Source organism: Protopterus annectens, chromosome 5.part1 (assembly GCF_019279795.1).
Source record: "Protopterus annectens isolate FY-2018-M chromosome 5.part1, PAN1.0, whole genome shotgun sequence".
Lineage (NCBI taxonomy): Eukaryota > Metazoa > Chordata > Ceratodontiformes > Protopteridae > Protopterus > Protopterus annectens.
This window is the reverse complement of record NC_056736.1, coordinates 767,532,831-767,604,919: the sequence shown is the minus strand read 5'-3', so window position 1 is coordinate 767,604,919 and position 72,089 is coordinate 767,532,831.

Below are 72,089 nucleotides of genomic sequence, written 5' to 3'. Positions count from 1 at the left end.
CTTGGTGTGGTACTGGTGTGGTCTTCCAAGCTGTTGCAGTTGTCTTGTAAGGTATATCCCAAATGGGGTGCTGTATCCTTTAATGGGTCTGATATGACATGTGTAGAGTCACAATGGCCCCTCTGATCTGGATGAGAACCCATTAGAGATTAGGGGGGCCATGTAGAAGGATATTCTAACCACCTTGTCATTATGGATATCGAAGGAGAGATTTCTATCTACTGGTGTTTCCAGATCCCATAATACCTTTTTTGTATGTAGGGGACTAGCACCTATGTGGTAGTCCATGGGTAATTAGTTATATCCAAAGGAGATGACTAAGCACTTTTAGGCATTCAGTTTGACGCCATGATATTAACACCAAGTATCTGTCTCAGTGTAACCCTTCCAGAGGGTGTCTGTAACAGCTGGTGAAACAATTATGTCCTCTAGTTTGCAGTCATTTGCAAACCTTTTCAGCCAAAGCCCTCCTGTGCTTGTCTGCATGTCAGAGAAGTATATACTGAACATGAGGGGTCCTAGGACGAGACCTGGGGGATGGCAGTTGTAACTGGTATACAGTCAGACCTAGGGTATGCAACTCCTACTGTGTGTGTTCTGTCCGTGAGCCACTTTGCAAACCATCACATGACGTAGGGGTTAATGTTCAGGTGGATGGATATGTTGATAATACCAGAAGGAGGATTGGTGTTGAAAGCCTATGAGAGATCTAGGTAGGCTGTGTGGGCCTCCTTACTCTCATCTAATGCCTTGGTAACTGTCTCTAAGAAGCCCACCAAGTTTAGGAGGCATGTTCTGGTCTTAACGATGACAAACAGGGAGGGGTCAAAGGTTGGGAGGTACCCAATGTCTCTGACAGTGATCCATGATGTGCACCATAGCCTTGCAGACCAGGCTAGTCAGGCCTATAGGGTAATATGTCCCGTGGTCTGTTGTGGCGCCAACTTTGTGGAGTGGGATAACGGTTGCTGTGCACCATCCAGGGGGTACTATGCCCAATGTGAGGCTATTATTGAACACGGTGCATAGGTGAGGAGACAGTATGATCTGAAGTTCATGTAAAATGCAACCTGGGATGTTGTCCAGTCCCATGGATGCTGTGATATTGCCTTCAGAGTGTGCAGCTTGGAGAGGGATCTGCCAGGATGTTGCCAATATCCATTGTTTCTATAATGTTTATGCGTTTGTGCTGTAACTCAGAGCAGATCTGGTTGTTGACATCAAGGCTATGTGGTTGTTGTTGGTATTAGTTGCATTAAAGTTATTGTAGCTAGCTTTGGAGGATCATATAAGGTATCTCACCTTCTTACTGAGGCTGGCCAGGGATCTCCTCCACACATGGTATTGTACTCTCGTTTGCAACAGTGTCTTCCTTCTGTAGTACAATATGTTTATGGCAGGGGACCACCAGATTGGTTTATTTGATTATGAGTATAGCGTCCTGGTTCTGTTTGGGATAGCACAAGCCATGCACTCCTGTAAGTGCTTATAGAGTGCATTTGTGTAGGATTCAGCAGTTGTAACAGTACTGTCCATCTGCATGGGTGTCATGACGTCCACCACGTCTGCTTTAAGAAGCATGTAGTTGGCCTTGTAGACATATTATGCTGTGGTACGCTTAATCGGTGTTAGGTGCGGGATGTGGATATCAACGGTGTTCAGCACATGGTCTGATCGGACCAACGAAGATTTGGCTTCACGTGTGGAGCACCAGTCACTCATGTTGGTAATGACTAGGTCTAGGATATTGTTGCCCCTGGTGGGTGTGTGGATATGTTGAGTCAGGGCATTGGTGTTTATGAATTACAGAAACCATTGTGCTAATGTGTTGGTACATGAGTAGTTTTCCCAGTTAATGGTGGGGTAGATACAGTGAGGCTTATGTGATGAGTGTGGTGTTGTGCAATTTTGTACCTTCTCCATATGACAGTCAGGCTCAGGCTTGGTTGGAGAGACCTTTACCTCCAGTTTGGCTAGATGAGTGCATCTCTCACAGGTTGTAGTGCTGGTTGGTAGGCGGAGAGGCTTGTCTGTATACATGAGGCAATGTGTACATTGACTCAAGATGTCCAGATTCATCAGATAGACAGGTGAGAACACTGGCAGTTGACTCTTGGACATGCCTGAATATAGAACTACATTCACCTAGATAAGTGAGGAAAGTGAGTACAACAGCTACATTACTCTACGCAAGTGAGAAAAGTATGTACAAAACCTGTTCACCCTTACCTGTAGGTGAAGTAGAAGACTGAGTGCTATAGTAATCATTAGCTTATGTACTGTTTAAAAGTCCTGAACAAGTGTTTAGCATGAATAAGCAATCCAGATAGGGTCTTGGATAATATAAAAACATGATCCCCTCCCCCCAACAGGTACACAAGCATATATCCATGTACACCACAGGGCCCCTGTACCCACAACTATGCAGGTACAAGCTGCACTCAGTCTGCATGGGACCTGCCCACATCACAGGTTGTATCATACACATATGGCAAAACAAGATGCTCTCCACGTACACATCATGTAAAACATAGCTCCATGTCAGGTTGTGTGCACACTGAATGGTGCAAGCCAACAGGTATCACATCCCAACAAAGGGGAGACACCACTGATAATGGGAAGTACTGCACTACTACCATGCTGAGTCTGGTCAGGAAGGCCATGAACCTTGATCACGTAAGTGATGTCAGCAGTACAGATGTAGATGACAGTATGGTTGATGTCACACTGCAAATCATAACCTTGCCAGGTCATAGGACATCATCACCCATACTGTGTACCACCTACACTCGCTATACTAGATGTACATTCCTATGTCATAGGAGTTTTTAGCAACAGGACTGCTGGCAAAAACAACACTGCAGAAGGTGTCTGAATAATATGTGATCATCACACCAGTGGCAGCTACAGTATGTCAGGGTTAATGAATTCTATTCCCCCTCATTGTAGTCCATACCTCACAGACAAACAGAAGGCATCTACCTATTGAAGTATGTGAATGACTATGACCTAGGAGCAATAGCTGACTCGCATTGTCACCCCTATGTTAATAACCCTGTACCCATGAACTATCACCTCGGCAGCATTCATCATAATGGACACTTGTGTGTGAGGGATGCAGCTGGGCAGTTGTCTTTCCTGTGATAGCTACATCACCACACCCATCAGGGAGTCATATGTGGCAAACCTAATAATAATAGGGTGACATTCATGAATATAGAGATCATTGTCCAGCCATGCAGACCACTCAAGTGACCCATATCAGATCACATATTTCCTTTGAGGGGTATTGACCATGTGCAGATGGCCTACACCAGCCTTCCCATTCTGCGTCTCCACTATGTAGGATGATGCATACTCTGAATAAATCCATGTCCAACCCAGTTATGTCGGACATGCTGCACATACTCATCCTGATCTCAAACACATACTTCATGGACATCCACCTACCACATGCTGGACAGATCCTTGTCCTATACACTTGACATAGTCCTGCTATACTATGCATTCCTGTCTGTAAAAGTGCACATCGCTCCCCTCTCAGACATGGTGTGATGAGCGCATGGTAATGCATGGTATATGTATCATTAACCCTGTGGATCAGTAATGTGGCACTGCTCCACCTGGCCCCACAGACCCACCTGTCGGCTACTGCCAGATAGCCTTTCATCCTAGATGCATATATGGCCCATGACATATAGCCCACTAGTTGACTTTTACTGTACATGCCATAGTTGATATCCATCCCTGCAAATACCATCTGGCTAGACAGTGTCCCATGTGTATCACATGTGCAACACAGGTGATAATTGGCAGGATGTTGAATCACTGTAAGGTACCGTGTAGATGTATATGGCAGAACACATACATGTCAAACCTTATGTGAGCATGTCTGCAGGGTCACAGGTCATGTCTGTTAAGGCAGTGTAAGTCCTTATATGTGACATATACACTGCATCAAGGTTGACTGCATTAATGTGGACACATCCAGCCAGGTGCTGATAGGTAGGAACACCAGTACAGGTAAACAGACATGCCCACATCAAGACAGCAACCACATGGAGTATGAGCAATGTAATCAGGTGACACACACACATATATGGTGATAATATCCACTCAACATTGAGTGTCGCATGTGTGTGACACAAACATGTCAGTGTCATGTAGGTTTGCAAATACAACTATTTAAACTGAAGTAATGCGATACACATGTATGTTCAGCTGTAGCTCTGTATGTCTCTGTGAGGTACTGTGACCTGTCTCCATCATTATGTCTTTCAGGTATGCCATGTGCAAGGCTTCCCCTTTTACACGCTTGGAGAATGAGGCCCTCATCTCATACCTACTCGATAATCACGACATCCTGTTTATCCATGTGCCACAGGATGCACAGCAGTGGGATGCCCTGGGGATGGAACTTCGCAGGAAGGTTAACGATGTGGGTGGACACAACCGCAGATACCAGCAGGTGCGCAGACACTGTACAGACCTCATTAGATGGGTGAAACAGCGTGCAAATGCAATCACCAGGGAACAAGGTGCAAAAGGTGTTGGACCTCCAACCCAGCCCCCACTCACATGTACCGAGGAGCTACTGGCCAACCTGGGGACACCTGCAGAACCACATCCACAAGCCTTAGCCGATATTGTGGAGGTGGGTGTCTCTCAACCACTGAGCCTGGAGTTGCCTGGGAAGTCAGTACTGAACCTATAACAACTATATTCTATATAGCTGCATGTGTCACTGTACAATATGTAATGTAACATCATATGCAAGGCATGCATACATACATGCCGCATACTATAGTATGCTACTCTGTGTATGCACACATGTGCATACACCATAGTATAGTCTAATGTACTGGTTTATGTGTTATGCACACTGCTCCCTGTAGCCTTTATACAGGGGTGGATTATGTTCATACTGCTGTGTTACTCCTATTTAGGTACCTCTGGTGTTCCGCGGCGACAGCAGCCCATTGCAGGTTAGTGTGTTATTATTTATCAGGAACCGTAATGCACAAATCTATCTGCCATGTGGCCATTCACAACATGTACACATAATGTATGGTCCTGTCACAATATACAGGTCGGACCTGCAATGCATCACAATGACTATCCATGTGCCACACTTGCAAACTATGTGAATCATCTCACCAACATGAATCCTCAGAAAATTTATTGCCAGATGTGTTGACAGCTGTGCATACAACGGTGGAGGTGCTGTTCACTTTAGGAACGTACAACAGATCTGATCTACACATGTGGTGAATACAAACAGTACTACACATTGGGCTGGAGTATGGCCAGCACACAGGTTTCACAGGTGTGGATCATAGCCCTGCTATGAATGTCACACAATGTGATGTGCTATCTTGACATGTCCATGACATCTATTGGCCTGGCTGCTCACTGCCTACCTAATCTGAAAACATATTCCACATACCACCTTTTATCTGCATAACCCTGTTGTCAGTAGAGCATATATGTCATATGGGAAAACACAGACATGTGAAATAGATGCCCATCACTATAATTTGGACAACACATGTACACACATGGCCATGGAGGATGGCCAGAGACATGGAGCAACACACACTAGAAGTGTCGTGCTTGTGAGTACACTCTGTCGTACAATGGCTACACATGGTTTGGCCATGGCCTTTATATAATGGTTATAATGTAGATGTGGAATGCTAGATATCCTACAGGCCTGTGCACATCTTGTGTAGGCGTAACATCAATCCTTCACATAGAATGCGCTGAACATCTTGAGGGTGTTGCAACACGACAGCAGTTACCTCTACAGTATCCATATCAGGCCACAAATACAGTACTTTCCCGTTGCTGGTGATGGACTTAAATGCCATACTAGCTCCTCATGTGTGTGTGTGTGTGTGTGCGCATGTGTGTGTGTGTGTGTGTGTGTGTGTGTGTGTGTGTGTGTGTGTGTGTGTGTGTGTGTGTGGTACACAGATGTCATGTGGGACATGGTGTACCGACGTGTTCGCCATGTCTGCCCATAGTTGTCAGGCTGCAGCAATATGGTTGCAGATGTGCAGGGGTGTCATTCGTATACCCATCAGTGACCTGTGTCACAACTTCCACATCATGGTTTAGTGTGTATACACCTCAGTGACGTGGGTTACATTCCACAGTATGTATGTATTGCATCTGAATACAATCATGGCTATGAACCCTGTCTGTAACTCACACTGTATAGTACTGGAGACTCCTCATGATTCTCTGCAATGGACATGCACATCAGCTAAATTTGCAGTATATCTGTAGGGTGGACAGACAACATTGTATTGGTACACCATTGCCCCACTGTATATTCAACAGGACACCATTGTGTTAAACATGTATGCATGTAATTGCACATGTCAGCAGATCACATGTCATACTACATGTGATTATCAAGGTCATATGCCACACATCAGGAAGGAGAACTGTTAACCTGTGCTGGTCCACATGGTGTAACACAGGGATGTATGCTAACCACTACTATGATTGTGTAATTTGCATGCCGTCTGCTCTCATACATGCATGCTGTGTGCAACCTAGGGATGTATGAGAACTATCACTATTATTGTCTGCGTTGCATACCGTCTACCATATCACATGCATGTTGCATGCCTTCTGTCATATCACATGCGTGTGTGTGTGCCTATTGTATAGATTGTAATGTACAGTTCTTGTCTGCCCTCACAGGTGATGTAGGTGCATTGCCTCCTGCTGTACATCAGATGTAAGTGTCCCCACAGACTCTAGCAGTGATGATGAATATATGATTGGGTCACAGGCAGAGTTGTCAGGGGCTGAAACTGTGCCATTGGTTGCCATTCCAGCTATATCCACCTCATCCCCGCACACAGATCCCATACCTGCACATACCCCATCACCAGTGGCCATAGAGGAAGGACAGTTGGCACGTGGTAGCTTGGGACAGGAAAGTGTGGGGGCTATGGAAGGTGTGCCTGCACACCATGGTGTCAGCCAAACTACTGGTGGTGACCCACACAGGCACATGGCCAGTGCTGCTCATAGGAGGACCTCTGGCCAACATGCTCCTGCACGCAGAACACAGCAGCTGGTGTCATCAGACTCATGTTTCAGGCTGTAATGGAGGAACAGACATGTGCTGAATGGCACAACAGAGATGATCAGAGGCTACAGAGGGCTGATGTCCATTCTTTAAACAACAGCATCCAGGCAATGGTAAATGCTCAACAGCAGATTGCGGATGCTTTGGATAGATGGTTGGGTGACATGGTTCGAGTTCTTGACCGTGGCATGACAATCTGCGAGCGTGAGCTGTCTGTGTTGGAACATCTGGTAGGAGTGAGGCATCAGGCATGTGGACGTAGGCCTGCTACATCCCTGTGTCAGGTCTACATGTACAATTTACCTCACATGCCCAAACCCATAGTGGCGGTAGCAGCAGCAGTGCATCTGGTGCTGTGCTGTCCACACCATGACACAGCAGGCCACGTGCACGTGGCCCGGGACGGTCCCAACAGGGACACGGATCCAGTGGACTAGTGACATCAGACAGTATGTCTCCCAGGGGTTGGGAGGGTGGCCTAATGGTTAAGGTGCTTGCCTTACAAACACAAGGTGCAGTGTTTGAGTCTCACAAGGGACAAATGGCTAGGCTTAAAATAGCTCACAAGGGCAGTTAGCCTAGTACTAATCTATGAACCTGGTACTAATCTATGAACCTATGAACCTAAGTACCCAATCTGCTCCTCTGTCTGGTAGTGCCCGTGCAACCCCTGGCAGGCACAGGACACATGTCTGTAGCCAGACACCGTGAACTGTAAAACCTCGCCTGTACAGTGTGCAGCTGTCAATAATACCTCTGTGTAGGCCAGACACATGGGAGAACTGCATTCAGACATACATGCACACATTGGACACATATGTAGGGCACCACAACACACACATGCATAACATCCACAAATGCCCAATTAGATCAAAGGCCTAACATCCACAAATGCCCAATTAGATCAAAGGCCCAAACCCACACACATGATGTCTTCCAATGGTGCAGCCTAGGCCTCTGGCAAATATTAACACCCTGTGCATATGATGATGCCTTTGCAACATCCCTGACATCCACACCATCGGTGCAGGGACATTCTCATATGGTCTGATGCACAGGATGAACAGACTAGGATGATATGTGTAGTTTACAAATGTTGCCGACTGTTGACAGTGAGTAGATATACCATGTAGCACAGGTGTACAATACTGTTAACAGTATGTGTCTTGTGTAACAACAGTGCAGCCTAGGCCTCCGGCAAACATTTTCACTCTGTGCATATGATGATGCTTGTGTCGTATCCCTGACATCCACACCATCGGTGCAGGGACATGCTCATATGGTCTGATGCACAGGGTGATCAGACTAGGATGATATGTGTAGTTTACAAATGTTGAGGACTGTTGACAGTCAGCAGATATATCATGTAGTACAGGTGTACAATACTGTTAACAGTATGCATCTTGTGTAACAACAGTAAATGCATGTTGGTCATGTTGTTCTGCTGTCCTTCTTCAGGTCTAATTGCACGTGCCGGTGGATGTCAGTGTTTGCAGTTAAGTGTCCCATATGTCAATGTGGACTACTCACAGGTATGTATGAATATACCATCATGCACCGTGTAGCTGCCACTTACCAGTGAGAATGTCCCACATTACAAACACGTCTACCGTTCCAAGAGCATGATAGTTGTGTATTAAGCTTCTGTGGCCACAGATGTGACATCCATAAAGGGTGACATCACAGGTACAGTTACATGGAGTGGTGAGGTAAGAGAGTGGTCTAGCTGATTACAAGGGTAGAGTCCAGTGGGAAGTGTGATGCTTCAATGGGAATCAGTAATACACATTCCCATGACAGGATACCAACACACAACTGCACCCACAAACTCAGGTATTGACACACATGTATTGAGTGACACTGTAACACACACACACACTCACGGCTTCACCGACACAGTAACACACACTCACACACAGTTGCTACTGGTGTGCTGAGGACCCCTGCCTATGTTCAAATCATCATTACAGTACTGTGCACCTACATGACGCGCCACAGAGAATACACATGTACAGGAAGTCAGTACGGCCTATGATTGGGGACATTAACATGGATAGTTGAATGCATTGCCTGGATGGTGGGAGGGGTCCTATCAGTTCAGTATGTAACATACATCCTCACACCAAGGACCAGTCAGCCCTACATACACACATTGTGGCATTCAGTAATTAATACACCTATGTCATGCACATACATATACCTCAGATGTGTGAGATACACGCTCCTGCCTATGTCCTGCTTTATACATTGCAGTCTGTACAGATGTGTACACTAGTGTACAGGAGAGTATGTAACAATTGAGATGTATTCCCCACAATATGTGACAAATATGGGCACACATGCAACCACACATGCCAGTACTGTGAATCTCAGACCTGCCTAGCTCATGTTATGTATGTCAGACGTACAGCAGTATTGCACATGTTACAAACTGTACTGATGCTTCCTGTGCCAACAGTGCTGATATATGCAGTAGGGACATCATCTCTATTAACATGTGTCAAGTGATTTACCTTCGCTATCACCCTGACTGCTGTCTAAGTTGTGTGTTATGTCCTTCAATTAATGAAACCATTGCTTACTGGTTACACTGGGTATTGTAGGACCACTTGTGACACACCTGTGAGCTGTCCACAGCAAACATCCATCTGCAAAGATGCCCCGCCACTTAGTTATTTCAAAACATCTGTCCATACCTGTGGTACATCTTTCTGTACATTCAGCATATCACCATATATAGTTGGCAATGTTGAGGCTGCATTGCAGCTGCATGATGTACTAGGATACATGCCACCTGCATACATCAGCAACTGCATACGCATGTTATCTGAATGCACAGCACTACATGTACAGGTATGTAGGTCCTACAATCCTGACATTTTTTCATGCTTGTAGGCATTGCAATTGGCGTATATTTGTAATAACATACATGACACATGGACTATTGTATGATATGATGGGTGACTAGTACAGAGGGGATGTTACCTTTGTCAACATTGATATCACACCTTATGTACTGTTAGCATTCAGCAGCCATGGACCTACATTCCATGTGCATGTGTGTAATGGCTGTAGCCACCTGTTTGCAAAAGCACTACAACAGCTATGCTATTTACAGGTATGTTGTGTGTGTGGTATGTACATACCCAGGGCAGGTATATGTATGTCATATCCATACATGAGGGTGTGTACTGGTGTACAGCAGCAGACATCTGCTAATGGTGGACAGTACTGAGGGCCCTTGGTATGTGTACAGCTGACCTGGTCACAGACAGTGGTATCACTGCATTGCATAACACATGATGCAACTGTGTCAGTACATGTGTACTGTCTGCAGTTGATGTAGAGCTTAATATAGTACACAGGTCAAGGGTCACATGGTGGCATACTCATCTGTCATACAACATCTATGGTTGCGTGGTGGTGGTCCGAGGGCATGGTGGTGTCTGCAGTTTACATCCTAGAATGCAGCATGTGACACTGTGTCTTGCACATGGCTCATCTGTGATGCCTGTCATGGGAGGACCGGACAATACATGTGAGTGGCCTTTATGTATGTGGGTACACCACCTGGAGAGGTCCATACTTGTGTTATGGCCCACATGTCTGGTTCTGAGGTATATGGTGGTAGTGCTAGGTTCTGAGGTATATGGTGGTAGTGCTATTGTGCACTACAGAGACATCAGCCAGGTGTTCCTCATTGCACAGATGTCAGTACTCCCCATTGTTGGATCTACAGTGGCCAGCTGTGAATATGGACGCTACATATCTAGTACTGGTTAGCATAAGAAAACAATGCAGTTGTCCTGTAGGTGTATGGGAGTTAACCTGTGTTTAGGGCATTTGCCTTGGAATGGCACTGTGTGGGCAGATGCGACTTGGGTAATATCCACACTCCCTTGTATCATGGATGCATGTGATATGTGTCAAAGGCCTGCCTACTGTCAGCCATGTCATAACAGAATGAGACCTGATTTGTTAAAGACCGGTGTCAAATATATGTAGAGCAGCGTTCCCGCTAACAATAACAACTAACAACACCAGAGCCCATTACAATGTGTTATTTATGTCTACATGTAATAGCATGGCCACTGTGGTCCTCCGTGTTTAGCATCAGAGTACATCCCAGTCAGCCCTGTGCTACTAGGAGTATGTGCATGCCCAGTATATCCTTGTATAGATGGACACATAGTAGTGCATTCCAACCAGCCCTGTGCTACTAAGTGTGTGTGAGCATGTCCCCTGTGCTACTAAGTGTATGAGCATGCCCAGTATATCTTTGTGTAGATGGACACATAGTGCATTCCGAACAGCCCTGTGCTACTACATGTATGAGCATGCCCAGTATATCCTTGTGTAGATGGACACAGTGCATTCCGAACAGCCATGTGCTACAAAGTGTGTGTGCATGCCCAGTGACACCTTGTGTTGGTTATGTGCCTCTGTGTATGGACATGGCCAGTGTAACCTTGCATAGTGGTAGTAGTCATCCATTCCACAGATGGGCATACTCCAGTTCAGGATGGATTCATACTTTAAACACACAGGTTCACAAATATGTACATCTTAACTGCCAGCATCCCGGTTGATATCCGCATTCTCAGACGGTCATTCTGACAGCCTTGGCAAGTGTAGTCTGTGTGGTGTGATTCATATATATGTAGTGTTGTAATAGTAATCTGTAAATAGGCAGGTGTTCTATACCTGACACTGGCGTGTGTGTGAATGTCTGTCACCATTTGCTGGTGGACTCTAAATTGCTTTTAGACTGGCCACACTCCGTACATTTCTTATACCCACTGTTAGCAAGGCTGATGATGTCCCCCATCTACAAATACACCTCTGGGAGGGCTGTGCCCCAGTAATCTCGGTAGCATGTTCTGTAACTGTGTAATGCTGTAGTGTAATAGAGTAGTTAAGTTGGTGTTCTACTCCCACACTTGCCATGTGTGTGTGTCTATCCCTGAGGACTGAGTAATACCTTTATACTGCTCATACTCCATACATTTCTTATACATACCGTTAGCAAGGCCGATGATGTCACCCATCTACAAATACACCTCTGGGAGTGCTGTGTCCCATCATCATTCATCATCATCATCATCCCCTTTTTCCCATTTACATGGGGTCGGGGTACCGTATTAACTGTCACCAACTCTCTCAATTCAGTGCCACTCTCCTGCCTTCTTCAACACTCATGCCTGACTGTCGCAGATCTTCCTTCACACAATCCATCCACCTCTTTGCTGGATGTTCTCACTTCCTCTTACCTTCTTCCTGTCTGTCCCAAATCTCCCTCACCAGATTGTCTTCTGCTTTTCTACACATGTGCCCATACCATCGTAATCTGTTTCCTTTGATCTTTTCTGCACTTGGAGCTACTTTGATTTCTGCTCTTATGTCCTCATTTCTTCACCTGTCCCACAGTGTGCATCCTACCACCTTTCTCAGGCACATAATTTCATCACCTCTACCTTATTCAACTGTTCTGCCTTTGCTGCCCAGGTCTCTGTACCGTACAGTAGTACTGGTCGCACCACTGTCCTGTACACCTTACTTTTCAGCTTCTTTGGCATTCTTCTGTCATATACTACACCTGATACTCTATGAAAGTTGGCTGCAGCCCCTCTGATTCTAGCTTTGACCTCTTCATTCAGACTACCCTTCTCCTCAACCACCCCTCCCAGATACTTGAAGCTGTTTACCTGTTCCACTATCTTATATGACAAGGTCCCAAAAAAGCTGATCTGGGCAGTACTATGGTGGTTTGAAGTCCCAGAAACATTGGTAGAATTAGTACAGGCTATGTACAAGGACCCAGTGACTCAAGTACGAACAGTGTTTGGCCTCACTGAGGGGTTCCCAGTGGGAGTGGGTGCACACCAGGGTTCAGCTCTGAGCCCACTGCTGTTCATACTGGTAATGGACTACATCAGCAAACAGGTTGGAGGGGTCAGAACAACAAAGCTGCTGTATGCAGACGATGTGGCAGTACAGGCAGACTCTGATCTAGACTTCAGCAAAGGATAAGAGAATGGAATGCAAATCTGAATGCACATGGGATGAAACTAAGCACAGATAAGACAGTGCTGTGTCCCAGTAATCTCGGTAACGTGTTCTGTAACTGTGTAATGCTGTAGTGTGATAAGGTAGTTAGGATGGTGTTCTAATCCCAGCCATGCCAACTGTGTGTGTGTCTCTGTCTGCCTGGGGACAGATTAATGCTTTTAGGCTGCTCACACTCCATACAACCTCTATTGCCATCTTTGCCAATGCTGATGATGTCACCCACCTAGACGTACACCTCTGGGAGTGCTGTGTCACAGTAATCTTGGTAGCACATTCTGTAACTGCATAATGTTGTAGTGTAATAAAGTAGTTAGAGCGGTGTTCTAGTCCCACACTTGCCGGGTGTGTGTGTGTCTCCCCGTTTGCTTGAGGACTGAGTAATACCTTTATATTGCTCACACTCCATACATTTCTTATACCCACCGTTAGCAAGGCCGGTGATGTCACCCATCTACAAATACACCTCTGGGAGTGCTGTGTCCCAGTAATCTCGGTAGCACGTTCTGTAACTGCGTAATGCTGTAGTGTGATAAGGTAGTTAGGTCGGTGTTATAATCCCAGCCATGCCAACTGTGTGTCTCACACACACACACACACACACACACACACACACACACACACACACACACAAACATACACACACACACACACACACACACACACACACACACACATACATATAGATTTATATATGTACGTATATGTGTATGTGCATGTATACATACATATATATATATATATATATATATATATATATATATATGTATATGTATGTCGGCAACTATATATATATATATATATATATATATATATATATATGTCTATACATATATGTATATATATTCATATATATATATATATATATATATATATATATTATTATGTGTGTATATAATTGGGAGCCTATTTATATATGTGTTCAGGTATTTCCTTTACAATTAGACCTGTTTAGTACTTGGCCTTACCGTAGCAGGCAGATCAAAGGAATGATTCCATGTGTGGGGAGGCCCTCACATTTGATTATCGTCAGCACAGCACTGACCTAGGACACTGTACATGCCTCTGCGTTGTAGCAGTTTAGTCCCGGTCCCTCTTCTGCACAGCATATTATTCCATCTACTGTCAATGTTTGTATGTGCACATTCCTATTATTTATGTCTACAAATCGAATGCATTTGTTGCAGAGAATGTACTTCTACATATTGATGTCTGCATGTGTGTATGCATATATACTATTATGAACTCACTGACCTCCATGGGGCAGTCCAATTAGAACCGGGCAATCCAACCCTGGCACGCCTTGTGTATTCCCAGGCTCTCCCACCATTTAGCCTTTCAGCATACCTGCCCTTGCTTGTGTAAAGGTCGGAGGGCTAAACGCTCTTATTAAATTTTGGATAGACCCAGCAGGGACCATCCTCTGTCTGTGTGTAAAGTAGACTGAGCAATTCAATTATGTTACTCTCACTGGTAATATCCTGCCTGTGGTGTGTGTAGCAGTGCTTTTCTCACTCTTGGCCAGCGTGATATAACATATGCTGACAGCGCTCTATGATACTGTAGTTACTGTTGTGTTACTCTCACTGGTAATATCCTGCCTGGGGTGTGTGTAGCAGTGCTTTTCTCACTCCTGGCCAGCGTGATATGACATACGCTGACAGCGCTCTATGATACTGTAGTTACTGTTGTGTTACTCTCCCTGGTAATATTCTGCCTGTGGTGTGTGTAGCAGTGCTTTTCTCACTCTTGGCCAGCGTGATATGGCATACGCTGACAGCGCTCTATGATACTGTAGTTACTGTTGTGTTACTCTCACTGGTAATATCCTGCCTGGGGTGTGTGTAGCAGTGCTTTTCTCACTCCTGGCCAGCGTGATATAACATACGCTGACAGCACTCTATGATACTGTAGTTACTGTTGTGTTACTCTCACTGGTAATATCCTGCCTGTGGTGTGTGTAGCAGTGCTTTTCTTACTCCTAGCCAGCGTGATATAACATACGCTGACAGCACTCTATGATACTGTAGTTGGTGTTGTGTTACTCTCACTGGTACGATCCTGCCTGTGGTGTGTGTAGCAGTGCTTTTCTCACTCTTGGCCAGCGTGATATGGCATACGCTGACAGCGCTATATAATACCATAGTTACTGTTGATTCCCTTCTCATCCCTTGTCTATGCTTTGTTGTTACAACGTTCATTCTTCATATTTACATATATATATATATATATATATATATTTATATATATGTGTGTGTGTGTGTGTCTGTGTGTGTGTATGTGTATGTATGTATATATATGTATATATATATATATATATATATATATATATATCTATATATATATATATATATATATATATATATATAGGTTTACTATCATAATGTCGAAATTTAAAATAAAATGTGCACGTATTTGCGAATTGTTTCGCCGTACGTACACATTTTTGTATGACCCTAATGTCGAAAACAAGTGTTAATTGTCAAAAATGTCGCTCGTGACATTTCTGACAATCAACAGCACTCCCACCCATCCCGTAAATCCCTACCTAACTAGCCTAAACACACAGTTATGCAGGGGGGGCAAGCCCCCCTGCACCCCCCACATCTCCCCTAACTTAATATTCCAACTCCGAGATCACACTACAGTGAGGAAAGGGATGTATTTCCCTAACCGCACTGTACTGCAATCCCCTTACATGAGCGAACGTTATAATTGTGAATGCACAATCCATTTGCAATGATAACGTTAGGCTCATAACCGAACTATGAAGTATTGAACATATGTTGTTCGAATACTTCACTGCACGGCGGCATTTTGATAGTAAACCATATATATATATATATATATATATGTGTGTGTGTGTGTGTGTGTGTGTGTGTGTGTGTGTGTGTGTGTGTGTGTGTGTGTGTGTGTGTGTGTGTGTGTGTGTGTGTGTGTGTGTGTGTGTGTATGTATGCATATATCTATCTATATATATATATATATATATATATATATATATATATATATATATATATATATCTTACATCTGTACATGCTCATATACATTTCCTATGCTGGGCGCTGCTTACACCCACGCAAGCACAGTTGCAAATGCTTACTGTTTGTTATATATGTTTACTGCCGCTTATTTGTGCTTACTTGTGCCTTATTCATTATGACAATCCCCTTTGATTGAAATGATCTGGTTAAAAGTCCCATGCGATACTCAAGTTCACTTTTACATGTTATTATGTAATTTTTACAGCAAGACGACGTTCATTCCACATGGAAAATAATATGCGCTATAGTCAAACTTAAACTGTGAATGCTTATTCCTTGAGCGGATGCTCTAACCACTACACTATTCGTATGCTGCTTCATTTAAATGTATACCCATAGTTTATAGTTATCCGTACACATGCCTCAACACGTCACTGACACAACAGGCATCCATTCTCCAGTTAGGGAAACCGCACCACTGCACATGCGCCATTCCCTACTGCTCTGGGCCCGTCCTACATGTTGACTCACTCCAAGTATATTCAAACGTCCCAAGCATATAGTCCTGGGACATACATTCATATAATGGTCAGGGTGTTCAGTAAGCCTTCCTGTTCAGCTCATCCGAATGGTGACTGGAACTGTCCGGTACCTGTTTAAAAGTCAGACTTAGCACGTGAACCCAGTTAGTTCCACTGTTAGCATCCTACCTGTGGTTGGGGATGCAGGAGGTTTGCTCACCTCTGGGTGGCTTGATATGACAGCACTAAATACTACGGGGGGGGGTGGTACCACTGCTGTTTCCCTTCACATTCTTTAGGACTTCTTTATTGTGTCCATGTTCATTCTTCATGTGTATATATATATATATATATATATATATATATATATATATATATATATATATATATATATAGTTTACTATCATAAATTCGAAAATAAAAAAAAGGTGTATTAATGTTCGAATTTTAACATTGGAAATTAGCATTTCTGTATATACCTAATGTCGAAAACAGCTGTTAATTGTCGAAAATGTCGCTCGCGACATTTTCGACAATTAACAGCACTCCCACCCTTCCCTTAACTCCCTACCTAACTAGCCTAAACTCACATCTATGCAGGGGGACAAGCCCCCCTGCACACCCCTGTGGGGGGGTGTGCCTCCCGCACCCCCTAACTTAATATTCCAACTCCGAGAATGCACTACAGTGAGGAAAGGGATGTATTTCCCAAACCACACTGTACCGCGATCCCCTTACATGAGCGAACGTTATAATTGTGAATGCACAATCCATTCGCAATAATAACGTTTGCTCACATAACCTGCAGAACTATGAAGTGAGCGAACATATGTTGTTCGAATACTTCATAGCCGTGCAATTGCATGGCGACATATTGATAGTAAACCTATATATATATATATATATCTATATATATATATATATATATATATATATATGTATATATATATATATATATATATATATATATATATATATATATATATACATATATATATATATATATATATATATATATATATATATATATATATCTATGTATCTTTCTGTGCATTCACATGCATATACACCTACATGCATTTTTACATTTCTTATACAGTTATATGACCACCAGTTACCGTCGCGCATACCCGCGTATGCCTTGAGTTGCCATAATCACCCTATTTCCGACTGCCAGATGGGGAAGCTTCATGGGAACATGTGAAAGGTCTTTATTCCTGATAATCTATGTGGGGAGACGTGCATCACGGTCAGGTGTTTAATCCCAGGTCATAGGTTCTGCAGGAGCGGGTGGAGGCTGAGCAGGGTTGTGGTCAGGTACTGCTAATCTGAGTTGTGCCCGGTAGTGTTGCCACCTTTTCAAATGCCCACAGTGGGACACGTTTTGTACAAACGTCAGAGTTTGCAAGGCAAAACATACCCACAGCCAGTACATTGGACAGAACTTCACTGTTTAGCTACATATATGCTTATTCTTGTAGCACTTTAGTTGCTTATTCTGTTTCTTATAACATTTAGGTGTTTCAAAAATGGAATAACTGTTTTATGCAACTATTACATTAAATATAGGAAATATGTCTGTCCTAATATCCCAGGACATTTGCCATTTTTCTAATTTTTATGCAGGACACAACTGGCCAAGGAGGGACTGCCCCTTGCAAAGTGGGACAGGTGGTAGCCCTAGTGGCAGAATATCAAGGGGGTGGACATTGTGTTATGCCACAAAGTCTAATCTTGAGAACAGACACTTATACCATGAGGGATGACCAAAAAATGTAAATGACGGACCCCATTCAGCTGGCTATTCAAAAATGTGGTAGGGTTATGCATGCATGGGATACCTAGGTTTGCATGCCTGAGACTGCCTAGGGTGCAGCTGCCTACTAGATGTGGGTAGGGGGTCACTATGTGCAGATATGGCTGCACCAAGCTAGCAGCCCATGTATGGGTGGTTTTGGTGGACGTTCAGCAAGGGGGGGGGTGCTGTGGAGGGGATGATGGGTATTCAATTATGTATTCAGGTGTGTTGGGGTTGGATGGCTCAGTTCAGGCCAGACCATTATGTGGGTGTGAGCCAGTAACGTTTCTGTACATGTCTATCACACATTTTAATGTTCATATATTTGTGGGATTGTTTTCTGCAGTATGGCCTGTCAGGTTGTATTGCGGATGTGAAAGTTTGTTCTTTGGTTTCCTTTCTGATTCAATCACTGCTCCCTCGTACACCTCCAATTTACCTATTGTGCATCCGACCCAGTGTGCCCTTGGCGAATTATTACATTACTCATCACCCCCCACCTCCACATTCCACACACACCATCCATCCCTTCTCTGGTTGATGGCCCATGGCACAGACAACAGAACACATTGCATACTCTACATATCTCTGGTACCAATATGGTTGTGAGGACAACCCTGGCATATGTGATCTTCCACATGCTGTACTTCACGCACATAGGTACACACAAATACCTATCTTTCATGACATGGTAGGTAGACCCGAGTAATACCCATTCACGTTTGGGCCATCCAGACAGGGATGACCTGGACTGTGAATAGGCAGATATTGAGCGAATGCTCTGACCACTGGTCGGGTTGCCACCTTTTCAGATGGCCAAAGTGGGGCATCTTCGGGACACACATCAGATTTTACAGGCCGACACATGCCCATGGTCAGTACAAAGGAGAGTACTTTACTTTTATGTCTACGTGACAGCTTATTCTTTTAGCGGTTTAGTGCTTATTCTGTTTCTTGTAACATTTTGGTAGTTTAGATACAGAATTAACAATTTTATGGAACTATAACATAAAATATGGGACATAATTATGTCCTACAATCACAGGATATTTAACATTTTTAATAGTTTTGGTAAGGACACTACTGCCCAGAGAGGGACTGTCCCTCCCATAGTGGGACAGGTGGTAACCCTAAACATTGGGCTAGGCTTAGCAAAGGGCAGCTGCATGCTAACACGCTGCATTTCGCTTCCACTTGGTATAACAATCAACACTACAATGGAATACTGGCACGGGGTTTTAAATGTCATTTGTTCGAGGGACGGGGACTCAATATTCAGCTACGTGCCTTTGTCTTTACTTTTCATTTTGGTGTTCGCAAAACTGTCTTGTATGCTTTGCATACATTTCTGTATCCATGGACACTGACAGGAGTGATTATTATTAGAGGCAGGTTGTGCTAGTCAGCATTTTAGGTTGCGCATCTGCAGCCAACATGTTCACGCCTCCGTGCAGTGCTTAGACATGCCCCCCTGCACTCACGCACGTTTCATATGCACGTGGACGCTCACGCACGTTTCATATGCACGTGGACGTTGTGGCAGTGCACCTTTATTAATATGCATGTGGTGCTGCTGCGCCATATCTACACCGCACGTCCGGCGCAAGGCTAACGCCGTCCTTGCGCTGAGCTTCATGAATCCTGTGGAGAATGTGTTGCAACACTAATTCATATGAAAAGAGAGAGAGACATATACAAATCCAAAATAAAGTCTCAACAACTGCTCAGGATGTTTATATTCAATTCTGCAGTGGGTATGGCTATGTAAGCATAGCAGAAGTAATTGTCTTGCACTTAATCAATCCTGAAAATTTGTACCAGAAAAGAACATTTTTAAGCCATATAAATGGAAAATACATGTTCAAAGCAGTTGACATATTGCTGAATAAGAATATGAAAAGTGACAGTACTATTGAAGTTAAAAGAGTTGATACACTAAATGTCTGAAATGCATGAAAGGCAGTGAGATAACCTTGCAAGTTACATCATTGGCAAACAGTGCATTAATGAATAAAATGCAGAGTTTAAATTATGCAGAGTTAAAGAGTGCAATATTTATTCTCCAAATGCCTTTAAATGACTAGGATCAGAAAATATTGAAGAGGGAGGTACATTCACAGTGTTAATGTAGTCCGGCCACCAATTGGCTTCAATGGGTCAAAAATTGCATTTATGAAAATACAACAAAAATATAAATACTATATTCCACATCCTAGCAGTTAAGAAATCACTTTTCTTAAAATCCTGAAGCATGTGGCTTCAGTGGTGTTAGGACCAGGAAAACAATTATGTGCAAAGTGTGTGTAATAAGTATAATCACTCCCACAGTCACTTAAACTTTTTAGGTAGTGTGCTGGGCTGCATTAATGATAGCCTGCACTATTACTCTGATTTTGTTGTAAGCTTAGGAGGGCTATCAGGGGAATACCACAAAGAACTAAATCCTGATGTTGTGTCAATGGTATATGCTCCTAGAAAAGTACAAGTAGCTCTTAGGACTATTATAAGAACCGACGTAAATGAAATGTTTAGATGCCATTAAGAAGCAATTAAAGCAAAATAATATATGAATGTCTAGTATAAAGCAAGAAAATATATGCATTTTTATTTATTTACCAGTTCTGATTAAAATTGTTTCAAAAATGTTCTTGCCACTGGTTACACTTGACATAATGAATTCAAAGTTACCAACTACTCAAAGCTAAATGCTAACCAGAACATTTGGTAGACAAGTCAAAATAAAGCAAGCTTCAAAATGTGCATCTTTGGTACTCTATTGGGGTAGGACAGATTAATTTGATGTTTATTTGTTATCACATGAGAAACAAAGGTATTCCAAAGAGATGTTGCTTAGGCAAATAAAGATTGAAAGGTGTTGTTATCATATCTGTTGAATTATTGCTGTGGGGTCAGGTACAAGAAAGCAATGTATGGCATTGTTACAGCTAGTTATTAAGAGCAAAGCAAAATAAGTGTGACACGTCTGAAATACATTTAGCAAACGCTAACATCTGAGAGTCTGAGATTTGATGCAGATTATGAGAAAACAACTGTGCATATATCAGTTCCAAAAGGCCCGTAAGCATTGCAGAGGTATTTAAGAATGAGGTATATTGTCACATGTAATATTTGTAAGATAATGCTACTTGAAAGAAAACTATTTGAGCAAGATGTATTGAATAGAAATATGAAGAGAAAGCAGTTTCTCAAATGCTCAATATATGTGTTATATCCAAAATTAAAATGGCATAATACAAATAAGCCAGCTGTCTTACAAGTAAGTACCATTAGGAATGGCATAGCAGCTATGATTTTTCAACAGAATTGTTCAGTTGTCCATGAATGAACAGCATTTGCAAAACAAAAAGAAAAGAGAACAAATATGCCGACCTTCAAAATAAACTGTTACTAACAGAACAGATGTGTAGGAAATCTAATAAATATATATGTGGTTCAGAAGATCAGCTGGAAACAGACTACAAACCCATCCAATGCACATTCAGAAAGGCTTTGTTCAAGCTATCTCAGAGATTGCAGTGTTTTCACTTAACTGAGAAATGTATTATTTATTTATTTTTTTTTTTTTACTAATTATTTTTTTTATTATTTCAAATAAGATGTCTTAAGAAACATTACATGAAATAAAGATAAATAATGTATTTACAATTAGTAACTTCAAACCATTATATAACTATTTACATTGGTGTCTATGCAAATAACATTGAAATTCTATATTAAATAAAGTTAGAAATATAAGATTATATATTTTCTTCGATCTTTTCGAGTATTTCCAGTACTTTCATCCAAGAGTAATAGTAAGAAGTAGATCTTTTAGTTCTGTTCTTCACTGTTAATATTTCCATGCGAGCAACTGTTGTTGTTAAAGTCTCATATTCCTTGAACGTAGGCAAAGCCTCATTTTTCTAGTGTATAGTTATGATTTTACGTGAAATTGCCAATAGTGACCATAGGATTTTAGTGCCTTTTTTTGGTACACATTTTGGAACAGGAGAGTTGAATAAAATTAAAGACTTTGTTAATTGAAAATTATCATTATAAACAGTCTGAAAAAAATAGTTAATGGATTTCCAGTACATACTGAGACATATACATTCATAAAAAACATGCTGCCAGTCTGCTTTTATCTTGGTATGGCATCTCCAACATCGATCTTCAATAGAATACATTTTGGCTAACCTATGTGGTATATAGAAACTTCTATGTAGATATCTCCAAGTGAATAATTGCCAGTATTTTGATAGTGTAGAAAATTTGGAAGATTTTAGAATATTACTTTTTTCTTCTTCAATTGGAGGATAGTTGTTTATTAAAGTATAATAATCCCAGTATGATTTTTATAATTTATGATTTTATAAAAAGTAGACAAATAACAAATGTATTATCTTTGAAAGTAAAATACAGGCTAGGCAAGAGATTACACATAACAAATATATTGAGTCTTGGGATATACACATGGTGGCAGTTGATGACCTAGCTACAGTTCTGGTTGAAAGAATGCCCTGAGTAAATATCATAAAGAAAAATAGAAATTTAGTCTGGTGTCTTTCTTTTCTTTTAAAGATGACTTTAGTTGTTTTTAGGAATTGTTCAAAAGTGAGAGAGATGTTTAAGAGAATATAGAAGTAATGTTTGGAAATAGCAAATTGCAAAAGAGCAGAAAATATAATGTTTAGCCAGTCTGCAATCTTTGGAGAATATTGTACATACATTACTTACATGGTATGACAATTTATTTACAAGTATTGAATGCTTGAGTAAAACACCAAAGCAGGTCATTCTGCTAATTGCTAAATACCTTTATTAAAAATATTTTTAACCAAGTTGGTTTCCCTTGGGTTTGTGGTGTTTTATGATCCGTTTGTGTTTTTCTTTCACTACACACTAACAGTTCCACATCTGCAACTGATGAATATTTGCTATATTTGACATTTGCATTTGTAGTACTTCTATGGTTCCATGCAGACTGTATTCTTTTATATGAGATTAATATACGTATATTTAAATCTTTTCCCCTTACTGTATTGTAACTCTTATAATTCACCTCTCACCAAAAAAAATACTACTGTCTTAGCCTAAACTAACATACTAACAATGTTCCTTCGGTCTGTGCCACACTTGTTCTGCCATGTATGAACTTTCTAATATATTCTTCTGTCCCATTGTTCTTAACTTCCTTAAACTCCCATCCCAGCAACATACACATCTGTGTTCTTCTGTCTCTTTTCGTGACCTCTCTTTTCCATTCAGAAAACCTTAAATTACTAATGAGACCTTCTCTACAACGTACCTTGCTATACGCAATCCTCATATAATCTTTAACCCATAATCAAATCTGAGAAATCATCTTAAAGCCCAAGCATCTAGGCTCCTCCTACACGCCCACCCATTTCACTTAAAATTCTCAGCGGAGCCTCTACCTAAACCAGAGCTGTAACTAGCTCACCTGATGCCGTGGGCAGTTCCCTGACCTACCAAATGTTAAAAAGCTCTTGTTAGCATGAGCACACATTCCACTACAAAAAATGCAAAAAACACAAATACAGCATCGGCATGCATTTATGAAGTCACAATGTTCTAGCAGCTTCATAAGTTAATGCCAGTTTTCTTCTCGCCCCCCCCCCCCCCACCCCACACACACACACATCTTAGTTATGGTACTGACCAAAACCGTACTGCATACTTATTAACGTGAAGTAAAAACAGTCACCTCAAAATTCTTCCTTGACTTTAATGTAACTCACACTTTATTCTTTATCCATTTATTTCTATCTTATGTCTTGCTGAAAATATTATGGATCAGCACACTTACCTAATTTATTTTATGTACTTATTCATTTATTTTAAATTGTTGCCTGTAGACCAGTTATTGGTCTGATACTAGTGCGTCAGTCTTGGTGGTCCCATTTCCACTGTAGCCCCGATATCCTATGTCGCTCGACTAGTCTGGATGTAATAGATGAGACTTTGTGGGTTCTGTTCAAGCAGCTTTATTATATACAAATACATCAGGATTAAGGCTTAATAACTTTAACGTAGGTAAATGTTTATACAAACTAGCTACTACGCTCATACATGCTCCCTCTCTGGCTGCAGTCTCAAAATGGCACTGAAGATAACACGTGCTTGCTATTTATATGCACATTCACTGCTCGAAATGATTCTTAAAGATACAGCACACACACTTTGTTCTACAACCTAGTAATCAAAAGAATAAATAAAATTAAGCCTTTCACCAACTTAATACGTTTTACCTGAAAAATACTGCCTGTCACTATCCCAGTAAGAATGCAAAACTTACTAATAGGTCAGCTCTGGTGCTTTTTTTTTCTCAAGACCTAAGATAATTATTCAAAATTCATCGTTGCAATTAGTTTAGCATACTGCATACCACCATCACTTCTACAGACAGAGAGACAAACAGATAGTTTCAGTGACAACTTTTGCAGGATTATGTAGACTTTCATTTGAGATCATGAAGTACCATGCAATGACCTTATGGTTTAAGGTATTAATATAATTACTGATATCTGCCATCCATTCATAATATTTACAGGACATATGGCATATACTCCTAATATTTCCAGGAAAGGTGCTATTCATGACCTCTCTGGGGGTCGACTGTATGAAATATTGAATCACAACCCATCCAAGTGCACAATGCCAGAGATGTGTACAGAAATATGATAATTATGCTAATATGCATGTTATTACTAAACTAGTTAGAATACATGTTGAATCATAGTAAGCAAGCAGCTGGTATCAGTGACAACGTTTGCAGCATTATGTAAATTTAATTTGGTACTATGAATTACCATCGTCCTGGGATATTTACATAAAATTATATTGATACGTATATGCATATTTATTACTAAAAATATAAATAGCTGCAGTTTGGTAGTACACAGACAGCAAGTATTGATGACAACGTGACAACTTCTGTAGTACTGTTTATCCCTTTATTAGAGTCCATGAGGTTCTATATATACTCTGTCTGGGTGAAGTTATTAACTGAAATATTAATATAGCAATATTCATAATTTGGCATAAAATAAATCACCACTGTAGTTGGGTCAGCAGACATTCCTGACCTTTGTACTGAGATGGCATATGAAATGCTATTCCACTAAGCTACTAAGTGGACATTCTACTAATTGTTTTACTCCTAACAGTCTTAATACTGATGTTTGTAATTGCATTAATTTGATTAATTACTTTACAGAGGTTGCATACAAGGACTTTATGTGTAACAAACAGAATATTGAATATAATATGCAGTTTGTAGAATGGCAGGCATTATTGGCACTAAGCAGTAAGAGTGAAATTATTTTTAAACCATCAGATAAGGGCAACAAACTAGTTGTTAGGGATTCTACTTATTATTTGAGTATGTGTATGAAACACCTTAATGACACTAGGACTTATGAAATAGTAGATATTAATTTGTATGTGGCTTCAATGATGGAATATAAGGAACTTATTAATAAGGGTGTTAGACTAGGATATTTTTGTCCAGCAAATGCAAAAAATAAATTCAAAATAGATGGTTGTTCTATGGCCTTTTTCTATTGTCTACCCAAAATACATAAAAATTTGAGAAAACCTCCGGGTAGACCAATAGTCTCTGGTTGTAATTATTTTTTACATAATTTAGGAATTTTTTTACATAATTTTCTTTTACCATATGTTGTTAAGTTACCATCTTATGTTACAGATGTATTTGATTTTTTAGAAAAAATAAGGGACACCACCTGGAATAAGAATTTGTTGTGGGTTACTATTAATGTGAAGAGCCTTTATACCAGCATTAGACATCAGTTTGGTATAGAAGCTATTAGGTTCTTTCTGGGAGCCTCTCCAGCCACTGAATACATAGTAGAGCTTATTCATTTTTCATTATTTCATAATTATTTTGAGTTTAACAATACCATTTACCATCAACTACAGGGGACTGCCATGGGGGTTGCCTTTGCCCTCATGTATGCTAACCTTGTTATGGGGTTGTTTGAACTGGAAGTTATTTACAGACACAGTTTTTTTTCACACACATGTCATTAAATATTTCAGATATGTGGACGATTTAATATTATTAGTGGATGGCAGTCATTCTGCTGTACACCAATTTATTGCTGATTTAAATAATAATAGGTTTATGTTACAATTTGATGGTCTGAAAGTTGGCACCATTGTTCCTTTTTTGGATGTGATATTGGATATTTCAGATGGTGAAAATCTGGTCACCTCCTTAAATAGGAAGTTTGAGGGGGGGTTCCAGTATGTACATGGAACTAGTGGTCATCCCCCGCATACATTAAAGGCTCTCCCCTATGGTGAAATGCTGAGAGTCTACAGACTATGTAATGAACCTCAGATATTTAATAAAGAACTATGTTCAATGTTAGAATCCTTCTCATGTAGGGGATATAGCAAAAAAATATTAGAGGATAGTTATAAGCGTTTAAAAGGTGGTAAAAAGCAAACTAATATTCAGTCTTGTTTTATTTCTAATAATTATGTTAATATGTATGATAGGACACAGGAGAGGAGAGAGACTATATATTTTGTAACAACATTTGACTGCTTTACTATGGAGTTTATTAGAATTGTTACACAATTTTGGAACTATTTATGTTCACTAAACAGTGTTCAGACATGGTTAAATTTAGAACTTAAATTTTCATATCGTAGGGGCAAAAATATAAAAGATTTTCTAGTTAAAAGTAAGTTTAGTGTACCATTAGACGCTATTTATTATAGTGTTGCTAAGCAAGGTAGCCACCCTTGTGGGAAATGTAAGGCATGCAATTTTATTGTACCATGTTTTCCTTATATTAATAATATTAAATTTAATACTAAATATCTTTTTCATTGTAATTCAGTGGGTGTTATATATGCATTACAGTGTCCATGTAAAAAATTCTACATCGGTGAAACTAAGAGAGCATTTAAAGTGAGGCTTTTGGAACATATTAGGGATACTGATAATGGAAAGGAAGAAAGCCCTGTAGCTATGCATTATTTACAATTTCACAATGGTAATAGTAGGTACTTGCAAGGTACTGTTTTAGAACAAGTTTGTGTTCCTGAACATCAAAATGAGAATATTAAGTCACTTTTATTATACAAAGAAGCTGTGTATATTTTAAAGTTTAAAACAATGGGCCAGATTCAGGAAGGCTTACACGGAGTTCAAGAGTAGTGTAAGCCTCCGTGTAAGCCTCCTGATTCAGCAACAGCCCAAATCTCCGTGTAAGAGACAGCTAACACGTCTCTTACACGGAGTGGGCGTGGAAATGCTCAATACCTCATTTGCAGCTCCAAGATATGCAAATGAGGTATGTGAGCGATCCACGAAGCCCAAACCAGTCCGTGTAACGGACGTGTTAGCTGCAGAAATGTACTCAGCTGACAACTGAGTACATTTCTGCAAAATTAAAAATGGAGCTATGTCAGCTCCAAATAAAGGGTGCATTTGTTACATTAAGCATGCCAATGGCCAAATATGTGGCCATTGGCATGAAAAAGTGTTGAAAAAAAAGTTATATAACTTTTTTTTTTCACGGATTTATGTGTTTAACTGTAGCGCACACCAAGCAAACGGGTGCGCTACCTAAAACTGAAAACCGAAGCTTATAAGCCCACAATTGTGGGATTTATGTATTACATGAAATGTCAATGGAGGGACTTGCAGAGCAAAACAATATGGCCTCCGTTTAGTGGTTGTCAAGGAGGAAGCTCCGTGTAAGATATGTAACTAAGCATTACTAGGCAATCCTATGTAAATGAGGCTTACAATACTGAATCACACTGCCACATAAGTAATGAGCACTTTCTGAGTCGTGTAAGAGTTAGAGAAGGGGAGGAACAGAGTAAGAGGTAGGTGACATCATGGGGAAGGATAGAAAGAAATGTACCAGATTGGAGGGCAATGTAAGGTAAGAGATGACAGACAGATATCAGGGAGGGAGGTGTGTCCCAACAGAACACTGGGAATGTCAAGAAATTGAGGGCATACGCTATCCCTACACTCTAAGTTTCTTGAAATACGTGCATCTTGTGGCGTGTCGCGTGTAAGGCAGGTTCTACTTGTGGGAGCGTGTTGCAAACTGTTTACAACGGTTTGCTGGCGTGCATGTGTGTAAGGCGGTGCGCGCGTTTTAGCATGAATCAGCCTAGCTAACACCGTGTAAGGATGTGTGCGCGTGTGTAACACCGTGTAGGGATGTGTACACGCGTTTAAGTTACTGTGAGCGTGTGTAAGCCGGTGTGCACATTGCTCCCCCTCAGGAAACAGAGAGGAAATAGGAAACAACCAAAATACAGGGAAACTGCCAGAAGATACTACTAAAGTTAATTGGTGGAAACAATTAGAAGCAGGCAATTACACAGGCAGACTAGAAGCCCAACCCAGTACTTAAAACACAACAAAGAGCAGTGCAGGCTGTTTCTCACAAGAGATACTGCCAGAAACTAAGCTATCAGAGTTGAAACCTGAAAAAAGCTGAACTCAGAGCAGAAATGCTAGGGGCTGCCATAGCTGTTATAATCAGACATAGGCGAATTGCGAGGTTGGTGATAATGCAGATGCTGACAGACAACCCAGAGTGAGGAGAAGGAGAAGAGTATACAGGCCTAGGGTCACCTACCATGGGTTACATGAGCTGGAGATAGTAGAGCCCTATAGAGTGGACAGAGAGGTCCTGCAGCAGATTGTTGAGGTGTGCAGGCCACGCCTCACACACAGAACCAACAGAGGAACCCATCCCAGTGGAAACCAAGGTATGTGCTGGCCTAAGAATACTAGCAACAGGTACCTTTCAGAGACCAACTGGCGATATGATGGGGATATCACAGGCATCAGCCTCCAGGGTACTGCACCAGTTCCTGGATGCCATGTCACCACATGTCAGTGATCATATATATGTCCCTAGTGACCGTGAGGTTGTGGCCAGCAATATGCGTCTCTTCCAGCAAATAGCGGGATACCCTGAGGTGCTGGGTGCAATAGACTGCACGCATACGCATCAAGGCACCAGCTGGTGAGCGGGGTAGAGTCTACATTAACCGCAAGGGATACCCCTCCATCAACTGCCAGGTCGTGTGTGATGCCCAGGGCATAATAATGAATGTGTGTGCTGGCTGCCCTGGTAGCTACCACGATTCCCACATCTGGCATCTGACGCAGCTGTACCAATCATTTGCCAATGGGGACTTCCCACACGGACACCTAGTGGGGGATGCTGGTTATGCACTTGAGCCGTGGCTGATGACACCCATCAGAAATGCACACACACCCGAACAGGAACGCCATAATGAGGCACACGCACAAACACGCAATATCATAGAGCGTGTGTTTGGGCTGCTCAAGTCACGGTTCCGGTGTCTGGACACGTCTGGTGGAGCTTTGCAGTACACACCAACTACATGTACCCAAATGATCATGATATGTGCTATGCTACATAATATGATCCTGCGAAAACAGCTGCAGCAGGACCAGCACAGGGCTGGGCCAAACATCCCCCCACCATTGCCAAGGCCACCACAGGCAGGGGTGACTTGGAGGAGGAACAACCTGACCTTGTCCCAGTAGGCAGAAGGAGGCGTGCCCAGTATGCCCTGGCCTTGGCAAAGAGGCAACGCATAGCACATATGCTTGGTCAGTAGGAACACTGGGACTGATACCCACTCTGACTCACTCATACAGTAACAGGGATGCCTAACATGACACAACCTGCTTCCAAATGTACAGGAGTGTAGTATGTGCAACCGACAGAGGCAGCCCTGCAGCACCATCCGAGGTATGAATGCCATGTGTTAAGTAATGTAATACCATGTATCATATGCACACCTGAGGACCATGACTAACATCCACCCTCACCAATCATAAACCACAAAAACACAAACCCACCTCATAGCTATCACAAGGGATAGGAACCTAGATGTAATGCTACCCAATGCCAAAGGTATAAACAGCAAGATGTGTGCAGTGTAAATGCACACAGTATAGGGAATGCACATATCAGTGCTGTAATAGAAAACAGGGTCAAAGCGCACATCAGCACCCTGACACTACCAGGGTCACACCTCATACAGTGATGTACATGTGCAAAAACATGGAACAAGATACAAAATGAGGGTGACTACCAATAAATGGCATGGATAACCACACACCCCTGTTGTTACCACAACAAGAAGCAACATGCATTAGCCATGGTCAAACACCAATGGCTAAAACTGACTACTACTATATAGCTTGCTGCAGACCACTGTCCTAATAGCAGCAACTGCCCCAGGCCTATGTTCACAGGTTCACAGGTTCATACTAGGCTATCTGCCCTAGGGCATTTATAAGCCTAGACCAGAGTTCCGTGGAGTCTGCCGCACCTTCACTCTGACGGATAATTTGCCCATTATATTGCTGTGCCTCTGACAAGCAGTGATACTGAGGTTATCCCTGGGGCATACCTGCAATCTCCCATCCATTGATTAAGATCTCACTTGAACAAAGCCAGTGAGGTACTCAGCCTCACATGTACCAGGATGTTGTTCCACAGCATAGGGACTCTCTGGTTGAAGAATCTGTCCCTCCAGCACATCCTATTAATATCTGTGTTGAGGTTTAAATCTCCTGCCACTGTAGTTCTGATGGATGTAGAGGTCTTGAGGTGAAGCGTGTACATTAACTCAGGTTTGGACATGGCCTTGGATGTCAGGCACAGGTCACCTCTGAGCAGGCGGTAAGTCACGGAATCAAGCTGGAATTCCTCCAGTCGGGCAGCATAAGAAATATGTTTGAGACCCTTTCTCCTCCTGTCGAGGAATTTGTGGGCCCATCCAATTTCCATAGGTGTCGGGTCATATACATGCTGAATGGGGCATTGCACTCAATCAATGGTCCGATGAGTGAAGAGTACAGGGGAACAATGACCTCCCTGGATCTAGATGTGAATCCCTGCATGATGAGGTGGGCAATGTAGAAGTTCTACCTAACTACCCTGGCAACGTGAGTGTCAAACAAAAGGTTACTCTCAACCTGGGTGCCCAGGTCCCTGATAACCTCCTGTGTGCTTAGAGGATTGCCACCTACATGGGAACTAGTGGTAACCTTGTTCTTCCCAAAGGGTATGGCTATGCATTGTTTAGTGTGTAATGTAAGGCCATGGCTCTGGCACCAGTTATCCGTGTCTATGACACCCTTCTGAAGGATGTCTGTGTCAGATGGGTGTCCAACTATGGTTCCCAGTCTGCAGTCATCTTCAAACTTTGTCAGCCATAATCCTGCTGTGTTTGCTTGTACTTCTGAAAAGTAGATGCTGAGCAATAGTGGGCCCAGGACTGAGCCCTGTGGGACACCACTTGTGACAGTTGTGGAGTGTGACATGGCACCAGCAAGTCTGAACCTGTCTGTTCTGTCACGTAGCCGGTTTGCAACCCATCTTGTGATGTATGGGTTCACATTTAAGCTGGTGATGTTTTCAATGATACCCAAGTGGGGTATTGTGTTAAAAGCCTTTGCCAGGTCAAGGTAGGCTGTGTGGAGTGCCTTGCCCTTGTCAATGGCCTTGGTGTCTGTTATGAAACAGTCAACCAAGTTTAAAAGGCATGATCTGCCCTCAACAAAGCCTAACTGGGTTGGATCTAATGTCTGCAAGTCCCCTATGTCCTCATCTATGACTTCCATTATGATCTTCTCCATAGCTTAGCAGACCCTGCTTGTCAAGCTGATGGGATGGTAGTTTCCGTGGTTGGTGGAGGCACCCCCATGTGAAGTGGGTCCACCATTGACATATGCCACTCCTTGGGAACATATCCTGAGTTGAGGCTAAGATCATACAGCTGCCCTGACTGCGGGTTTAATTCTTGAGTGAGTTCATGGAGCACAAAACCAGGGACACCATCTGGTCCCATGGATGCTGCGTCCTTTCCCTTGGATAGAGCAGTTCCCACCTGAGCATTTGAGATGTTTGGGGGGCTACAATCCTCTTTCATACATATCTCTCCAGTTGTGGTGGAGGGGTGGTGGAGAAATCTGCACTGAACCTGTCAGCCAGTATGTTGGCAATGTCTGTAGGTTCAGTGATATTTACAGCATTCTGAGCCTATTCTGAGCATATCTGGGTGTTTCCTCCCAGGTGTGTAACGTATGTATAAAAGGCCTCATTGTTGTCCCGTGAGCCCTTAGTGGGTTTACTCCCAATATTCGCCTTGGATGATTTCATGGGGGAACTCAGTGTTTCACCTATATTGAGCATGGGTGTCTACCCTTCCACGGATATCGCTCTATCTTGTAGTACCTCCTTCCTTGTGTTGTAGTGCTTGTTTATGGCTGAGGTCCACCACACTGGACGCTTGCCTCTGGTACAACGAGTCTGTGTTTTGTTTGGGATTGCCTCATCCATGCAGTCTTGAAGGTGCTGGTAGAAGGCAGTTGTAAGTGATACAGTGGCTTGGGTAATGGTGTCTGCTGGCTTGGGGGCTTTGAAAGAGACCACAACAGTCATTAGAAGTGTGTAGTCGGCTTCTGAGAGGTTCTGCACTGTGGTCTTTTCTATCTGGGGTGGGGGTGGGATGTGGACTTCCACTGAGAGTAAGTCATGATCTGATCTCACCAATGATGGGTATACCTCTGGTGTTGAACATTGTGAGCCCATGTTTGTGATGATGAGATTTACTATGTTGTCTCCTCTTGTGGGGATGGTGACTAGTTCTTCCATGGCATGTGAGTGTATGAACTGTAGGAACCTGTGGCTAGAGTGTTGTGGCTGTAGTACTGATCCCAGTCTATATTTGGATAGTTGGGATCACCCAGTGTGATGGTGTTTGCAGGTACATGTATCCCCGCCACTGTTTTCATGAAAGCTCTGTGAGGTACCTGAGTTTCAGAGGATGGCCTGTAACATGCTACAAACTTCAGAGCAGTCTTGCCTATGGTTAATTGCACCGGATGGTGTACAATGCATCGTGTGTTGCCACCAACCATGAGGTGAGGGTGTCCTTGATGAATATTGCTATTGCCACCCCTCATAGTGGTAATATGTGTACTGCATAGATACGAAATATTGTGCCTCTGACTTAGTAGTGACACATTATGACCACCTTACATAATTGAATAATGTGACTATGCCTCTGTCCAGTCTGTGCCCCTGTCCACATGCAGCTGTCCAGATGTCTCTTGAAGAGAGTCAGTGAGGTACTCTGTCTAACATGAACTGGGATACTCTGCTAGAGTTTGAGATGCCTCTGAGTTATGACTCTGTCCCTTCAGCATGTCCTATACATGTATGTGCTGAGGTTCAAATCTTTAGCTCCCATGTTTCTGGTGGATGTGGATTGCTTGCAGTGGAGCATGTCTACCAAATCCTGATCGGACATGGTCTTGTATGTCAGGCATAGGTCACCTGTACGTATGTGGTATGACACTGAAAAAGCTTGTTTTAGTTATTCTGGAAGTATATGACATGTGTTGTAGATCCCTGATCGTCATGGTAAGGTACTTGTGGGGTCTCTCCAGCTGCTGCAAGTGCTGGTTGAGGTACATACCAAATGGGGCGTTGTATTCAAGCATTGGCCTGATAAGGGAGAAGTATAGTGGTACAATGACCTCCTATGGTCTGGATGGAATACCCTCCATGATAAGGTGGCCAAGATAGAAAGTATGTCAAACAACTTTGGCAACATGGGTGTCAAATGAGATGTCACTATCTACATGTGTCCCCAGCTGTCTGATTTGTTTCCTGTACTCATTGGGTTGCTGTCTATGTACAGATCTGTGGGTACTGTGTTCCTCCCAAAGGGATGGCTACACATCAGTCGCAGTCAGTTTTAGGCCATGAGTCCAGCACCAGCTATCTGTCAGTGTGACGGCAGTCTGTAGGATGTGTGTGCTGGCTGATGTATTCACTATGGTGCCCAGGTTGCAGTCATCTGTAAACTTTGTCGGCCACAACCCTCCTATGTTTGCTTTCACATCTGAAAAGTAAATACCAAATAAGAGAGGTCCCAGGACACAACCTTGTGGGACACCACTTGTGACTGGCTTTGAACCTGACAAGGCACCTGCAATGTTGACATTATGGGTTCTGTTTCTGAGCCATTTTGCAACCTATGCTGTGACATATGGTGTTATATTTCAGCTGTTGAGCTTGTCTATGATGCCTGAGTGGGGTATTGTGTCAAAGGCCTTAGCCAAGCGCAGGTAGGTTGTGTGGACTGTGTAGCCCTCATCAACGGCTCTACTGACAGTTTCAAAGTAGTCAACTTGGTGCAAAACGCAGGATCTGCACTGTACAAAGCTGAATTGGGTGTGATCAAGGGTCTGTAGGACACCAATGTCTCTGTGTGGAAGCTCCATAATGACCCTTCACAAAGCTTTGCAGACAAGGCTGTTCAAGCTTGTGTGGTGGTAGCTGCCAGGGTCTGTGGAGGCATCTCCTTTGTGGAGTGGGACCACTGTTGCCGTACGCCAGTGTTCAGGTACAGATCCTGTAGCAAGGCTAAGGTTAAATAGGATCTGCATATACAGGTTTATCTCCATCTGTAGTTCACATAGCATGCAACTGGGGATACCATCAGGTCCCATTGATGCTGTGTACTCGTCTCTGCTGACTGCGGCTCTCACATGGACATCCAGGATGACAGTGAGGTTACATACAGCTGTGATAACTATCATGTCTTGGGGGTGAGGGAGGGGGTACATTGCACTGAACTGGTCTGCCAGGGTGTCAGTAATATCTGTCAGGTCCCTGGGATATAAGTTGTTGTGTACCAAATCTGAGCATATATGAGGGTTCCCACCCAGGCGTCAGACATAACTGAAGAAAGCAGTGTGGTTACCTTCATCGTCTGTGGTGATTTATGTCCCCAAGTTGAACTTGGGTGTCTTTATGTGAGAATGTAGCTTTCTACTACTGCTGATCACAGCTGCCTTACATTCTGGAGATGTAGCTCTGTCTTGCATTAGTATCCTTCATCTGTTATACAGTTTGTTTATGGCTGGGGTCCACCAGACAGGCCACTTTCCTTGGTGGTGAAGGTGTCATTCTCATTTGTGATTGCATGGTCCATGCTTACTCGGAGATGTCCGCATAAAGTGTCTGTGCAGGAGTCACCATTGTGTGTTGTGGTTTCCACTGGCCCAGTGGGCTTAATGGATACCATCTCAGTCCGAAGAAGTGTGAAGTCAGCTTCTGAGCTGTTTGTCACTATACTCTAGGTATCATACTAGCACTGACACAGGTGTAAACAATTCCCCAGAATCCATCAAACAAAATGGACATGCAGGCTTACAGATGCCCTAGGGGGTAGCCTAGTATGAACCCATTATGATACAGATTGTACAGGACACTACAGATAACCCCAAGGCTGTTGCAAATGATGGTAGTAAGCATGTTGTTGATTCCTGGATATGCTCCGGATCACACCGATATTACAAACAACATACCAGACACATACAGGTATGGCCAACAGACATCCTGACATGTGCAGTGCAAACCCCCCCCCATAATGCCAAATACCTTCCCCAGCAGACTGCCGCCTCCCTGACATTATGTCACCCTTACCACAGGGTGCACCCAAAGAGCAGTGTACAACAACAGTGGGTGTTCTCAACAAAGGTGTCTCCTGAATGGATAGGAAAAACAACCACCACAGAATCATGAGAGGTTTGGTCTGCACAGCTATGGAAAGGACCAGCATGTACCACAGACATAATGATATTGTGGATCTATTGACACCCGACCCTACCCAGTGTGGGTTTACAAAGTGCAGACCCCACCCCTAAACATGTGTGACTCAGTTGAAACAGTACTTGAAGTCAGTGATGAGGGCAATGTGGTCCACACAGTGTTTGCGGACCTTTCAAAGCCTTCTGTTCGATACCCTATGTGTTCCGTATAGATTTGCTCACCAGCTGATATATACACCCCAATGTCATGGGAGGGTTGCAAACCAGACCAACGACAGAACTGACATGGTCAGACATGCAGCAGCCATGTCAGACTACAAACCACATATAACAGGCATCCCACAAAGCTTGGTCCTGGGACCTTCACCATCTGGTATATATGCCCCATAGGTACAGGCCAACAAGTAAGGACTGTGCTGGAACATGTTTGTAGAGGACAACAAGCCGCCTGACATATCTGATACACCAGCTGACACAAGCATCCCATAAAAGGGCCACATAGAAACAGACAGCTGGTGCCATAGCCATGTCAGCATGTTAAATGGTGAAAACAGTATAGTCAGCCTCTGTGGATAATCCAGTAAGTGACCACCAATTCCCACATAGGTGTCGACCCATGACATTCCTAACATGTAATGCCAGAATGAGGGACACAAGGTGATAGATATCCTGCATTGGACAAAAATGTGGCTGTAGGGTTAACAGCAACAATCCATATACCAACCTAATCATGAGGGTTATGACATCTAGCTAAGGGGAGGTCATTGTGGTTTTGCAGTTATCTTTCAGCAGCATTACAAATGACCACAACAGTGCCTGTGTGGTGTACCTCAGCAGATAGATTCAGCAACTGTAAAGTCCACAACAGTACCTCACCAGGAGTATCAAAGAGCTGGAACACATGTAATGTGTCGCCTGATTAAACAGAATGCAGTTACACACACTGCCATGCTGGCCACCCAGACACAAGCTGTGCCTGATGTAGAAAACCATGTCCAAGCTGTCAGCAATGCACATGCCGTACCTTGTACAATGTGAATGGCACGGAGATATGCACATGAGGGACCTGAACCCCAGCACTGACATACATAGGACAAGCTGTACTGCATTATCCATAACACAGAAGCCACCACCACGCATGAGTAAACTACCAGTACAGGTTATCCATAGAGTCACTCATTTATTCTACTCAACAGGGATCCTAACGAGTGGATGGGAGATGGTAGGTATACCCTGGGTATCAATGTTGTGTCACAGGTAGACAGAGGCACAGTATACAAAACAAGACATATGTCATGCCAAACTGCACTTATGATGTGTTGATGGACAAACACACTATCCAATAACCATTAGAAATGGCCTTGGGCACATCGGTAGTGTTTGCCAATGTACACCCATGTTGTGGAATACATTACTGCAGTTGGTTGAGGCCGTTGTAAGTAGTTCACATCTGAACATAATGCAACATGGTCAGATAGGTTCATAGGTTCATACTAGGCTATCTGCCCCAAGGCAGTTCTAAGCCTAGTCCAGAGTCTGGTTGCGTCGCCACCCCTTATATGGAAACAGTACTGTGCCCATTAGTTTGACGTGCCTGTCTCCAGCAGTGACACAGTGGCGATCCCGGGGTAAACCTATGATTTCCCATCCACAGGTCAGGATACCTCTTGAACAGAGCCAGCAAGGTGCTGTGACTCACATGGACCGTGATTGTATTCCACAGCATAGGAGTCTCCGGTGATAAATCCACCCCTCCAACATGTCCAATGTACATCCCTGCTACGGTGTAAGTCACTTGCACTATTGGTTCAGGTGGATCTGAAGATTTTGAGGTGGAGCATGTCCATTAATCCCTGGTTGGACATGCTTGCATGTCATGCACATGTCACCTCTAAGCAGACAGTATGTGACTGAATAGAGCTGTAGTGTTTCCAATCTGGCAGCATATGACAGATGTTGGAGACCCTTTATCCTTTGTTGGGGACATTCAGGGTCTCCCCACTTGCTGCAGATGTCAGGTGAGATACATCCAGATAAGGCAGTGTACCAGATCACCGGTCCGATAAGTGAAGAGTACAGGGGAACAATGACCCACTAGATCTGGATGTGGATCCCTTCCTGATCATGTGGACAATGTAGAAGGTCCTACTAGCCACTTTAGCAATGTGAGTGTCATCAGAACAGTGACTGTCAACCTGGGTCCCCAGGTCCATGATAACCTTCCTGTGCTTAGAGGATTGCCACCTATATGGTAGCTTGGGGTTACCTTGCTTTCCTGAAGGGTATGACTACACATGTTTTGCAAGTTGACTTCAGGCCATGGCTCTGGCACCAGCTATCAGTGTCCGTGAGCCCCTTCTGAAGGATATCCGTGTCTGATGCACTGTCCACTATGGCACCCAGTGTGCAGTCATCTGCAAACTTTGTCAGCCAAAGTCCTCCCATGTTGGACTGTACTTCTGAGAAGTAGATAACAAACAATAAGGGGCCAAGGACTGAGCCCTGTGTGAGACCACATGTGACTGGCATGGTGTCTGACATAGTGCCAGCAACTCTAACCCTGTGGGTCCTGTCTGTAAGACAGTTTGAAACCTGATCTTGTGACATATGGGTGTACATTTCTGTTGGTAGGGTTTCCTACAATACCTGAGTGGGGTATTGTGTTGAAAGGGTTTTCAAGGGCAAGGTAGGCTCTATGGACTGCCTTTCCCTCATCAATGGCCTTAGTTACTGTTTTGATAATGTCAACCAAGTACAAAAGGCATGACTTGCCCTTGATCAACACAAACTGGGACAGGTACAATGTCTGCATGTCCTCCATATCTTTCTTCATGAGCTCCATTATGATCCTCTCCATAGCTTTGCAGACTACACTTGTTAAGCTTATGGGGCAGTAATTACCAGAGTCCATAGAGGCACTGCCTTTGTGCAGACATGCACAACTGGACCCTAAAGAGGCTGTTGTGCACAGTATGGAAATGTAAATCAGTGATAGGACTAAAGCCCAGGATAATGTCCACCACAGTGAAAGTACTGAACCACTACACTATACAGTACAACAGTGCTAGGTCAGTATGAATGGATGTTAACAATTGTATGCAAAGTATCCCATGCAAAAGCTGCAGGCACAGTATAATCCCTGTTGTGTTCACAGGAAGCATCTGGACAGTAACTACACAACATGTCACAGAACACACAACCTTAAACAGGAGTTATTTGTTGGAGTTCACACTCATCCACAACTGTGATGGGCTGCATAGTTCAACATATGGAAAGCTCACACTGGGCATGCTCACACACTTTGATAAATGAGACATCATTCACACAACATGCCATGGGAAGGCTGAAGTGGGCATGCTCACACACTTAGTTCAAATGTTCCTCTTAACAACTGTGAAAACACACCACAGGATGCACATTCCCCATTCCAAACAATGAAGATGTCAGCACCCTATAAGTAGATCATTAGAAATGCTACCTCCCAGTAATCCGAATAGCGCTCTGCTAATGCGTCTGTCTCTAGTGTCATAACATAGTTAGGTAGGGGTTTGAATCCAGCAAGTGGCATGTGTGTGTGTGAATGGGGGTAAGTGTCTGTATAAGTGTGTATGAGAAGCACATCCCTTTTGGCAACTGTGGAAACACACCACACGGAGCTCATTCCACTTTCTAAACACTGATGATGTCAGCACCCTATAAGTAGATCAACTGAAATGAAATCTCCTAGAAATGTGAATAGCGTGCTCCGCTAATGCGTCCGTCTCTAGTATCATAACGTAATTAGGTAGGGGTTTGAATCCTGCTACGGGAATGTATGTGTGTTAGTATGAGTGGGGTTTGTGTGTGTGCATAATGCTGTGGAGGGAAGGTGCCTTTTGCCAACTGGGAGAACACACTACAGGGTGCACATCCCTCTTCGTAAACACAGATGATGTCAGCACCCTCTAAGTACAGCATTGGAAAAGATTGCTCCTACTAATGCAAATAGCACACTCTGCTAATGTGTCTGCCTTTAGAGTCATAACACATCTAGGTAGGGGTTTGGACCTTGCAAATGGAATGTATGCGTTTTACTGTGGGTGGGGTTGGTGTGTGTGCACAATGGCGGGGTGGGATGTCTCTTTTGCCAAATGGGGCTATGCACTGCAGGGTGCACATTTCCCTTAACAAACAGTGATGTTGACAGCACCCTGTACAAACAGAACAACAACACAGAAGGTGTTGTTACCAATGATGCATGTAAGGTTACACTTCAAGTAATGTCCACAAAACAAAGTAGGATAAACAAATGCTCCTTTTACTCTATCCAAACAACATGGCAACAGACAACTGACACTACTCAGTATAGTGCTACATGCTACTGTAACATGCAGATGTACCAGAATATACCTAGATAGTGTTTTGAAGCCTGAATGTGGCAAGTGTGTGGATGTGTTATGTTACTGTGTGTGCATTTCCGTATGGAAAACATGTTTGAGATATTGGCAATATTGTTGCAGACAGTTTAGGTGCAGATATCCCCCCCCATTCTCCTACACAAGTGGAATTAGTTATCACAGATGACTGTAACCTCCCTATCCTCTCACATGTCCAGGTGAGGGCCACCCTCAACATTGCAGGACACATAGCATCACTGTTACAGAATGGTATCCCTGGATGTGTGCTACATTCACCCCAGGAGGACATGGCACCACATTACAGACTGATATTACTCCCTGGCCATACTACAGGATGTGTACCTGAAGAGTGCCATACATACACAGTGGTCCCACACCAATGAGGAGTAACCTCTACTGACCCTGGTATGTACTGCATCATATGCACAACTGGCCTTCTGTTCTAAGCTACGGAAGTGTCACGTATGGGCAACATGTACAGCAATATTACATATGTGTATATTTCAGGACTATGCACACAAAACCTATCTCATGGACAGAGCTATAGATAGTGAACTATGATACATTTGGAGGTGTCACAGTAAACACAGTATTAACCTGCTACTTTGCATTACCTGTGTTTGTGGCAGCTGTTGCTGTGTCAGTGGTGCTTGCTTGCTGCTTGCTGTTTGCTACTCATGGTTTTGCTGCTGGCTGTCTGTATATTTTCTCTTTTCTCTTTTCTCTCTCTCTCTCTCTCTCTTTCTCATTAGGTCTGTGCAATGACTGTATTGCATGAGTGGAGTGTGGGTACTGAATGCTTTTGTAGGTATCTGCATAGGTCCATGTGATGGCCCTTGCACCAATTGTAAGGCAGCATTTGCTAATTGCAAGCAGCTGGGTGCGTACTAATTGCATGTCTCACTGTGATTTTAGGACACTGCTATAAAAGGGTATGTGAGATAGGCGTTGCCCTTTCAGATTGTAGGGCGTGGACCATGCTGGTATGCTGTTGACAGTGTTCTGTGAGTGTGAAGGTTAGTACATCTCCCATGCTTCATGCTGTGTTGTAGATTCAGGTTGCTGCATTTATCTTGCCTGTTCCCTGTAGTGAGTGTGTATGCATACTGACACCTACAACTATATGTCATATGTATTGCTATATGCATATATATATATATATATCTGTGTACATATACATACTTTCATATATGTACATTAGCTGACATTATTGGGTACAAGCTAACAATTAGCAGGGCTGTTTCCATTAACAGTACTCTAGTATGGGAATCCAGTAATTGGGACTATAAAAGTCTGCCTGACATGCTTTGGGTAGTAGACATACTATATTGCCTTTATCTTCATTCCTACTATTACATGTTCCACTTATTTAGCACTATATTCCTGTATGAGAGTCATGGCTTAGTGGTAGGTCATACAGACTAGTGTTACAATGGTCTTGTGGTAGGGCCTACTAGTATGCTCATATTCTGCTTTTGGGTTGAGTATAGGGCCTATCAATCACAGTGCTAGAGGCACCTTTAAGCAGTTAAAGGGCTTAGTAGGTCTCACAGGAGCCAGGCTGTGTTGCAGATTCTGGTTGCTGCATATATCTTCACTGTTTCCTGTAGTGAGTGTGTATGGCTACTGAGACCTACGATTATATTTCATATGTATTAATATATATTTATATATATGTATGTGTTGATATACATACCTTCAAATATGTACATTACCTTACATTATTATGTACAAGCTAACAGGTAGCAGGGCTGTTTCTGCTCACACTGAACTAGTATGGGAATCCAGTAATTTGGCCATTAAAACTCTACCAAACATGCTTTGGATAGTACATCTCCTATATTGCCTTTATACTGATTCCTACTATTACATGTTATATTTATTTTAGCAGTGTGCTCTTCCAAAGCAGGCATGGCTTAGTGGTAGGTCAAACAGACTAATGTTACCTAGGTCCTGGTTTCAAGACTGACAGTGGGAATTTTTACTTTGCAAACTTTCAAACTGAGTACAGGACCTGTCAATCAAAGTGTTGAGGCCACCTGTAAGCAGTTAGAAGGGTAAGTAGGTCACACAGGGGTCAGGCTGTGTTGCAGATTCAGGTTGCAGCAATTATGTTAACTTTTTCCTGTAGTGAGTGTGTATGGCTACTGAGACCTACGATTATATTTCATATGTATTACTATATATTTATATATATGTATGTGTAGATATACATACCTTCACATATGTACATTACCTTACATTATTATGTACAAGCTAACAGGTAGCAGTGCTGTTTCTGCTCACACTGAACTAGTATGGGAATCCAGTAATTTGGCCATTAAAACTCTACCAAACATGCTTTGGATAGTACATCTCCTATATTACCTTTATACTGATTCCTACTATTACATGTTATATTTATTTTAGCAGTGTGTTCTTGTAAAGCAGGCATGGCTTAGTGGTAGGTCATACGGACTAATGTTACCAAGGTCCTGGGTTCGACACTGACAGTGGGAATTTATTTTTCTTAGCAAACTTTGGAACTGAGTACAGGACCTGTCAATCAAAGTGCCATAAAGGCACTTTTAAGCACTTTAAACCAGGTCTGCGCTTTTGCTGGAGCTCACGCATGCGCACTGGCGGTGAGCTCCGCTAACACAAGCACACCGCTATTTTCTTTGAAAGAAAAGAAAAGGGGTGACAGGAAAGTGGTGAAAAGGGGTCACAAAGAGGGTAAGACAGTAGGGAAAGAAGCGTGGGATTTGCAGGAAGGGTGTAGGTAAGGCCCATAGATGCCCATGTCTTTTGCAGCAACAGCTGTATATTTCTATGTATTTTGGTGAGACATTTGAAACCTTCCACCTCTGAGAGAGGTGTCAGGACAACATTAATATTTGTTGTACAGCCAATTGTAATTAACAGTTTAGATGTCCAGCGGACATGTCTGCGACATGGACAGCTATGTATGGGGCGTAATTTTTTTGTGGGACAGAGTGCCCTTTTTTTTTTTTTTTTACAGGTGAGAGTGGTATGACAGGTGAAGGAAGTCGGTAAAGCTGGGGAGGTAGGTTGGGTAGGTTAACAGACAAGACAGACAAGACGCATACAGGGACGGTGTATGACACACGTGGGGGGGGTTACACAATTGACGGGGACGGAGGTTGGGATATCTGAGATGCACGAGCCCACAGATGGCAACAGTGGAACTGATATCCCCACCCATAGGCAGTTGCCACTGTTCCTTCACAGCCCAGGACGGGCTGTGCTGGGGAACTGTGTGGGGGCAACGGCCGGGGCCGTTAGCTGTGCCACACGAGCCTCGAGCTGGCGTGGGGTCCAAGAACAGTGTCTTGGATCTCCCTCGCACCACAGACCGGACACCGAGGAGGGTGAGTGGGCGAACCCCTCCGGCCACACTTGCAGAGGGGACGGGCCCCATCCCCTGCAGCGCTTCCACCCGAAGGTGGCACAGGGCCACCGGAGGGGGTCCGCCTGGGCACTAGTGCCAGGTGCAGTCACCAGCTGAGGTGGGAGAGGTGGGTCCGCTGGGACCTGCCTTCCCAAGCGTTCTAGGTTTGTGAGTAGTTATGTTAGTTTGGGTTAGTGGCATTTTATTCCATTCAGATTAGTTGTAACAGCATGCATTGGTATTCCCATCAAACAAACACCCAGATATGGACACCATTGAACAAGGGGCATATCAATATCACATGCATTATTTGAACAGCAAAACACAGTCAAACGACATGCAGGGTTGATTAATGGCAACAGGCCATCGTATTTGCAGGTATAAACAGGGCACATGCACGAACAGACATGCATATATGTTTGAACGGACAAATGTCCATGATTAATGAAATGTTCACATACCATTATTTAGTGGATGTTGTTATATGGAATTACAGGGTTGGGTGGGGATAGAAAGTGATGACACATTCATATGTTAAACATTAATTCACATTTATCATAGATACACAATTAAGTTGAGGCTGATGTTTCAAAATAATCTTTATTTGACTGTCATGCTACACCTGTTACACATACATCACTATCCTACTTATTTTGAATTTGATCAGATACATCATCCTGCTACACTTTGATGACAGGACAGGGGACAACTATGGCTGTTTAGTCTGTCAGATAATCATTCATTCTATCTGCAAATTGTTTACTGTTATCACCATATACAGATTTTGAGCTAGACATTCAGATTCAGACACACTGAAATCAGTTTGGGATGTTAATTTGTACTTCCCACATGCATTTAGTTCTGTGAAAACACACTGAGGCTTATATATTCAGGGGTTATTACTACTTTCTTTATTCATACATGAGCCTTTCTGTCACTCTCACACATTCTGCAACTTCACAGTTCAGGTTGGTACTTCTAGGCTTTGTTCACATATTAGACCTGTGGTGATTCAAACACTTTCCAACAGCCTCACTTCTGTCATGATTCAGCATTTCAACAGGGGATATATCTGACATGTGACTACCTCAGATTCTGAAGCTGTACTCTTGAGACTATACTGCAGGTTACAGTATATTTAATTAATGATGGGACATCTGTATTACAGCACTGTTTAATCCTATCAATTATATTTCCAGTTACACTTGCATACTGATGAACTTGTTGCAGCCATACCTGCAGACGTTCAATTCCTGATTGCACATTATATTACTTTTAATCAATACACTGCACTGTTCTGATACATGGTACATAATAATATTTATTTACAAGTACTGGGTGGGGTTACTAACCTGCATGGTGGCAGCCGCACCAGCCTTCTGGCGTGCATCTCGACATTCGCAGAGCGGACACCTGCAGCTGTAATACAAAGGGAATAATATTGGACTACACATCTCCATGGTATCAGCTGGTTGAAATCCTTACATACATGTGTAAAATGTGACTTACTCAGTCGTGGAGCGTTGGGCATTTGCCGGGCCTCCTGGATCCAACGGTTCAATTGGTCCTGCTTGCGTCTCTTCAGGTCCGCATGGTGGTGACGGACCTGCTCACCAGTGCGTGGAATGCCAGTCGCACTGGTCAGCTCACGAGCCAACTGGTCCCACGCCTCAGCCCTATATACTCCCCATGAGACCTGGCCCTGCATGAGTTGGGCCTCGTGATTATGGACAAGGAGCCAGACCATGTATCTGGACTCCTCAACACCCCAACGCTGTGCTCGAAAGCAACGTCCCTCACCTACTCCACTCATGCTGACTGCAAGTCTGTTCTACAATCAGTTATGCTGTGTATTCCCGCCTATGGGGCTTATATATGCCGCTTTCACCGCACATTTCTCTGATTGGCCGTTTTGGAATTGTATCTACTTCACTGAAAATGCTTTCTCATGCTCCATTCTGGGTTTTATCCCATATATATGCTATTTCTGCTTTTCTAGGTATTGCTGTCATGGCTTGGTGGTTTAGTTCCTTGACTCTAGTGCATGGTATCCTGTGTTCGAATCTGGCAATTGCTTTTTGCTTTTCCTGACAGAAATGAGTTGAAGACCTGTCAATCAAACATGCCAAAAGCACTTTTAAGCACTTTAAACCTGGTCTGCGCTCGTTTGCGGAGGTAACGATGCGCACTGGCAGTTAGCTTGTGGGAGCGGCGCAAAGCGGTGTGCGCTGGGATAAATCTTAATTGGCTAGTGACACACATGTTCAGCTAATTGCACACAGTTTCAGCCTGTTTATCCGCTGCTTGGCAACGGGCACGCAGTTTGCAGCTTTTTAAACACTACTCGGCTACGGGCACTCTGCCTCACGGCAGCTTAGCTATCAGTACATTTCTGACTATTTTTATTCTTATGTTACTTCAAAATATATGCTCTGTTTCATTCCATTTTACAAAAGGGAATACATTTACATTTGTACAATACTGTCTGGGGCTTTTTAGTGCTTATTTACAAAAATAAAAAAAAGGTTGTTGTAGGGGCTCGAACCCTGCTTGCCTACACATAGGGCGGGTACTCTACCACTAAGCTATTATTTCTTGGCATACTTTGCATATTTAGTTCTTATATCCTTTTCCCCTGACTGCTAACTGTGATTGCGCTAGTAGCACACCCGCACACAGTAGCAAACATTCACGGGTTTAACAAAAAAAAAAAAGGTTTTCATTTACTTTTATGACATCTCTTCACTTTATACACTGATGGCCAGTCGGGGCATGTGTTGTATAGTGTGTTTATTCACATTTTCATGGCCTTTCTCGTGGCTGTTTACTTTCAGCCATTATAGTTTTCCGGGGGCGTGTTCACTTGCAGAGCTTAGCCTACAGACACGCCCCCTACTCTCTTACACGGACCGTGTAAGAGTTACTGGTGTGATTCAGCATGCCTCATGCACCTCATGCATATGCATGACATGCTGACATCACACAGTTTAACTGCAGCCTCCGTGTAAGAGTTATAACTCTTACACGGAGGCTTCCTGAATCTGGCCCAAAGGCTTTCAAATGCTCATTGGAGTCTCTTGGATTGCTAGCATAGCCTCTAGGCATCAGTTATGTATTATGTCCCATCACAATACACAAAACAAAACCATGCCATTAATAACTAACCTTTGTATTATTTATTTATTTATCCCAATGAAACTGGAAACTAAATACAAAGGCAGCAAATGCCTGGTGGTGCACTGACAATGATAAAATTAAAAAAGTTAAACAGTTGCTTTGCTTTTTTTTTTTTTTTGAGCCACAGACATAAATAAATCAATAAAAACAAAGCTTGATCAGAGAGGATTATCTCCAAGCATGCTGCAGTCTTGAGTCATTCAGTTCAGCACAAAGACTCCACAACATTTATCAGCACTAAAGCTAGTTTAATGGCTGATGAGTTCTTATGAACTCATGTTCTTTATGTATTTTTTGAACTGCTAATGTGGTAATTTTAAGTTGTCAGGTATTTAGTTTAAAAGCAGGGAAGACACAAGCACAAATATATTCATATACATGCTCTCAGTAACACAAACATAGATACAAATATATACATATGCTTTTCATTCTTATGGTTAAAATTTTATTTTATTTTATTTTACATTTGTTGACCGGGAATGTCTGACTGAGCCGAAGCCCTTTTTCAGCAGAGACCCGGGGAGAAAAGCTCCAGTAAATAGATATAACATTTTGCCATTATTAACAGGTATTATACAGGTGGAATAATGCAATCAGCTAGCATGCTACAGGAGAATTTTTGAGAAATATTCAGATTACATTTTGTCATAAATACAAGTATAATATATAGAATAATGTAAAGAAAAAAACAGGTATATAATAGTCAGAGCACTTTTTTGAAAGTAGTAGTTAGAATGGAAGAGCAACATCGGAGTAGAATGTTTATTTTACAATTAAAACAATCAGGGTGGAATAAAAGTTTCAGAGAGGGGGGAAAGCTATTGATTAGCAGAGAGAAATAGAGGGTTTTCAAGGTGGGTTTGAGCATTGGCAGATCCATTTCCTGTTGAAATATTCATTTAGAATTAGTTTAAATTGTTTGGGATGTGTGAGTGTTCGAATTTCGAAGGGAAGTTTGTTCCATTTGATAGAGGTATAATAGCTGTATAGACTACACCCTGCTCTAGATTTTGGCTTATAGATTTTTAAGAGGTCTTGGGAAGAGCGTCAGAGGCTTCTTGTAGGGGTATACTGAGAGATGATGGTGTGTAAGGCTGGACAGAAAGATGGTTGGTAGAGAATTGCATGTATGGTTTGGAGCTGGTAGAGAAGGAGCAGGTGGGGCAACTCAAGCCAGTTTAAATATCTTAGAGAGAGACAGTGGTGAGATCTATAGGATAGTTGAGTTGCAAATCTAGCTACTTTATGGTATGTGGCCTCAAGTCTAGTGAGGAGAGAGGAATTTAGGTTAGTAAGGATTTGTGAACAATATGTTAGGCAGGGAAGAAGGTAGGCATGAGTGCGGGCTATTCTAGCTTCCTGGGTGAGAAATCTTTTATTTCTAAAAGTAGGCCTAATTTAAGGTGAGTATTCCTTATACAGTTGTTTATGTGGAGGTCGAATTTTAGTTGATCAGCAATTGTGATTCCCAGTAGTTTTGAGCTAGATTCAACTACAATAGGAGTGTTATTAAGTGACAGGATAGTAAGTGAGGACTTTATATGGTTGGATGTTTTGGGAAGGAAAAGTAGGAGCTTTGTTTTCTTGGGATTGAGGATGAGTTTGTTGTTTGAGGGCCATGTTTCTACTGAGTTAAAGGATGTTTGGGTAGCTGATAAGAGTTCAGAGGGAGAGTTCGCCATTGTAATGACTGTAGAGTAATCAGAGTATTGGATAACAGAGGAAAGTGGGCAGGAGGTAGAGAGCAGGTTTGTAAAGATGTTGAAAAGCAGTGGCCCTAGAATGGATCCTTGTGGGATGCCCATTTGTATTGGAAGGGCAGTAGATAATGCAGTGTCCCATTATACTGACTGAAATCTATCTTTTAGGTAGCTATCGAACCAAGCCACTGTATCAGGAGAGAAGTTAAGGTTAGACAGTTTGTATAATAGCAGAGAGTGAGAAACAGTATCAATGGCCTTTGAGAGATCGAGGAAGAGACAGGAGATAAGTTTATGGTCATCTCTGGCCAGGGAGATAGTCTTGAGAAAGGACAGAAGTGCAATATATGTGCTATGCTTTGGTCGGAAACCATGTTGTGTTGGTGTAAGTAGGTCTTCCTGAGAGAGATGATCCATGACTTGAGTATATATGCACTTTTCAAGAACTTTTGATAGAGGGGAGAGGATGGCAATAGGTCTAAAGTTAGAGATTTCAGTGGAGTTACCACCTTTTTGGATAGGCAAGGTGTAGAAATGTTTCCAGATGGATGGTACTTTGGATTCAGAGATTGAGCGGTTTATGATGATAGAGATGGGAAGGGCAAGTGAGTGGGCAGCTGTTTGAAGAAAGTATGAAGGGGTGTTACCAGCAGATACTGAGCAGGGTTTTAGTTTGGAGAGTAGGATTCAAATGCAAGTTATAGAGATGGGCTTCAGGGATAAGATTTTGGGAGGGGTAGTTGTTGAGAAGGAAGCTTGGTTTATGGGGTTAGTTGTAGTGGAGCTATTGGAGTTAAAGAGTTTGGATTAGTTGAACTAAAAATGCTGAGTCTTAAGCTGATTGATTTTTGACTTATTGAAAGTGAATATTTGCAGTGTTGGGTATGCTCGATGGTCGCATTACAGACCTACAACAAGCACATCAGTAGGGGCAGCTCAGTTTGAGACATTCTCCTCTGAAAGACCCATATATATATATATATATATATATATATATATATATATATATATATATATATATATATATATATGTATATATATAAATAAACTTTGGCATCCAAAACATTGATGAATTAATGTCAACAGGACAACATTGACAGGCTACTGTATATATTCTGCGGACTAACCTTGGTGCATGCAAAATAAAACTCAAGTATTGTTACTCCCAGCTAATAATATACACTAACTCCAAAATCACACAATTCCATGAGGAAAGAGCAAATTCCTCTAGTCAGGAAATGTTGATCTTACAGACCTGTCAACCATCTGTTTGCATGTGTTTTAGCATTTCACTAAAAAATACTGTACACACACACACACACACACACACACACACACACACACACACACACACACACACACACACACACACACACACACACACACACACACACACACACACACACACACACACACACACACACACACACACACACACACACACACACACACACACACACACACACACACACACACACACACACACCTCAGAGTCAATGGTACAGCAGGCAGAGCACCCACCTGTGGTGCCCAAGGCTGTGGGTTCTATTCCCATATAGGTAGACTGATTGCTGACACTGCAGTGCAGTGTAAGTAGGGGAGTGGACGGTGTGCTGTCCTGCAGATAAAATATGTTAAACTGAAACCCCATCTGCTTGAGTTTGTGCAGCTCTGGTGGATATAAAGTATCCCATGGCACCTGTCCAAAAGAGTAGGGGAAGTCCCCACTGCCCTGGCCAGATTTCCTCTAGTAGTATAAATGCCACCCTGGGTCTCCCCCTGAAAAGAAGCTACTAACTTGGAGGGACTAACCTGGTTGAGAAAGGATAAATGATTATACTACTGGCCATTTCCTTTTGGTTGTAGTTAACTTTGTGGTACTCAGACCAGTAGTAGATTTGTTTTACACAGTTTTAACAGCAATATATATGAAGTCTACAAGATCCAGTCAGAATATCATTTTTTTGTTTTTTGCAGATGGCAATCTTTGATTTCTCTCCATTTCTCAGTCTGTTGTTAAAATATTATGTTTCAAGACAAACTACTAAAAAAGCATTAAAGCAAGTGCTTTCTCATTTAAACCTGCCAATTTCCACACTTGAAATAGGTCAGATTACTGATGAACACAACAAAAACTGTCGCAACACTGTAACAAATCTCAACAGACTCCATGACAAATCCAGAAATAATCAGAGACAATCAGAGACACTTTTAAAATATTAGCACTATTAACGTCAGACATTAACAGAATAAGAAAATGTGAACTAATATAGATTTTCTGAACTAAAAGAAGTCTATATAACTCTAATTACTGTCATTCTCCAAGTCACCAGTTTTAAAAGGGATTAAGAGGGACAGACCTAGAATTTGAGTCAAAATGAGGGACAGTTGAGAGGTAGGCTGCACTATCCTTAGCACTGTCTCTCATTACTGTAATTCATAGACATCGGACGGAGTAATGACAGAAGGTGCGCAGGTAAATGGAGATATCTTCAAAATGCACATTAGAGTATATAGAAGTACCTCTGCATTCTACAGACTCAGGTGTCATAGAGGGAATCAGTGTATGACTTGTCTGGACAGTTCAGCACGGCAGCAAACTGGTACCTGGAAAGGTATGTCTGTGTCGTTTACACATTACTCTGGATCTGCTTTTGGATCTTCTGTACCGTTCAGTAACTCATAATGGTTTTACAGCCATGAGGCATAAGTGCAGAACTAGGGTGATTACCCTGATATTATAATAATGGGGATGAATGCTGTGAGACCTCCCATAGACTGCAACTCAGCAGTGTGACTTCGTGAGGGGCTGGGACAGTGTAATGGTAAAATAAGGTCGCCAGTGAACCCCAAAGCTGTTCTATTTTTTTTTTTTGTTTGTTCGTTTGTTTTTTTTTAAGCTCAGTCAGACTCTACCATAGACTGCTGTGAGGGAAAAGTTCATTTTTATTTGCTATTTATTTATTTTTATTTTTCTTATATTGCTTCTTAGTATTGTTTTATTCCTTTCTTCTGTTTTGTGTATTGTGGTTAATTTTTATTATACTGTGTTTTAATTGCATTCTGTTTTAAACTATGAAACAAACTAGAGTTTTGTCTCTTGTGAGTCACACAGACATTAGGGAAGGTCACTTAAGGTTAATTACCTGTAAATTGTACTCGTTGCCTCTTTAGTTGCCTCCCCCTTATGTTAATTTGACCAGCTAATTCATTCTTTCTCCTCTTTCATTGGCTATTGTCATTAAGCACAAAATTATCATTTTGTGAAAAGCCATTCCCACTTCATTTATCCACATTTATTGGCCCTCCCACTATAATCCATACACCTTCCCCCACCCAATCTATCTTGCTCTTTTAAAATTACTGGTTCTCCCCTTATATTGTAAAGTTTGAGTAACTCCCTGTTTTATATCTAACTACTTTGTGCACACTGCAACTCTTAGATATTAAACAATTTTTCCATCTTACATTTAAAATTGGCAACATCTATTCCAAGTAGGGTTGCCACATTTCGTTGTGACTAAAACTGGACTAAGGGCACACCCCTTGTATCACCTGTAACCCCGCTGAGTCCTGCCCCATTCCCATCCACGTTCCATCCATTTTGTGACATTGCTATGACATCAGCTGGCAAGGAATGCTCTCTTTTTCCATTCCTGATGCCTGCTTTGAGCTGATTTACTATGTTTGTTTGTAAAAAAAAGACTAGTAAATCAGCCGGTTTAACAAAGTCTGATAGTCTGTTTCCTATTTTAAAACAGAATACCAAAGTTTGTACAGTGTTTTCTTGACTACCAGACAATTGATTTGATTTCCTGATAGTCCAGAAAAAAACGGAGAGATAGCGACCCTAATTTCAAGACCACCAGTTACTGTAGAACCCATATTCTACCTCATCTTGGGATTAGTGTTTCTGTTTTGCTCCTGCCGAGAGAAGGAACATAGGGAGCATAGGGACATTATTTTCTTGAGACTGTTGATCAGCAGAAAGCCTGATAAGTGCTTCACAGGAACCAGCTTAGAATTTTTGCTTCTGCTTTGCTCCTGGTGAGGGAAGAAGCAGAGGGCATTGATTCCTGTATGTCTCAGATTGGGCAATAATCTAGCTTTTTGACCAACATGTGCCTATGGTAGAGGAAATCATTCTATGTTGTGCAACTTATAAACAAATATGGCATCTAAGTCCAAAGAGGTCATTGTTCTGCTGTATTCAGAATTTATCAGACCCAACACTGAGTACAATGCCCCCTTTGGTATTTATCTATCCAGGCACATCCAACAGTTGGAATATCCACAGAAGTTCCTCACTAAAATAATACAGGGAGTAGGTAACATGTCTTATAAAGACTGTCTCAAAGACTTATCACTGTATTCTGTCTCCTACAGGCTGTTCAGGGGACATCTATGCTTGGCATACACGGCATTGTCGAACTCCACCCTGATGGACTTCTTGCATATACACAAAACAAACACCAGAATAACCCATTCTAAAGTCATAAATCTTGCCTGTAATATAAATAGGCTTTCTGGACAGACAGATATGTATCCCAGAGATTACCCCTTTGCTGAAACAGGCTCTCCATCCAGTATCGCAGACTCGCTCCCTACCCCATCTCAACTGTAACTTAAACAATTGGATGGGGAACAGAAAGTTTATCCCTGGCTTGGTACCTATGTCTCTAATGGACACAGGCAGCCTGTAAATGGTTCATCTCCAAGGGATCTACTTGTAAATGTTTCATCTCCCAAGTCCCTGCTTACACTTACCAAGGGTACCAGAACTTGTCGGAGATTTAGGATGTGTGTGTGTGTGTGTGTGTGTGTGTGTGTGTGTGTGTGTGTGTGTGTGTGTGTGTGTGTGTGTGTGTGTGTGTGTGTGTGTCTGCATCTGTTTGTGTGCATGCAGGCATGTGTGCGTGTGAATTAAGTGTGGTGTATACATGTCTGCATTTGTTCATGCATGTGTTTGTGTGTAATGTGATGTGTGGTGTGCTGTGTGTATGTTTGTGTGTATGTGTCTGTTTATTCACATGTGTTTGTGTGTGTGTGCACACACATGCGTGCAAGTGTCCGTGTGTATATAGTATGGTGTGTGTATGACTGTATCTATTTGTGTGCATGCATACCCATGTGTTTGCGAAGTATGGTGTGTACACGTCTGTGTTTGGTGATGTGTGATGTGTGATGTGTGGTGTGTGATGTGTGGTGTGTGATGTGTGGTGTGTGTGTGTGTGTGTGTGTGTGTGTGTGTGTGTGTGTGTGTGTGTGTGTGGTGCGTAGTGTGTACTGTATGTGTGTGTAGTGTGGTGTGTGAGAACATGTGTGTGACTGCATCCGTGTGTGTGTGTGTGTGTGTGTGTGTGTGTGTGTGTGTGTGTGTGTGTGTGCGTGTGCTTTATGTGTGTTTGTGTGTCTGCGGCTGTTCATGCACATACAGTATGTATGCGTGTGTAGTGTGGTGTGTGACAGCATATGTGTGAGAGCATGTGTATGAGGGCGTGCATGTGTGTGTGTGTGTGTGTGAGAGATTGTGTGTTTGTGTGTGTGTGTGAGTGTATGCATGTATGTGTGTGTGTGTGTGTGTGTGTGTGTGTAGTGTGGTGTGTAGTGTGCTGTGTGTGTGTGTGTCACTGCATTGTATATGTGTGGTGTGTGAGTGAACGTGTATGTGTGTGTGTGTGTGTGTGTGTGTGTGTGTGTGTGTGTGTGTGTGTGTGTGTGTGTGTGTGTGTCTGTGTTTGTGTGTGTTTATTTGTGTGTGTGCTATGTGTACTCTTAGTGCATTCAGTTTCATTGCTGCCATAATAGAAATAGGACAAATCAGGCCAGAATTTGTTTACATCCTTAGGCTTGTTTTGACCTTCAGAGTTGACATTATCTGCTAACATTTTGTTTGTAAAAATTCAAAGATGAGTATAAGACTCTAGTATCCATAGTCTCATGTTTTCCTTGTGATAAAGGACTATAGGGTTTTGCAGCACCAGGAGCAGAGCTCTGCTGTTGCCAGGAGAAGAATAGTATACAGTAAGTTACTGAATGGGACCGTAAATGGCATTAAGCAGAAGATCACCGCACCTATGACCCAGTCCTGACACCTCTGTGGTACGTGAAAGAAAAGAGTACTCAAATAATGAGTGAATGGTACAGAGAAATATGGTACCCAGAAGGTCACAGCAGCCTGTAGGAGATTACCTGTGAACTGTACCTGAGACATTATTGTGAGAACTTTATTTGGCACAGAAGTAAATGACTAATGGACAAATGCCAAAAATGCTCAGTAAAACCTCACATCACACCATCATTAGATACCTTATCTAAACCCTATCATCCAACAAACGACAGACAACAATGAAGCCCACAACAACCCAGTCAAAATGTCCTGAGATGTCCTTAAAATCCTAAAAACAAAGAAAACCGGAGTGCCAGTATTACACTTAGCTACTCGGTTGATCTAAAAAGAGTATTAAATGAAAACTGGTGCATAATCAGTAAAAGCAACACCCTTAAAAAATATCCTTCCTCTGAAACCTGGCATGATGATCTGTAGGAATAAAAGCATTTCTAACTTTGTGGAATGCTCACACATTTCGGACACTTACAACCTTACCACAGGCATATTCTCTTGGGGCCCTCCTTACTGCAACGTTTGCCGATATATGAGCAGGAAAATGAAATTCTACTGCCCCAACACCAAAAACTCCTCACAAGTAGGTTGTATAGCAATTGTAACACCGGCCATGTCATATACAGAGCACAGGGCTGAAAATGTCTACATCAGTAAAACAATAAACAAGTTCAAAACACAACTAGCCCAACACAGTATAGACATCAGACAAGGACTTCCCACCAACCCAATGGTGAAACACGCAAAGAAATAACCAGAATGCAACAGCTTCTCCTTTCCTGTATCTGACTTAGAAAACTCTGGTCCATTTGAGGGTAATAGAAATGACAAACTGGAAAAAAGGGAACTGGAATGGTAGATTCATCTCCAAACTGGAAAAAGGGAACTGGAATGGCAGATTCATCTCCAAACTGGAAAAAGGGAACTGGAATGGCAGATTCATCTCCAAGCCAGAAAAGCCCCTGGACTTAACACTCCAGCTTCCATAAATTGTTTCCTGAACCTCAGAAAAATGGGTCACCATATATTTTACTGACATCTGTACTTATTATGGACATCAGTGGATTGTTTGGAACCTATGGGACCTCATTTCTAGTGGACACTTGTTATTGTTGCATTTTCCTTCACACTAAAACCTGAGATCCAGGTATCAGTTTTGGTACATATTGTTACACTCTATATTAACTCTGCCACAGTTTTATTTTACAGTATTCGGTGACTCAGATGTGTTTAAACTTTTTCATTATCTTTAATAGCTCCACCATTGTTTTATCATGTATTATGAGTAAACTATAGTTAACCAGGCTTCCAACTTGAGAACTGGTTAGAGCCCAAAAATATCCAAACTCGACCACCAGGTTTGGTAAATGGTTACCAAGACAAAGACACTCTGTCTTAGTACATTCCATCCTGGCCCACCCACATGGGGTCCTCAGCACCCTTAGGCATGTACTGGCCATCTACCCATTCCACAACCATTATGATCCCCTCAGATATTCCTCCTTTTTTTCAGCTAGCACTGTTTCTCTTAGCTATGCTATGTACTTTGCCAAAACCTGCACCTTTTAAGGGCATGCACCTACCCTCTGATTTATTTTTCCTAGGCACTGGATACACCTCCATCCTCAGTTATGTTACTCTGCAACTGGGCTCAGACAAAATCTATTATAAAAAAGGCTAACTGGGTTCAGACAAAATCCATGATAAAAAGAGATAATTCCATAGCCATAAATAGAAATTACCTTTAATTAGACCTCACTGCTTTTAAGGGAGTTTGCATGTCTCACAGGGATCGCGTAGAGCTTTTTATCCACATATAGAGACCCATTTCATTGGGCAGTCACAGACAGGCAAGTTGTGAAAGCTTTGGAGCCTTTTGACCAGCTTGTCCATATATATAAAGCAAGATCTCCCCACAGCCTGGACAAGGGCCATGTGTACATATCATGGTCTGAGGCAGCACTTCTTACATAGGATCATAGGCTCATAAGAGGTTACTAGGCTAATAGCTCTGGGGCCCTTACAAGCCTAGCCAAGAGTTTATCCCCAAAAAATAACCCTCAGTCAGCACCTTTCGCCCCTGTCAATGAGGGACAAAGGTGGAACCTCTGGGACAAATATGTGGTTTCCCATCCACACATCAAGGTTGAGTTTGAAGAGGGTCAGCGAAGTACTCTGTTTGGCATGTATGGGAAGTCTATTCCAGAGATGGGGAAGGCTCTGGGAAACAAACCTATCTTAACAAAACCTGTTGGAGAGACATGTTTGTCTCTCAGAGACTGACCTGTCTCTGGAATAGATTTGCCATACATGTCAGACAGAGTACCTCGCTGACCCTCTTCAAACACAACTTTGATGAGTTGATGGGAACCACAAATTTGACCCAGGGAATCATCCGGCCTAATTTACAGTGATTTTGCTCTGTCTCCAATTCTATTTCACTGAATTTTCTCTCCATGTTTTTCTTCATCTGCCTATTTTTAACCCCCCCCCCCACTGGTAAACTTTTGAAAAACGTCTTCTTCACCTAAGGCAAATCTGACGTAGCTTCGGCAAAAGCACAGAACTGATAACAATTGTTATCGTATAAGTACTCAGGAACATATCTTAACCTTCTTTTATGAGATCTTAGTTTAAAAGAGAGAATATCAAAATCACACTATTTTGTTGCAACTATGGACATTTTCAAATGATATTGTTTTTTATCTTTTTTATCTTATTTTACGGTTATCTTATCGACCTTCTCTTTGTTTAAACAAAACGTGGATGTTCTTGATATGGTTAGTTACCTCAAAATTGTTTCCTCTAACTATTGTTTAACTTTTTGGTAACAAAATAATGTATTAAAAAAAATTCAGGAGATGTGGCTTCACCCTGACCCCCCTTCACACGCAGCACTCCACAGACCCTGGGCACACCCCCTGGGTGCTCTGCCAGAGTCTGAACAGAGCAGTGGCACAACCCATCCAAAAACATATGAAATGATGCAGGCTTGTTGTTGTAACTCAGACTCAAACTGCACTTATAGGTTCATAGGTTCATACTAGGCTATCTGCCCTAGGGCATTTATAAGCCCAGCCAGAGTGTGTTTGGCTTTCACCACCCATTTTAAATTAATTTTGCTATGCCATTTTTTGAGGTTAGTATACTGTGCCTCTGTCTAACAGTGACACAGAAGTGATACCCGGGGTAAACCTACGATCCCCTTATCTGCATTGAAGATTGGAAGATCAATAAAGACCATGAAGAAATACATCAGGCTCCTCAGATTTATCTTACAGAGGTTTTAAGCAGTAACCACGGATTTATAACACCACAGATTTTTTACTATATATTTTAGATTACTTGTTGATTGTGTTACAGTTTTTTAGGTTACTCATTCATCCAGCTGTTTTCTAGTTCACATCTAGTGGATCTATCTCGGATAACTGAGGGTAAGAAACTCCACCCTAGGAACAGAATAGGAGTTGTTATTTTCATTTTTTTGTGCAGTTCACTCTCCACTGGCCCTCCCCCAGGTGGCAAGAATTCCCACAGTTATCACAACGCCTATGGGTATTCTTGGCTTCATATATGTTGTATTTTGGCATAACTTTTCTCAATCAGTACACAGGAGTAATATTAAAATATATATATATATATATATATATATATATATATATATATGGATTCACTTTATAACCTCGAAATACTGAAATATCGAATTTCAGTATCTCGAGACTATAAAACTGAATCCACAAAACACCGACAAAAAAAAAAACCGCGAAATTCACAACACCGAAAAATCCGCACACACTATACCACACATCACAACATAAACAAACAAAACTACACACATACACAACTCATACACACATAACCAGGGGGGCAAGCCACCCTGCACCCCCCACACCCTCCCTACTTATATATACTAACTCCGAGATCGCACAAACACAAAACAAAAGCCAACTCACACGCACATTCTCCGACCCCTCACACACACATCAAACACATCAGCACACTCACACACACTCTAACTCTCACTCAAAACCCTTAGAAAACACTTACCTGACATAACACCTACATCCACACACGGCACCGCGTACCATCAAAACACAATCCCGGACATTACGCAGCGTAAGGTCATAACCACGAATTCTACATATATTTGAGTTCGCGATTATGACCTTTCGCTATTTTTAACATTCGGCTTTATAGTCTCGAGATACTGAAATTCGACATTTCAATAATTCGAGGTTATAAAGTGTTTCCATGTATATATATATATACATCACAAAAGAACAGAATCCCTGTCAGTCAACAGTAAATAACAACAAAAGGATTAATTAATTCAGTGAATGAGTAATCTCCAATTAGAAATTGTTTTCAGACCGTACAGTGTTAAAAGTGTTATAATTAATGCGTATGCTTTCCTTTTGCAGCATTCAAATTTTAATAAACATGCCTTGTCTTATGTAAATAGTTGCTTAAAACCATGGCTTTAAGTTTATATTTTATCATAGCAAGCCACTACAGGGCTTTGTTTCCTTTTACTCTGAACATCTTTAACAAGCTCCTGCAGTCTGACTTTAGCTTTCCTGGTAGCTTCTCCAGTACAGAACAAGCTGCAGGAGCACACGGGGGTATAAACCATACTTTTATCACTGCATATAAAACTGATTTATTAACCAGGAAAGTCCAACTTGGAACCAAGCCAATTTTTAGCAGAGGCCCAGAGAGAAACACTTCAAACGCATGTCTTTGTAATGTGGGAGGAAACCAGAGCACCCGGAGAAAACCCCTCATGAATGCAAGGAGGACATGCAGACTCCACACAGAAGGCACCCCAGCCAAGAGTCGAACCAGAGAACCTCTTGCTGTGAGGTGACAATGCTACTGCTGCACCACTGCACCATCTGTTACCTATAGTCTCAAATTATTTAATCATTAATTCTGTCAAAAGTTGAACAGATGAAACCCAGTTCTGTGATATAAAAGAATAAAGTTCTGACGAGTCCAGATGACCAGAGTTCAACTAGCAACCTGAGTGCTGAAAGAGTGGGTCAGGGGAGAATGGTAGTGAGTGGTTAACATCAGACCGCCTTTCCTGGCAGGACAGATTGACAGTTTTAGTTATACTCTAAGCAATAAATGATTTTGGTCATGTGAAGCCAGTGATGATAGACCTCAGGAGCATGTTTGTGGAAGCACACACTTGTTGGGGGAGGTCATAGCAGAGACTTCCATAGTAATGTGGATGCTCATGCCACTATCGGGGGATTAGAGGTTGGGTGGAGTTAGGTCCATAAGCATAAAAGTCTTGATGGCTGCCAGAATGATGGCCTAGTGAATGGCTGTCAACTCAAAGTGAATGAAAGGGCTAGGAATGACTCTCACCCTAATTGGAATTAACGTCAATAGATTACATGGTCCTGATGTCTAGCAGGCACAGGTAAACCAAAAAAAGAAGTTAGTCAGATGCGTTTACATACATTACAGTGAGTGCCTTAAGAAGGCTGGATGAATCGGGCACCTGGCCTGGGTACTAACTTGCAGGGACACCGAAAGTTTGACTGCCGGGAATATGATCATGACCACATATTAGACAGCTTGCAAACTGTATGACTGTCAAGCTTCATGGTTTAATAGCAAACCAGAAATGATAAATATAAGGTCTGTAGTAACAGTCAAATCAAGGTGAAACAGTTTTTGGCAGGACAGAGGTCTATAGCAGCATGTCCAGCATTTTGCACTGCTTTGATTATGGTGATGATACAGTAAGTCATCTGAAGACAGTCAGCCAGAATTCATTTTTATTGGTAAATTTGTTGCTGAAAAACTATATTCATTATATAAACAGCTAAGAAAGCTTGGAGTTTTAATAATAATCAGGCATTAGACCATCACATGTCTATGGAAGTGAGAAGATTATTCTGCATTGTGCGACTTATAAACGAAGGTGCATCATCTAAGTCCAAGGAGGTCATTGTTCCACTGCATTCAGCATCCATCAGACCTGTCATTGAGAATAATTCCCCATTTGGTATGAACCCAACAAGGCACGTCTAACAACTGGAATTTCCACAAAAGGTCCTCACTTAAAGAATATAGAGTGTAAATAGCATGTCCCCTGCAGACAGGCTCAAAATCCCTAGCCCTATATTCTGTTTCCTACAGGCTGTTGTGGAGAGATCTATTCCTGGCATACAAGGCATTGTCTGACTCCTCTCTGATGGAACTCCTGCATATCTGCAAAACAAACAGCACCAGAATTACCCACCCTAAAGACTTAAACCTTGTGTGTGATATAAACATGACCTGCTGGAGAAACATTTGTGTATCCCAGAGACTATCCCTTCTCTGGAACAGGCTCCCCTTTCATGTGTAGCAAAGCTCCTCTCTAACCCATGTCAAGTCTAACTTGGATAACTGGATGTGGAACCAGAAATTCACTCCTGTTTGGTATCTGTGTCTCTAATGGATACAGGTAGCATGCAAATGGTTCATCTCTCACGCCCCTGCTTTTAAAGTTTCATCTCCTGAGCCCCTGCTTACACTTATCAAGGGTACGAGAACTTGTTAGAGATTTGGATTGCATGGCCAAGCTTTGAAAGGCCCCATTGGTCATAAGCCTAGTACACACCTATGAACCTGAACCTGACTGAGCACAGGTGCAGTAGACATATTACTTTTAGAGAGTAAACATGCCAAAAGACGACTCACTTTGGGGAAAAACACCTTTTCCATCTTTAATTTGTTACTGGCAACTAATTTCTGATATTTCAGGGTGGAAGGTTATGAATTTCATTGAGTCATTCAGAATGCTTAATATAATGACTTGGTTTCTCTAAATGAGACATATTTCAGTGTGTGAGCTGTATATTTGTGAACTCTAGGGCTTATGTGGAAAGTGGAGCATCTGCTCTGATTTATGCAAGTAATTTGTTGTAATGGAATTCATCAATATTTTTAACCTCTATTGCTTGCTAGGATTAGTAAGTCAATATAATGCAGATTACATGTTCTTGTATAAATTAATTCTCACATTTTTTAGTTTCTCTGGGTTTCAGCTGTTGATAGTTATTACTTGTAATTTTCATAATGCAGCATTTAGATTTTAATGCTAGGAAACTTGTAGAATGCCAAGGTATACTAGGAAGTCAGACTGAGTGGGTGAACTTAAAGGAATACATTTTGTAGTGCTTTTGCCCAGCTATTGGGTGGGGGGTCATGTTGATTTTGAAATGGACACAGAGCCCTGGAGCACACCATGAGCATCGCCTGCATACAAATGCAAGCAGTTCAGATACTACCCTCAGCTCCAAGAGCAGGGCTTAGATGTGAGGGATATTCACAGGTCATAACAGCCCTAACTCAGAAAATGGGGAGTGGGGGCAAGCTGGAGGTATTAGTGGAGTATGAGGGGAGCATGTGGGGTAGGATAACAACCTGGAATACAGAGAGAGGATGTTTCCCAGCTAAAAGGGGTATAATCTGGAGCAAAATGAAACACCTTTTAGGGCCAATAGTATTTTTTTGCAAGACGTGAAACTGAAGTAGAAGTAGAGAAAAACAATTCATGCAATCGATTGTACTATGGTTGGAGAAAGAGGAGCCGTTGTATTGATAAAGAAGATGTTCTCAGTGCCAGCCAGGTTAGTGAGAAAAGCTCAGTATGGAAGAGGGGTGATTTTGGATTTAGACATTATAGAACACGAGCAATAAATAAGGCTGAGCTATGGTACTAATGCTGATTCACCAGATTTCTTTTAGAAATGTCGGTGCATACTGGACGCAGACTTTGTCAAATTGTGATAGAATTAGTAGGGGAGGGCAGATTTTACTATGGTGGGGGATTGGTATAGAGATGGAAATTTGAATGCAAGCACAGGAATATTAAAATGCATAGTTGGCCCATCAAAAATCAGGAGATAGAAAAGATGGACCAGGTTAGGAAGGAATACTGGTTGGCTAATAAATAGGCCAAGTAAGGAATTAACAATAGGTAAAAACAAGACACCGGAGCATTCTACCAGCTTCCAGAAAGTGATTCAGTAGATGGCAGAAAGAAGCTCTATTAGGTTGCAAGGCAAAGAGGGAAAGATAAATAAAACAGGTACTCTGCAGAAGGGATGCCAGCAGCAACCTGCTCACCAGTGCACAGGACATCAAAGGCAGATGGAAGGAGTATTTCTAGCAGCTTCTGAATGAAGAAAACCATACAAAAGCTATACTGTAGAGACGCAGACTGTGATAAGAGAAGAGGGGGAGCCCACCATAAAAGATGTAAGAACAACACTAAAGAAAATGAAGTGAGGGAAAGCAGCAGGGTCAGATGGGGTCACAGCAGGGTCAGATGGGGTCACAGCAGGCTCAGATGAGGTCACAGCAGACGAAGATGGGGTCACAGCAGATGAAGATGCTGGGTGACATAGGAGAGAAATGTCTCCTAAGGGTACTCATAGTAGTATGGAGAGAAAGGCGTATCGCATATGACTGCAGGATAAGCATACTAGTCCCAGTGTTCGGAAACAACAGGGACATCCACAACTGCGGGCAGTACAGTGAAATCAAACTCTTGTCACATTGTATAAAAGTTCTGGAGAGGGTGACTGATAAACAAATAAAGTATCTGAAAGTAAGATGAGGGGTGAGCAGTTCAGATTCTGATCAGGATGCAGCACAACTGACCCAATCTTTGCAGTGAGACAGATAGTTGAGAAGAAGCTACAGATGAGGAAAGAGTCCAACTGAGCATTTCTAGACTTAGATAAAGCATATGACAAGGTCTCAAGAAAGCTGATTTGGCAGTCCTGCAATGTTTCAAAGTGCCAGAAACATTGATAGGAGTAGTGAAAGCTATGTACAAGGACCCAATGAGTCAAGTACAAACAGTGTTCATTCTTACTGATGATGAATTACATTAGTAAACAGATCAAAGAGGACAATTCAACAAAGGTGCTGTATGCAGATGATGTGGCATTACAGGCAGACTCTGAGTAAGAACTTCAGCAAAGGATAGGAGAATGGAATGCAAAACTGAAGGCACGTGGGATAAAACTGAGTACAGACAGGACAGCTTTAATGGTAGCAAACGGGGGAAATGAGAAAAAGCTGAGAATTGAGATAGACAAGAAGATACTAGAACAGGTTAACAGCTTCATGTATATATGGGAGAGGTGGTTGAGAAGAAGGGAAATCTGAATGAAGAGGCCAAAGCTGCAGTCAACTGGCACAGAGTGTCAGGTGTAGTGTATAACAGAAGAATGCCAAAGAAGCTGAAAAGTAGGGTTTACAAAACAGTGGTGTGACCAGTACTACTGGATGGTACAAAATCTGGGCAGGAAAGGCAGAGATGACAATAAAGTGCATGAGATGGGTGGTACAATGCGCACTGTGGGAAAGACAAACAGATGAAGAGTTAAGAGCAGAAACCAAAGTAGCTCCAACTGCAGGAAAGGTCAAAGAGAACAGATTACACTAGTTTGGGTACATGTGCGGAAAAGCAGAAAACAATCTGGTGAAGAAGATTTGCGACAGATAGGAAAAAGGTAGGAGGAAGCAAGTCCATCCAGTAAAGAGGTGGATGGATTGTATTAGAGAAGACCTGTGGCAGTCACATATGAGTGGCGAACAAGGTAGAAGAGAGGCATTGAAAACTGAGAGAAAGTGACAGTTGACACATCACCCTGACCCCCCCCCCCATGTAGAAAATCGAAAAGAGGGGGCTGATGGTCATGATAATGCTGGAAAATATTGGATAAGGAAATAAACTCAAAGGATGGGTCAAAAGCTCTACAGTAATGCCTGGGCATGATTGGTAATAAATGGTCAGTTGACTTCAGATATAGTAGTTGGCAGGGGCAACAAGCAAGAATGTCCCATGTTGCCATTACTATTTAATTTAGTAACTGAAAAATGGACTCAGCAAGTTTGACATTTTATGGCAACTATTCCCTGTAAATGGAAATGTTTTAGTATGTTTACAGATGACTGTATATTATGGATAGATTAGATCTTAGTTTACCTAGAGTCATAGACAGTTTGATAAATCCCAATGGGCAGCATAGCTAAAGTATAACTGCAAGAAAACAGTGCTGGCCAGGGCTAGAAAGGTGGTATCCCCTATAGAATATGGTAAACATTGCTTGATGTGTCCGTGTGAAGTATTTAGGTTTAACAATGGTAGAAAGAATGGAGGTATTTGTTAACATCAACTAATGAAATTTATATGATGTGATTATGTTAAGGAAATGATCGTCAAAAATCTTTCCTTTGTCTGGGAGAGAGCGAATTAATATAATCCAAGTGATGATTCTCCTTAGAGAGTTATATGTCACCTACCATTTACCATTATGTCTGAAAGAGAAAAATTATTTACTTAAATACAAAAGATTTGTGACCACTTAATTTGGGGTGGGAATGGCTATAGGATTGCAAAAGGGAGAGTCTGATTACCTAGAAAATGGGGGGGGGATACTGGGGGCTGCCTGATTTCCTGATATATTCCTTGGTGGAGACAGCATCTGTGGTTTTCTCTAGTGAGAGATTGGTGTGCACGCTGCTGTTTGGAAAACCTTGCAAAGTAACTAAATTTTACCTGGTTTATTAAAAGAACTAGAAGAGCTTGTGTGGACTCAGTGTCAAGATTATGGAAAATGGGGCTGTAAGACAGGAATATAAATAGAAGGTCAAGTTTTATCATGGAAAATATCAGGAAAAAAGGGATAAAAGTGGTGGGAAATCTGATGAATGGGGTAGAATGTTTGAGGTTTGAAGACTGGCATGTTTTTAGAGACAGATATGGGTTGCTGGAGGAATCTTAGCTATATTATAAGCAGTTAAAGTGGGCAGTCAAATTGCGGCTAAATTCAATAGGCTTGAAGGATGCGGCAGAAGGCTGGCACATACAATTTACTAATGGTGACCAGCAGATAAGGGTGAACTGTAGTTTGTTTTATAAGTTGCTAATAAAGCACACATATAGTAAAGACATGAATAAGTGAATAATTAAGTGGGAAGTGAGGGGAAAAGGTTAAGAATTTAAGTGAAAAATGGACTAATTGCATACAAATGTCAACTAAGCTGAAAGACTTGCCAGGGTTATGGGACAACCATATACGCTGGCTTCACAGATGGTTTAAGACCCCATTATCTTTTGCTAAATGGTAGGGAACAGCTAGCATAGGATGTTGGAGGTATGGAGAAAAAGAATCAGGACCTATTCATATGATTTGTACTGTAACAATGTGTGCTGCCATTTGAATGAAGTTATTAAGAAATGGAAAAATATTTTGGTAAGCAAGTCCTGAGACATTTTGTTAAATGGCCAGAGGAGGAGAAAAAGATGGATGACAACTTCTGAAGATATAATCATTTTAAAGTTGGGAGGAAGAGTATGGAGCTGGATAACCAAAATATGGAAATGGGGACAGTGTTTGACATTGAACGATAGGAAGAGCAATGTTGGGACATTTTATTCTGAGTTATATGCACAGGAGTCTAGGGACAGTCAACTTAAAGTTATGACAAGATGAGTGAGGTTTAGGAAGTATTATAGAATAGCCTGCAAACCAAATGGAAACATAATTATCACTGGAATGAAAGTTTAAGACATAGACTGAAAATGTTGAAAAATAGACTATGTATTATGTTTTCCTCTGAATTTGGATGTATTTTAAACAGATGTTTCTCATTTCTGTTTTCTTTTATAAAATTCAATAAAGAGGCTATACAAAAAATGTCTGCCCACTGTCTGCAGGTAAGGCAGTGTCTAAAAATTGTCACTGAATGAAAATGTGAAACAGTTACCAACTGATGGGGCACAACAGTTGTACCCCAACATCTTATAGCTGCTCTCACCATGTTACATAGTCCTCACTGTCCTCACAGCCCTCAAGGAAACCATGATTCAGAGCCAATAATAATCTATTTCAGTCAGTACATCTGTAATGTAATTCCGCTGCCTACTCCCAAGCCTGCTGAATGAAGCTTTTACCATACTTTTATTTTCCCTTAGCTCCTAGGGCCCTCCTTGACAGCCTTTTGCCTCATCTTCTAGACTTGGTGTGTTATATTCCAAAAATCAATGCAGTTAGCTATATATTATTAAAAATTCTGTTATAATATTTAAATGATAAAGTGCATTAAAATTTAAAAATAATTAAGCAACCAATTTAAAATGCTTTAAGCACTTCACTTCTGTGGTGTACAAGCTTCCAGATATGACATGCATGGCCATTGCTAGATGGTAGTTCATCACCCAGGAAGGCTGATGGTTATGATCCCTTTATAATTTAGACATACCATCTTGTCCCCCTTTTTTTTAATAACGGGGATCACTGGCCCAGTTTTCACTCCAGACACACTACCCTCATCTTCCACATACCAATTAAACTGCATCAAAAACACAAAACTCCAACAGTATCCAGTACATTCACAGTTTCCACTAACATATCGTCCACTCCTGCAACCTCGCTACAGCAAAGCTGTTTAATCACTGCAAGGCTCTTGCTCTCATAGATGGATTGTTTCTCATGATCTGCTTCTGGTTCTGCCTCCTAGAAGGACGGCATGTCCCCCAGATTGTGGAATTTCACTTCCAGTCAAGGTCAGCAGGTGATAAGCTGACAATACTGGACATTATGTAAGTGCAGGTCCAGAATAGCGAGTAGCCCTTATGTCCTGCTGACTTCTTCTTCTTCCACCATCCTCATGGCACTCCAGAGTAGGATGAAATTCTATTTTTTGTTGATCTGCATTCCATGTTGCCAGGGTGAGAGCAACCTAGAATAGACTACAGTGCTTTCTGCTTACTGAAAGCAAAAAGAAAGCTCCAAGATGATGTGTAAGACAAGACAGATTTCTCCATGACAATGGGGATAGCAGCTGACAGGAAGGGGGTGACAGAAACAGCATTGCCAGTAGGTGTGTGCCCTGGGTTCATTTGCATTAGCACTATTGCTATGATCTATGCACAGCATGTTTCAGATGCATAAAGACAAATGTGTCTACCAGCAGCAAACACTACTACAGTGAAGAAACAGCAGTTTATATGCAGTGTAGAAAACATGGGTGTTTGTTTTATGAGACCAAACCAGGTGACCATAAGATATTCAGAATATCACCCATATGTTTCTGCAATAAAATCCTACAACCAATGATTAATATTTTTAAGTACTACAACAATGACCAGCAATCCAGACCCATGACCATAGCTTTGAGGGAAAATGAGAGAAATGCACCTTATTCATATCCTGCATGTTTATTGAGGCAGAAAATAGTGAGGTTGAGTAAAATACATTTAACGCTGAGCTTTTTAAATAAGGAAGGCGAGCTAATCTGTTGTTACAAGAACAGACAACATCAAACAAAAGAAAAGAAAAAACAAGATGCAGACGAGTGCTGATGTGGCAGCCATTTAGCTCAGTATGCTGACTGTAATCAGTGACCACTGTTCCTTCAGCCTTTCTGTACCTGTCAAAAATTACTCCACAGTGTTTAATTACATTGAAAGTGTACAATTTTGTGATATATAAAGAAAACCTGTGAAGTTCCAATATTCTCTGCTAATGCTGGTCAGCATTTCTCCGTCCAGTTTGGAAGAATCTGGACAATGTCCTGCCTCTCCCTTATGAGACATCATTGAGGATATCCAAAAGTTATTCCCTATAACCTTCCTTAACATTTTCTGACACCTAAACCTTCAGTTTGGAAAAGAGCACAGTAGGTGCTTTTTTGGCCTGTAAGAGGCTTTGTGGTGCAATGGATAGTACAGTGGACTACTAGTAAAATGGTAAAATGCATCCAAAAGTTGTGGGTCTGAGTCCCACCAGAGTCAACTTTGGGGAGGAGCTGTCATGATGGCTATGGTGTTTACCTTATGGACACTCAAGGTGCAGTGTTTGGCTCTCCCCTTTTTCAGAACTGGCTAGGCTTAAAATGGCCCACAAGTTCAGCTAGCCTGGTACTTTCCAATAACCTAAGTACCTGCCACTCATATCCAGGTCCCCCCATAATAAACCTGTACAGAATGTTTCTTTGTGCAATGTGACAGCTTCTCTCATCTCTGGTGTCCCTCAGTCAGAATTAGAGTTACCACCTTGAGAAGCACAAGTCACTGTTTAGCTTTGGGTCATTGCAGATTATGTAACTATTAGAAGTTTTGATTGGGGCTGCACGTTCCCAAACTTATCAGATGGACAGGAGAAACTCTTTTAGAAGTGACAGTCAAACTCTAGTTGCACAGCACTATTTAAAATTTCTGGGGCAGTCTTCCTAAATGTTTGGGATTCCCTGCTCTCTTCGGCTATCACTCTTGCCTTTTGGACTAGCTTACCAAGAAATAGTGATCTTTTGACAGCTCAACATATCTCTTAACCTGTATGTACAGTACATATGGTCTTAGATCTGATGACCTCACTGCAAAGCTGATGATTAACCTTTGGCTTTAGGTACTCTAATACTAAGGACACTTATGAACATCCTTTTGTCTAAACAAGGTATTGACATGGACAACCGATGATTTGCACATGTCTAAAGCAATTTACCCTTCAGGTTCAGACCCCACTAACTCTTCCCCGATCCTTCTATTAACACCCTTCCAGATATTGCTGTTGTTTCCATGTAAGTGCTGAAATCTCTTGACAGAACTACAGCATCAGTAGGTAATCAGAGCCAAACACCACACCCATGGGTGGTAATACAGAATCAGTATGTGGTGCCAAATCAAACACCACACCCACAAGTAGGAATACAGAATCAGTATGTAGTATCCAATCAAACACTGAACCCACAGGTGGGAATACAGAATCAGTATGTGGTACCAGTCAAACACCACACCCAGAGGTGGGAATACAGAATCAGTATGTGGTACCCAATCAAACACCACACCCACAGGTGGGAATACAGAATCAGTATGTGGTACCAGTAAAACACCACACCCAGAGTTGGGAATACAGAATCAGTATGTGGTACCCAATCAAACACCACACCCACAGGTGGGAATACAGAATCAGTATGTGGTACCAGTCAAACACCACACCCAGAGGTGGGAATACAGAATCAGTATGTGGTACCCAATCAAACACCACACCCACAGGTGGGAATACAGAATCAGTATGTGGTACCAGTCAAACACCACACCCACAGGTGGGAATACAGAATCAGTATGTGGTACCGAATCAAACACCGCACCCACAGGTGGGAATACAGAATCAGTATGTGGTACCCAGTCAAACACTGAACCCACAGGTGGGAATACAGAATCAGTATGTGGTGCCAAATCAAACACCACACCCACAAGTAGGAATACAGAATCAGTATGTAGTATCCAATCAAACACTGAACCCACAGGTGGGAATACAGAATCAGTATGTGGTACCAGTCAAACACCACACCCACAAGTAGGAATACAGAATCAGTATGTAGTATCCAATCAAACACTGAACCCACAGGTGGGAATACAGAATCAGTATGTGGTATCCAATCAAACACTGAACCCACAGGTGGGAATACAGAATCAGTATGTGGTACCAGTCAAACACCACACCCAGAGGTGGGAATACAGAATCAGTATGTGGTACCCAATCAAACACCACACCCACAGGTGGGAATACAGAATCAGTATGTGGTACCCAATCAAACACCACACCCACAGGTGGGAATACAGAATCAGTATGTGGTACCGAATCAAACACCGCACCCACAGGTGGGAATACAGAATCAGTATGTGGTACCCAGTCAAACACCACACCCACAGGTGGGAATACAGAATCAGTATGTAGTATCCAATCAAACACTGAACCCACAGGTGGGAATACAGAATCAGTATGTGGTACCATTCAAACACCACACCCAGAGGTGGGAATACAGAATCAGTATGTGGTACCCAATCAAACACCACACCCACAGGTAGGAATACAGAATCAGTATGTGGTACCAGTCAAACACCACACCCACAGGTGGGAATACAGAATCAGTATGTGGTACCGAATCAAACATCGCACCCACAGATGGGAATACAGAATCGGTATGTGGTACCCAGTCAAACACCACACCCACAGGTGGGAATACAGAATCAGTATGTGGTATCAAGTCAAACACCACACCCACAGGTGGGAATACAGAATCAGTATGTGGTACCCAATCAAACACCACACCCACAGGTGGGAATACAGAATCAGTATGTGGTACCCAATCAAACACCACACCCACAGGTGGGAATACAGAATCAGTATGTGGTACCCAGTCAAACACCACACCCACAGGTGGGAATACAGAATCAGTATGTGGTATCAAGTCAAACACCACACCCACAGGTGGGAATACAGAATCAGTATGTGGTACCCAATCAAACACCACACCCACAGGTGGGAATACAGAATCAGTATGTGGTACCCAGTCAAACACCACACCCACAGGTGGGAATACAGAATCAGTATGTGGTATCAAGTCAAACACCACACCCACAGGTGGGAATACAGAATCAGTATGTGGTACCCAATCAAACACCACACCCACAGGTGGGAATACAGAATCAGTATGTGGTACCAGTCAAACACCACACCCACAGGTGGGAATACAGAATCAGTATGTGGTACCGAATCAAACACCGCACCCACAGGTGGGAATACAGAATCAGTATGTGGTACCCAGTCAAACACCACACCCACAGGTGGGAATACAGAATTAGTATGTGGTATCAAGTCAAACACCACACCCACATGTGGGAATACAGAATCAGTATGTGGTACACAATCAAACACCACACTCAAGGGTTGAAATACAGAATCACTATGTCAAATCTCATTAGACACCACACCCATGGGTAAGACTACAGAGTCATCAGTGGCACCCTATCAAGCACCACACCCATGGGTAACACTATAGAGTCAGTAAGTGGTACCCTATCAGTCATGACACTCATGAGTCTCTAAGTAGGTCAAACACTGTGAACAGCTGTTATGTGCCTCTGAACAAAGAAAAATGTGAGTCTTCCTTTGTGCAACACATAGACACATTAAATAAATCCTACTGACACAACCACCAAATGTATGACACAAAACAGAGGAGAGAGACCACCTCCTCTCAAGACTTCTGATTTTGGAAATGACTGCATGTAGAGGTGAGCCACGTTAAATT